This window comes from Mustela putorius, unplaced genomic scaffold, assembly GCF_011764305.1.
Source record: "Mustela putorius furo isolate JIRA1106 unplaced genomic scaffold, ASM1176430v1.1 tig00003869_pilon_pilon_pilon, whole genome shotgun sequence".
Lineage (NCBI taxonomy): Eukaryota > Metazoa > Chordata > Mammalia > Carnivora > Mustelidae > Mustela > Mustela putorius.
Genome location: NW_025422021.1, coordinates 17,009,634 through 17,081,722, shown reverse-complemented (window position 1 = coordinate 17,081,722; position 72,089 = coordinate 17,009,634). Strand labels below are relative to the sequence as shown.

The following is a 72,089-nucleotide window of genomic DNA, read 5'->3' as shown; positions in this document are numbered from 1 at the left end:
CTAGAAGTAAATACTGAATGACCTCTGTCTTAGGATGCACAGGTTTCTTTGTTTCTGCCTTGGTCTGAATTCTTTCAGGATCAGACCTTGAAACAAAAATGTAAATTCAAGGGGTTTTTTTGGGAAGTGCAGGAAACATCAGTAGGTATGTAGGAGAAATATAATACACGAAAAAGAAGACTGTCATGTACATGCTATTAATCCCCTCAAATACTGGAGCTTCATCCTACACAGAATAGCTGGCAAAGAATTATTTCACCTGAGGAGTTGGGGTACCGGGGTACTGATCCACCAACTTGAGAGGTTCTATGATATGCTTAGAAGAGAAAGGAAAACACACCAGTAAACCAATGACTCTCAAACATTCTGGGGTGAGCTGATTTCTCTGTTGATTTCTTCTCTGTGGATTAGTTAGGATCAGTAAGGCTTCTGGTATTCTGGTGTGGGGGGGTAAATCTTAGCATAAAGAAACGAAGATGTGGCAGTTCCTGGTCAACTAAAGTTCTTTCAGAGGGTGAAGGACAAGGGCAGGACAAATACTTTTGCCACCGTTTACAGCACCTTCATTTCAAAGATTTTTTCCTTCCTCTTTTGGCTACAACAATTTACCTACACACAGGAACTGTCCTTGTTCTGGCCTAAGGCTTTTGTCAGTAAAAAGAAGCAGGTTCATAAGCTAATTTCCTTTACCTGTCCATCTGCTTCCCCCAATCCTCACCCCACCTCCACCTTCTGATCCTGAGGCCATCTACATTGTGGAAAGGAAAGGGGAAAAGGGTAAGAAGGACAGAGTGAAAGTTAAAAGAAATTTAAAGAAATATAGGTTAACATCTAAAAGTTGTATGTTGTCATCATCTCACACATCTACAGGGTTATCATGTGGAGAGTTATGTCTTCGGTGGACTCATTGTTAAAGAGCAGCCTAATTTCTCAGTGGCTTAACACAACACAGGTCTCTTTTTCACAGCACAGTCCATTGCAAGTCTGATGGAGGCACAGGAGGTAAAGACTCTTTACCGGGCATTCACTCAAGGACCCAGGCCCATTCCATCTTGTGGCTCTCTACTTCTGGGTGCTCATAGGTATTTCTCCTCATTTGTAAACTGTGGAAGAGTCTGGAGGATTATGTATGGGAGATTTTTAAGGACAAGGATGAAATGGAGTTCATTACGTGGGCCTAGATCCTGTTGGTTAAAATTCAGTCATGAGGTTGCCAGAAAAATCCCATATACCTATTTAAAGGAAAAAGGGAGATATACCAGTAAATGACTAGGCAGTATTTGTCATGGTGTGCAAAATGATTTAAGAGTAAAACAATGAACTAGGAATATGAAAACATTATTTGTATTTCTCTACTTGCTATCTCTATGACTCCTAACCTAGTTACTTAATCTCTAGGCCTCACTTACTGACCTGGAAATAGTGACAATAATATGTGTTCCACTTTAGACTCCTAGACTGTAGGGATCCAAAAGGGCACCAGAAATTACTGAGTTCAGCAACTTTCTCCAACTCCATGCTCGAGACCACCTGCCTCTCATTGCTTGGACAACACCAGGACCTACTACCTGAACAATCTCTGGTTGTAGAAGGGCCTTGGGAATCTGCATTTTATAATTATTTCAAGAAGTTCTTCTCTTTACAAAAGTTTGAGACCCACTGACCTTGTTGAAATGTTTCATTTTACACTTAAGGACTTAAAAGCTCAGAGTAATGTGGGATAACTCCTCAGACAGTTTTAGTTAGTATGGACTAAGGCTGAAATCCCCGAGTCACAATCCCATGTTTTTCCCTATTTTTCCTAAAGCACTCTGTCCAGTGAGAATATTTTTGAGGATCAGATAATATAAATGCTTAAAAATATGTTTCCTTTGAACTATAGCTTATCGTATTAAAAATATTATTTAATTTTCTAGCCGGTGGTCAGAAAACACTCTAGTGTTTAGCTAACTTTGAAAATATTATTCAACATTTATGAAAGATAAGTAAAATGTGGCAACATTGGCTTAGTTCTTGAACTTAAAAATTTCCCTATTATTTTAAAATCATTCTTCCATTTCTAGAAAGTACTCTAGATCAAAGCAGCCATGCTACAATGTGCTTCTCTATGTCTAGTATCCACCTCTAGCCTGTCTTAACCAGACCTTCTCTAATCCTAAGTTTAAAGGTAGAACTTGCTTTGAATTCTTACACCTCCTGTCTATAGAATCTAAAACGTGACTTACGTCTGTGGTTGATCTTAGGTGGAAGACCTGCTGTTCAGTAGAACATTGTGGGCTTCTTATAGCTTCCTATACCTCCCCTGGGGCAAAGTATTTTGGTGTTTTTTTCCTACTCTTCTCCTATGGTACATGTGTTTCCTTCTACCTCTCCTCTGGAAGCAGTGCATTTTTGCCTGGGTCCTGGAAGTTGCTGGTGAGAGGGTCTGCTGCTTCCCACCCCAACAGTAGATGACTTTTCTTTCCTACTAGAGATGGGTCTAGTGAAGTGAGAAGAGCTTTGACCCTGTTCCTCAGCAGCCACTGCTCATCTCTGATACACTCCCTACACCTTTTCCTCTCATCTCAAATCTTTCTTGGGAACACTTGAAGAAGGCCCAGAGACTTATGATAAAGTATGAATATTCCTTGTTTCTGGGACTCCTAGCTGTTTCAAGCTGTATTCTAGCTTATAGTTGGCCTTTAACAATTCATTAAAATTTTAGCTTACTTCTTTGACTTACTGTATGGTCTCCACCTTTCCCATACACTTCTAAAAGTCAAATGTGTGTGTGTGTGTGTGTGTGTGTGTGTGCATGTGCGCGCGTGTCCACACACCCATGACCCCTCCTTGGAGAAGTTGTTACTCTGGAATTCCAGTTTGCTTCGTTGTTTTGTTAACTCAGCTCACTGATAGATTTATGAGAAGTTATAGTTTTGTAGCTTTTCCAGACCTTTTGTGCTACAAATGTGAGATCAATGGTCTCTGTGGCAGAGCTCATGCACAATTTCCCTTATATCTTTTATTATTCAGTTGTCAGAATGGCTCTGGAAAACACTTGGTTCTTGGAAGCTACCTATAGAATATAAGCAATGTATCATGACCACTCATATATCTAAAAAGTCAGCACTGTGGCTTATTTAAGAAGATTGTCCACTCCTTCTCCCTGTCCTCACCCTATACAAGTTGTTACAGGGGTCCTATTCTAAACCAGATCAATTCTCAATCATTGCACATCTCTGGGCATGGGGACCTGCTCTATGAGCTTTATGGTCTGCATTGTATAAACTGGGCTCAGAGAAGTAACATGTGGTCTACCTAGATTTGCAATTATCCTGACTGAGTTCTAATTTCTGAAGCCAACACAGATATGCCCTAGATTAAGTCTGACCCCTTCAAAACCAAAAGCAGCCTCTGTAGCAATGGAGTACCTCATATAGTGTTGCCTAAGCCTTAGAAACATAAAAGAATCGATCTATTAAATTTGCTAGCCAACAATAGCAAGTACCCACAGACCCAGCCAGAGAGTTGGAGTAGGTTTGGCTGGTGAGTCATAAGACTGTGGCGTATGAGGTAGTCACAATGTAGCCTAAGATTTTTAATCCTGGTGTGCCTACTCTGCCCCCAAATGGCATAATCTCTTGGAGTGGAGGGAAGGGGTGTTGGGCCTAACCCCTTGACTTTATTATATGATCTTTGAGAGTCTCAGTTCCTCAAGGGTTGTTAAGAGTTCCTCATTATCCTCATGAAGATGATAATAATAAATAATAAAATAAAATAATATTTATTATTTTATATAATAATAAATGAAAAATAAATTAATAATAAAAGCATTTAGCTCATAACATTATTTGAAGACAAAATGAGTTAGTCCCTGGGAAACATAAGTTAGAGTCTCTAGCATCCATTAAGTCCACAATAAATAAAATTTGGTGTCGCTAATAATTACTTCTTAAGCTTCTGATATTCTAGTTTCTGATAACTTGCTTTATTGCTATTTTTCTTCTGCTTTCTGATCTACTGTAATGACATATCTCTTCAACTTCTGTCCCTTTTAATTTTAAAAAATAAATTTCAGAAATAATTATCCATGAGGTTATTGATAATTACATTTATTCTTCAACTTTCTGTTTAAACTTTTGCTAGGACTGTTGTTAAGAAAATGAGTTGTAGGGACGCTTGGGTGGCTCAGTCAGTTAAGCTGCTGCCTTCGGCTTGGGTCATGATCCCAGGGTCTGGGATGAGTCCCACATCTGGCTCCTTGCTCAGCGGAGAGCCTGCTTCTCTCCCTTTCTCTGCCTGCCACTCTGCCTGCTTGTGTGCTCTCTCTCTCTCTCTGACAAATAAATAAATAAATAAAATCTTAAAAAAAAAAAAAGAAAATGAGTTGTAAAAATTGTGTATTTTGAAGGATGTGGAATGAGATATATATAGCAAATATATATCATTTGTTTCATTTCAATGGAAAGTATCTTCTGTAAAGAATATTCTATAAATCTATTTTAAGTAATGAAATGTCTTAAAGCCAAGAAAAGACAAAAGATATTATCTTAAAAGCAATTTTATTAAATAGTAAAATCTGTTAAACTGCATAGTATTAAAATCAGATACTGGAAGCTGGAAGCTATGCAGATCCCAACATTATAGCTAAAAAAGAAAAGAAAAGAAACATTTGTGTCAGGCAAATAATAAATGAATTATAAATGAAGTATAAATGAATGTTGAAGAATAAGGATAACAAAACACTCTCTGATACACAAAATGAGGTTGCAAATATCTCTATTTCTAAATTGATTCACTTATCAAAAATATTGCTCACCGCTACTCTTGTGTCTCTGAAATTTTCTTAGGAATTTTTGGTGCTATTAACACAGCAGAATCTGAGACAGAATAGGTAGGTCATTTCTGGAATGAATGAAATCACTTGGTAATTTCATATAATTCAATGACACATCACTTATTCGTTCATTTATCAGACATATTGTATATGAAAGTTACAGACACTGTACTACGAGTGTAAAAAGAAGAGTGAGATACAGTCCAAGAAAAATCTCACACAAATAATGTGCACACCAGCAAATGAGTGAAGTGTCAATAAGAAACATAGAAAGTGCTGTGGGAATTTGAATGATTCAGAAATACATTTGGGTTTCTATTGAAAGCCATGAGCACATTGAATTAAATTAATTATCAGCACTGAATATTTTATTTCTTTTAATTATTAAGCAAGTCTGTTTTTATAACTGCCCTCTAAACAGGAATTAGACAATAAAATTTAAAATCAGACTTTATATACACGGACAGCTGAGAAAGGAGGTGGACTTGGTGAGAAACCAGTCTTCATGATTTCCAGTTAAGAGGCAACATGAAAAACAAACAAACAAACAAACAAAAAACAACTGAGGAACTCTTTAAAAATAGTTTCGTTTCAGTATCCCTAGATGGATTTCTAAAAAAGCTTGGTCCTCAGTTCGTGATCATAGAAAACTGAGATTCTTTTGTAGAATCTGGAACTGCTGTATAAGATGACAGCAAATAGAATTTACTTTAAATGTTTCCAGTGAAGGTTTTCATGAGTTTCATGTGTAATATAAACATTAAAACATGCAGACTCATGAAAAAAGAAATAGCTCAACTCTTAGGATTGTTCCAGTAGTCAGTGAGAGTAAACGGCATTCAAAAGTCACAGGACTTTAGCTGAGAAAATGCTGCTTGTCACACATTTAAAATGCACACAACAGTAGAGGAAGTTGCAGGAAATTTAAGAGCTGAGGTTTGAAACAACGAAGGTTGTGTTTTACCACAACGAAGGCATAGAGTATGAGCCAGACTTCTTCAGCCGTTGAAACACTAGACAAGGAGAGGCCTGGGATCTTTAAGTGTGTAAAAGTAGTTTGTTTCGAGAAATGCTGTACTTCAAGACAAATTTAATCAGACATACTTAACTGGAAGAAATATTTTTACTTCTATTAATGTATTTAGAGATATTAAAATTCAAATTTTAGTTGCATCCTTTCTTGCTTGGATATTTGCTCTTAATTAAAATACTTTCTATCCCTTAATCCTTCCTATCCTTTAGTTTTTTGCTATATATGAAATTCTAAATCATGTAGAATTAGTGAGAATGTAAACTGTCTTTTATAATGGCTTTATTTTCATATTATTAAAATCTTATTAAAATGTAGAAATGTTAAAATATTAAGTGTCTGTAATATGTGATGCTAATATTAATTTTGGAGGGTTTAATTTTTGAAATGGATATTAATTGCTCTAAAGATTAAAGTGTTATTCTTTGATGTTTCTGGAATGTATTCATCCCTTGAGATATGCCATTACACACCTTTCTTTCCCAGAAATTTTGCTTTTAGGAACATCAGAGTTTAATTTGCATAGTTGACTTTTTTTTTCATTTATTACTCAACTTTAAAACATGTTCTGCCACTCCAACAAAATTTCTGTGGCTTTCACAGAAATATTGAAGATGCTTATTTAAAGGACACAATTAATTCAAAACATTTGTGTAATGTACTTATGATGTGCTCAACAATGACTTAGGAGTAACTCAGAAAACAAATTAAGTAAAACATTCCTACTTTTAAATAATTGGCAATATCAACAATAAGATGATTCTCATGAAATAATTAACAGAATGATTAAAACGGATAAAAAAGAAGGAACACTGAAAGGAAAGACTCTTGCAGACTGAAATGTCTGGCAAACTGTGAAGTGAAACCCTGAAGAAAAGTAGTATAGATCAGAGCAGATATCCCAAAACAGGAAGATTTAGCAAGAGTTTTGTGAAGAGGGTTTATTTCTGGGATAGTGAGAAGTAGGTTACCATGTTGGATCAGTAATTTAGAGTCAAATTCTGGAGGGCCGTAATGGAAGCCAACGGAGGAAAGAAGGAGAAGTTGATTAACAGAAAAAAATGCCACGTAAAGGTCAAGGAAAATTTGGACTGAGATGGGGCCACTGAATTAGGTGAACCTCAGAGTGAAGTTTCAAGAGAGCATTAAGAATCGAAGCCACATTATAGAAGTCTAAGAAGAAAAACAGTTATGATAAATGGTGGCAGCAGGAATAGCCCACTCATCTGAGGAAAAGGAAAATTAGGGTCAAGGAAAGTTGTAGAGTAAGTGTCTGTGTGTGTTCAGGATAGATAACACATTCTATAAAATGTGATCAAATGAAAATAAAATATCTAGCATGAATATATGGAATATGTTGTTTCTCAGACACAGTAAGTAGAATGATATGATTAATAGCATTAGATAAATTTAATGTGAATTCCTTTGACGCATATATGGTCTCATGTTTGAGGGATACATTTTTGATAGCTGGTAAAATTTAGATTCCTGTTTTCCTGCAACAGGTAATTGCCAGGAATGACTATGTGCCAGTCACGTGAGCAGCGCTGAGCAGTGCTGGGAACGAATGGTACCACTGCTATCCTCTTAACCAGACAGTTCTGGGTAAGCATCCTTGTGCTCAGGTTCTGTGGGACGGAAGTGTGCGAAAACTCAGTTTCTATTCTTAGAATGTTGCATACCTGTTGTGTAGTGGATATTCGTTATTTTCAGTCTGTTTAGAATCTTTTTCCCATTTAGGAAAGGCTCTTTGCTGACTTGGAGGTGGTTGATCAATAGCCTTTGAAGTCCTGCACCCCATCTCCACCTACCACACACACACACACACGCACACACACACACGCACACGCACACACATACACCCCTAACACACAAGTTATCATCTGATCCATGTTTGCCAACCAGATATACCATAGCCCTGGCAGTAGTGATGGGTGATCAGGTCAGGATCGATAGGCATGTGACCAAGCCAGGGCAATCAGCGTGTCCCCAGGGCATTCACTATTGACAGCTACAGGAAAAGAGTATGGTTTTATTTTCTCTGAGATTGCTGGGCTGAAAGGACAAATAAACCTAGACATGCCACTTATTTTTGCAATCACATCAGAGAAACATTCCTGGGAATGAAGCCCACTCCAAAAAAAGCAGAGCTGAGAGATAGAGAAGGACAGAACCCTGAGGAAATCGGTGTGAGTTCCGGATCAATCAGCGTCCTGTTTCTCAGTCAGGTGAGCCAGGGTGTTCCTTTTCTTTTCCTCAGTTGGTTGTCAGTTGCTACATAAAGGGTTCTGCATCATACAATTAATGAGAATAATTGAACAAAAGAAAAACGTGTATGAGCAAGGACAGTTACTATTGTTCCCTTCCCTGAATTTCTAGACTGCTTTAATTTCTATGGGAAATGCACACCTCACTTCCTCCCACGTGTTATGGCCTTTCATGTATTTATTTTTATTTCTGGTATGAGAACGTGAGCTTTGCGACAGCAGGGATTATTTCTGCTGTTTGTTTTCTGACATTCTGCTGTGTGATAGACACTGGAACTGACTAGCCCTCAGTCATCCCAAGCTTTTCGCCCTTGTTCATCTATCCTGCAGAGATTGGCAAAGTCTAGACAGTCGCTTTCTTGGGCTCTCTGCTGCTAAGATTGAGAGTGTGTTTTGATTCTGCCTGTTGTGATGTAACTTGAAATAACGTTGAGAAAAATGTTTTGTTTACTGCAAAAAGATATGTTTCTGCCATTACTTCTTTCTTCATGCTTGGAACAAGGGTGTACAAAGATAGTTTTTTGAGCTATGGCAGCCGTGTGGTAACAAGGAGGCATGCACATAAAGGAAACAAACAACAGACTTGCTTAAAATAAAAATTGTACCATGCCTGAAACTACCTACATCCAAATTTCTTTTTACATGAGTAAGTTTAGAATACGTAGGCCCATGTTTATGTAGACCTTACTTTAACAAGCTGGTGATTATGTACCAAACTTACCGTTTCTTAAATGATCCATGAACTTCAATCTAGATATTAATGTCTATGAATTTGTAATTTTGAGGTTGGCAAAATTTTGTGTTGGAAAACACATAAGCATTAAAATCAGAGAACTTGGGCTGATTTCTATTCACTGCAGATTACTAATTGGATGATATGACCTTATAAAAGTCAATGATTATGAATTTGTTTCTTTTTATTATAGTAGAGATAAATTATATTCCTTGAGTACTTCACAGTTTCAGCATAAGGATTTAGTTGGAAAATGCATATGAATATATTTTATAAAATGTAAGTTGCTAAACAAATGTTAATTAGATATTTTTAATTTAATTTCTCTGCGCAGACCTATAGATATGTCTTATCCTTGCAATGGTAAGCAGCAGAAATCCTCTAAGAGAATATTATTAATTACTTATTTTGTATAGATAAACTTACTTATAAAGTAACATATTTAAGCAAAAATATATTTCACTGTATGAAAACCATGCACTGTTTTGTTCGTAAATCATATACTATTATGACGACCTATTTATGGTCCTCCTCTACAATGACAAAGGGGCAAAGGAAATGCCTGGAAATGTTTTATTTGTAATGTCATAAAACTCCAGATTCAGTGTGGTTATTTCAACAGAGCACAAGTGCTGACATTTTAAAGTTAAGCATTGAATGATTATAAACCTCACACTATTTTGATACTGTTACTTGAAAAGTAATATGGAAGAGTCCTTGACTATGTCTAGAATAAATACCTAAAGAATCTAATATTTGTGTAAAATTTCATAGGATCAGCTGTTTAAACAACAGCCTGATTAAATATCAATACATGTTTTGCAAGCATTGTAAATTTTACCCTATTATTATATCATAACATAATTTTCCACTAGTAAACAGATTTTCCTGAAAGCAACCAAATTATAGTGTACTGTGTCCTCATCCCAAAATGTAAGGGTATTCTACCAAAACACTCCAGGGAAAACAGCAAGCTTTCATCTGCCTTGTCTAATGTACCAAAGATCAGAAAGTTCTCCTGGTTGGTTTTAAAATAGCTTAATTCTAATCATGCAAGAGAATTTATGTCTTTTCTTAGTCTTATTATTTATAAAACTAAAACTCTTTCCACTATGCATTATCTAAGATAAATAACATTAATATAACAAAATACAAATTCCAAAAGAACACCACATTGATGGAAGCTTTTAGTCCTTTTTTTTTGTATTTGTATTCTAATTTTTTAATTTCCTTTTTCTATTATAAACATTTCTTAATTCTTTCAAATGTTATTATAAATGAAAAAGATTAACTTTGACCGTTGGAATTATAATTACCTAGTGCTAGTTACTTAGGGACGAATACATAATAATCAGAGTTGTTTGGGGTTTAGGGAACAGTGTGGTTTTCTGTTTTATTTAATTTGGTAAGAAATGAAATAGTAATTTGAATATATTTAAGATGATAAAATCCTCCAAGGTGGAGTGTGTCTTATACCTCTTTTTAACTTTCTTACAATATTAAAACACTAGCCTGACAGCTAGTGGTGGGTCAATACTTGTTTGATGGACCTATATATCAACAACATTCAAAAATTTTCAGTACATCCCAAAGGAAAATCACAATTAAAACAGTAAAAATTTGCAACAGAAATATTCCTAGAGTTTTTTGGTATTTTTTTCTTTTATCTTTATTTGACTTCAGAGAGATATCATTTTATAAGTATCTATTAGGAGTATACACTCTGAAATTTTATTCACTCAACCCTGGTTGATATAAATAGGTAAATGAATAAAGGAGTAAGCAGACTTTTTAGGACAATGATAAAGAGTTGAGGATGAATTTTCTTCAATATTGATACTAAATTGAAAATCAATAGTGTTTTTGCCCAGAGAGAAACAAAATTAAATCAATTTCAAGACTAAATTGGTGGTGTTGTCTTTTTTTAGTTTTGTAGAACTGATTTGATTTTTATTCATAAAAGAAATTTCTTTTCATGTATTAAATTGTCTTTCAATACCCCCACTTCAATTATCCTAGTAATACTAGATGATACAAAAGGTAAACCAACTTATTTCTAACCCAGTTAACTTTGAAGTATACATACTGTTAGAATTCTAAAGATAATATTTGCAGTGTATATTATTTTAAAGTAACATAAATATATTTTATAAAGTATGCATTTTGAAAATTGACTTGTTTTTGTACCATTCAGATGCTGTTCTTCAACAAATAGAAAAAAAAATAAATGAAAGAAAGAAAGAAAAAGAAAAGAAAGTGAAAATAAATTAGTGTTCTCATTAGACTGCCAAGAATTCTCCTTATGGATCTATGCAATGCCTCTAATTTTTAATGGGTTGCTTTTATAGCTTTTGGAACGTTGCCATTGAATTTTCCCTTAATTTATTGTCAGACTATTTCTAGTAGATTTCTCTCAGTGGTTTGCTGAACTCTCCCCAGCAAGTTGCCCTGAAGTCACCTGAGCCATAGCCAGCAGAGGACTCTTATGACCCATGTCTGCAGGCTGTTGAGCTCAGTGCAGGGAATTGTTCCATCCTGACCACCAGAGCTCTCCCAGGTAAGGCCATTCCACTTCCAAAGAGTTACTGGACCTCTCCCAGCGCATTGGCAAACTCTGACTGCTGGACGGCTCCCAGTGAACTGGCAGAATATAATCAGTTGGCTGCTGCCATTGGAAATGTAGCCCACACTACTCAAAATGACACCTTTTTTTATGATGCAACTTGGTGATACAGGGGAAAAGAATGTAGTCATGGTTATAACCAACCAGTGTTTAGTGTAGAAAAAGTAATTGCTCACCCAAACCCCCAATACAACCCTTAAACCAGTTTCTAAATTAGAGCTCAGTTACAGATTTCCCACACATATTTCTTTTCTTTCCCAGTTTTTTCTTTCTCCAGAGCATGTGTCTCAAGTTTAAGCCTACTATTCTATCATTAAAATAGATTTTAATTGTTTCAGAGATTTTTCTTTTTGCAAATAAGGAGTTAAAACCCATGAAGACTTCTACCATTATTCTTCTTACATTTTTTCTTAAGATTTTATTGATTTATTTGACATGGAGAGAGAGATCACAAGTAGGCAGAGAGGCGGGCAGAGGGAGAGAGAGGAGGAAGCAGGCTCCCCACTGAACAGAGAGCCCAACACAGGGCTAGATTCTAGGGCCCTGGGATCATGATCTGAGCCGAAGGAAGAGGCTTTAACCCACTGAGGCACCCAGGCACCCCCCCTTTCTTACATTTTTTATAGATTCACTCATTATGATAATGGAATCTCCACAGTTTTATCTTAGTTTAATTAAAATGGGTTTTTTTTAAGATTTATTTATTTATTTATTTTGGGGAGAAGGGGCAGAGGGAGAAGGAGACAGAAAAGTAGACTCTCTGCTGAGCTCAGAGCCCTATGTAGGGCTTGATCTCACAACCTTGAGATCATGACCTGAGCCGAAATCAAGTGTCAGCTACTTAATCGACTGAGCCCTTGATTAAACTAATTTCTAACAAGCTTTTAAAAAGCATTAGTCAGGAATTTCTACCTATCCATTTTCTTACCCATCACTAGTACAATTACAAAACTCAGGAGATTAGCAGTAAGATAATATTATTAGTGAATTTATAGACCTTACTCAAAATTCATCAACCACCCCCGTAATATCTTCCAAGCTTAAGCTATTTTATTTAATTATTTAATTTTTTAATTTAAGCCCTTTTAGAAGTAGGAACTGGAGCTGTGTGAAGTGAATTTTGCCACATTTACAAAGCATAAGAAGAATAGATGTACATTGGAAATTCTGACACTCAGTGATCTTATATAGTGAAGTACAATAAACAATATTTGAGCCAGAAATATATATGTTGTAGACCAACAAACTGTTTTTGTTAGTGTCATCAAAAAACCTTTTCTGGGGAAGTTGTCTCCTGGTTTGCTCCAGCTCACCTCCACAGTTCAGCAGTTTTACGTTGAACATAACGTTATTCTTCATAATCATATTGACTTAAATAGTTAATTATCACAACTTCCTCATTTGTTTTGTGGCTTCTAATTCTCCACTCTGTATAATCTTGAATATGTTATGTGACACCTTAGAGTCTCAGTTTCCTTATTTGGAGGATGGGAAATTTAATACACAGTTTGTAGGATTTCACTATGATTAAATGTGATAAACTATTTGAAGCACCTAATAGAGTCTAGCACATCAGGGGTTCAAGAAATATATTTTTCTTTTCCTTTCTATTCCCAAAGTGAAAAACTTAATATATGACAGCCAGTCCTACACATCAGCAAAAGAGACTAACTTTAGTGGCATGAATTGCAATCTACTCAAAAGCATCAGCTTTCAAAATGCCTGATTCCCCCTGAAGACTCATGCATTCTATACCCAAAATGCTTGTATTAAGACACACATGTTTTATCTGAGTTGGGGTGCAGGGGGACTAACATTAATTCATTATCATCTTTCAGTTGATGTAAGGATCCATTATCTGGGAATGGGTCTTGGAGGAAAGTCTAAAGAGGGCAGGTTTGGAAGGGACTTCTGTGGATCCTCGGAGCAAAAAGGTGATCCTCTCAGGCCTGAGGACCTGGAAGAAGGGAAGATCTCTAAAGCCAAAGTAGAGACGCAGAAAGGATGAAAAAGAACCCAGATTAGATAATCAAACTTTTACATTTGTCTAGACAAAGAGTTGAGTATGACCCAAGTTACTATGTGCCTTTCTTTTCTTTTTCCTAAAAACAAAAGTCACTGTGTCTCTTAGTGGATACAGATGCCTTCTCTAAGTGCTCTAAACTAGATTGGAGGGTGAGGCATAAGGTAGGATAGGACTAGGAAAAAAGGACAGCTGTGGAAAAGCACCATCTAACCCTGATCCAAGCATTAGGTTACAGGTAGTGTGACATGTTGACTCCCATAACATTTCTTTCTCTCACTTACACTTTGTCATTCACTTGTCCGCTTTTCCCACTGGATTTTAAGAATTTTAGACACATTTGTCTCTATCTTCAGGGCATAGAATAATGCCTGGCACATAACAAGTTTGTTTGGTTACTTATTTTTATGTGTCAACGTGACTGAGCCACTGGGTACCTAGACATTCGATCAAACATCTTTCTGGGTGTTTTTGTAATTTTTTTTGTTATTTGTTACTTTTGGATAAAATCAACATCTAAATTGGTAGCCTGAGTAAAGCAGATTGACCTCCCTAATGTGGGTGGGCCTCATCCAATCAGCTGAAGACTTGAATAGCTTGCAAAAAGGCTGACCCACCTTCCTTCTACCTGACTGCTTCTAACTGGGACATCTGCTTTTCCCTGCCTTTGGACTCAGACTAAACTGAAATTCTTTCTGGATCTGGAGACTGCTAACCTTTGGATTAAAGTCTCCAGCTTATGGAATTGCCCTGCTGATCTTGGGACTTGTCTATAGCCATACTCACATTAATCAAATCCTTATAACAAAGCTCTATCATCTATTCATCTATCTATTTATCTATCATCCACCTATCTACAATGTATTGGTTTGGTTTCTCTGGGGAACCCTAATTAATAGAGCAATCAATAATTTTGTGTAGTTATTTTTGAATAAATAAATGGGTGGGAAAGACATTGTTAGGCAAAGTAAATTCACTTCATCCACATAATGTGAGGTTTTGGACTAACTCTGATCCCCTTCAGCTATAACATTTTAAGATTCTAAAGCCTCAAGTCTTCTGCTTATTGTATTTTAAAATGACCAGAAAAAGGAACTACATAATTTTCTATACTGGTTGAGGAAAGGAAAACAAAACAAAAACAGAAACAAGTCTTTGCATTGATAGCAATGTCTATTTGTCACACAATGTGAGCAGACAGATATCACATTTTCATCTTAGAAAACTGTGAGTAAGTGCCCATTCTCTCATCTGACATCTGACATACCTTCTTTATTTCATGGTATATATTTCCCTGCATCTCATTTTAGGTATTGCATTTCTTAAAAAGTAAATCTTTCTTTCTTTTTTTTTTTTTTAAGAACAATAGTGCAGTAGATTTTATATAATCTCTTGCACCAAAAACAAAGTGAAAAAATGTTCCAAAGTAAAATAGAAGTATTCTTGGTAACTATGGACATCCGTAGCTTATTTCAGTTCCCAGATGTTGACTCCTACTCCGTAGACCAATAATCAAAGGTGATGAATTTTCTTCTCCAGGATGCTTATTTGCCACCTGAGGACCAAGAAGGTATAACCCAGGTAGAACCATAAAAGGGAAATACCTGAATTATATCTTATTGCTTAAAAAAGAACAACATATCTGGCCCTGCTTTGTCTCAGATATTGTTTTAATAAATTTAACATGTAGGGACACCTGGGTGGCTCAGTCAGTTGAGCCTCCAATTTCGGCTCAGGTTGTGATCCCAGGGTCCTGGGATGGAGCCCCATTGCGGGCTCCCTGCTCAGTGGTAAGTCTACTGCTCCCTCTCCCACTCCCCCTGCTTGGTTCCCTCTCTTGATGTGTCTTTCTTGGTCAAATAAGTAAATAAAATCTTTTTCTTTTATTTTTTTATTTATTTTCAGCATAACAGTATTCATTATTTTTGCACCACACCCAGTGCTCCATGCAATCCGTGCCCTCTATAATACCCACCACCTGGTACCCCAACCTCCCACCCCCTGCCCCTTCAAAACTCTCAGATTATTTTTTCAGAGTGCATAGTCTCTCATGGTTCACCTCCCCTTCCAATTTACCCCAACTCCCTTCTTCTCTCTAACTCCCCATGTCCTCCATGCTATTTGTTATGCTCCACAAGTAAGTGAAACCATATGATAATTAACTCTCTCTACTTGACTTATTTCACTCAGCATAATCTCTTCCAGTCCCGTCCATGTTGCTACAAAAGTTGGGTATTTGTCCTTTCTGATGGAGGCATAATACTCCATAGTGTATATGGACCACATCTTCCTTATCCATTCGTCCGTTGAAGGGCATCTTGGTTCTTTCCACAGTTTGGCAACCGTGGCCATTGCTGCTATAAACATTGGGGTACAGATGGCCCTTCTTTTCACTACATCTGTATCTTTGGGGTAAATACCCAGGAGTGCAATTGCAGGGTCATAGCGAATCTCTATTTTTAATTTCTTGAGGAATCTTCACACTGCGCTCCAAAGAGGCTGCACCAACTTGCATTCCCACCAACAGTGTAAGAGGGTTCCCCTTTCTCCACATCCCGTCCAACACATATTGTTTCCTGTCTTGCTAATTTTGGCCATTCTAACTGGTGTAAGGTGATATCTCAATGTGGTTTTAATTTGAGTCTCCCTGAGGGCTAGTGATGATGACCATTTTTTCATGTGTCTGATAGCCATTTGTATGTCTTCACTTGGGGAAGTGTCTGTTCATATCTTCTGCCCATTTTTTGATATGATTGTCTGTTTTGTGTGTGTTGAGTTTGAGGAGTTCTTTATAGATCCTGGATATCAACCTTTTGTCTATACTGTCATTTGCAAATATTTTCTCCCATTCCGTGGGTTGCCTCTTTGTTTTCTTGACTGTTTCCTTTGCTGCGCAGAAGCTTTTGATTTTGATGAAGTTCCAAAAGTTCATTTTCACTTTTGTTTCCTTTGCCTTTGGAGACATATCTTGAAAGAAGTTGCTGTGGCTGATATTGAAAAGGTTACTGCCTATGTTCTCCTCTAGGATTCTGATGGATTCCTGTCTCACGTTGAGGTCTTTTATCCATTTTGAGTTTATCTTTGTGTACAGTGAAAGAGAATGGTTGAGTTTCATTCTTCTACATATAGCTGTCCAGTTTTCCCAGCACCATTTATTGAAGAGACTGTCTTTTTTCCACTGTATATTTTTTCCCGTTTTGTCGAAGATTTTTTACCCATAGTGTTGAGGGTCCATATCTGGGCTCTCTACTCTGTTCCACCGGTCTATGTGTCTGCTTTTATGCCAGTACCATGCAGTCTTGTTGATCACAGCTTTGTAGTAAAGCTTGAAATCAGGTAGCGTGATGCCCCCTGTTTTTTTTTTTTTTTTTCAACATTTCCTTAGTGATTCAGGGTCTCTTCTGATTCCATACAAATTTTTGGATTATTTGCTCCAGCTCTTTGAAAAATACCGGTGGAATTTTGATCAGAATGGCATTAAAAGTATAGATTGCTTTAGGCAGTATGGACATTTTAACAATGTTTATTCTTCCGATCCAAGAGCATGGAATGATCTTCCATCTTTTTGTGTCTTCTTCAATTTCTTTCATGAGTGTTCTATAGTTCCTCAAGTACAGATCTTTTACCTCTTTGGTTAGGTTTATTCCCAGGTATCTTATGGTTCTTGGTGCTATAGTAAATGGAATTGATTCTCTAATTTCCCTTTCTGTATTTTCACTTTTAGTGTATAAGAAAGCCACTGATTTCTGTACATTGACTTTGTATCCTGCCACGTTGCTGAATTGCTGTATTAACTCCACATTTAAGAAGGGAAATAATCAGGATTAGAGCTGAGATCAATGAGGTAGAAACCAGAGATACAGTAGAACGTATCAATTAAACTAGAAGCTGGTTTTTTGAAAGAATCAATAAGATCGATAAACCATTGGCTACACTAATCCAAAAGAAAAGAGAAAAGCCCAAATTCATAAAATTATGAATGAAAAGGGAGAGATCACAACTAACACCAAGGAAGTAGAAACAATCATCAGAAGTTACTATCAACAGTTATATGCCAATAAGCTAAGCAACCTAGATGAAATGGATACATTCCTGGAAAACTATAAACTCCTAAAATTGAACCAGGAAGAAATTGACCACCTGAATAGACTGATATCTAGTAACGAGATTGAAGCAGTGATCAAAAACCTCCCAAAAAACAAGAGCCCGGGATCTGACGGATTCCCTGGGGAATTCTACCAAACTTTCAAAGAAAAAATAACACCTATTCTCCTGAAGCTGTTTCAAAAAATTGAAGCAGAAGGAAAACTTCCAGACTCTTTCTATGAAGCCAGCATTACCCTGATCCCCAAACCAGGCAAAGACCCTACCAAAAAGGAGAATTTCAGACCAATATCACTGATGAATATAAATGCTAAGATTCTCAACAAGATCCTAGCAAACAGGATCCAACAGCACATTAAAAAGATTATCCACCATGACCAGGTGGGATTCATCCCTCGGCTACAAGGATGGTTCAACATTTGCAAATCAATCAATGTGATAGAACTAATTAATATGAGAAGAGAGAAGAACCACATGGTCCTCTCAATTGATGCAGAAAAAGCATTTGACAAAATCCAGCATCCGTTCCTGATTAAAACGCTTCAAAGTGTAGGGATAGAAGGAACTTTCCTGAACTTAATCAAACCTATCTATGAAAAACCCACAGCAAATATCATCCTCAATGGGAAAAAGCTTGCAGCCTTCCCATTGAGATCAGGAACACGACAAGGATGCCGACTCTCACCACTCTTGTTCAACATAGTATTAGAAGTCCTAGCAACAGCAGTCAGACAACAAAGAGAAATAAAAGGTATACAAATTGGCAATGAAGAAGTCAAACTCTCTCTCTTCGCAGATGACATGATTCTTTATATGGAAAACCCAAAAGTAAATAAAATCTTAAAAAGAGAGAGAGAGAGAGAGAGAGAGAGAGAGAGAAAGAAATTTAACATGTATTTATCCATTTAATTCTCATAATAACTCTAAATATTATCATTATTATCATTTTATAGGTGAGAAAACTGACACACTAGAGAGGTAAAAGTAATATGTTCACCACTCTTAGGTGACAGAGCTGGGACTTACATCCAAATAGGGGCCAGAGGCCAGGTGCTTACTTGCCATGTTATGCTACAACTTGGCAGTCTTGTTTTGATTCTTACTGTGTCTTTTGAAGCAGGTTTGAATGCCTCCATTTTGCAGATGAGGAAACCATCATCAAGAGACCTGCAACAGGTTGGAGATGAGATACAAGTATGGATTCTTCTGATGTAAGAGTCCACATTCTTCTCTACCTTGCTTCATACATTCTGTGTTTCTTCTTCATCCTTCATCAGTATGCTTTTTTTGTTTCATTTCTCTTGGTCAAGTAGTAACCTGTCTAGCAACTTTCCATAGGATTCTTTGTCCTGGAGAAGGCTTATGTTTTCTACAGAGATTTTCTAGAGATCCACTGAGCTATCTCAGGAACTGCCAGCATCAAGTGGTGGTGTTTTGACTACAACCATCTTTAATGCAATCATTTATTCACCCTTCAGTACTATTAAGCATCTCTGATATGCTCATCTATATGGAACCACTCAGGATCTTAATGGGTTCCCGGCGCCATGATAGTCATTGTGGTTACAAGGATAACTAAGGTTAAGTTCATGTTCTGAAGAGTTCATAGCAGAGTAGAAGATCTTCCTGACTCAAAGAAAACCTCTGTTTGAGTACAGCAGGTGGAACAAACCCTGTTGTATCCCCTGTTCCTGCTTCTCGGCTAATCCCAGAATATCATCTGTGAATGGCATTTTGCTATTCCCACAGTGATAAAAGAACAAAAGCAAAGGTTGCCATTAGTGCACAAAAGTGGCCTTTTGGTCACTCAGCACTTACTCTGTCATACTCTGGAGAAGGCAAGAAAGTAAATAACAATAGTAGTAGTAGTAGTAGTAGGAATAGGAACAAATAATACCTCTTTCATAAGTTCTTTACACTTCTCTTTTAAGCCAGCCATAAAGCACATTTATAATTTTTATTGGCTAAAAGCAGAAACAAAGATACAGAGAGTCTCAGCAAGGTGCCCAAGGTCAAATGACCCGTGGTGGCACAGGTAGGATTTTAAGTAGGGAAGTCTGAGGCCAGAACTTAACATCTTGGCTGCTAAAATAAAAGATTTAATAAGAAAACTGTGGTCTCATCTTGCCAGAGTCTTAAAATAGGAGACATAAAAATATTAAAAATGCATTTGTGAAGCATCATAAGAGAAAGTAAAAATAGAGTGCCAACTAATTAAGATCATCATCTGGACCAGAAAGGAAACTTTATTGGTTATCGTGAGGGTGTTGGTACTTTACCCATTTCCCCAGACCCTGCCTGCACTCCCACAGGCCACTGGAGAGCCAGGTGCTTGAACCACACAGAGTTCAGGAGCTCTTCTCCCAGCCCCATTCACACTTTCTGAGTGATTACCTTTTATTCATACTTTTTTTAAATGACTTATTTATTTATTTGAGAAAGAAAGCATGCATATGAATGGGGGAGGGGCAGAGGGAAAAAATCTCAAGCAGACTCCCTGCTGATCATGGAGTCAGACCCGGTGCTCCATCCCTGGACCCATGAGACCATGAGCTGAGCCAAAAACCAAGAGTCAGACGTTTAACCCATTGAGCGACCCAGCGCCCCATCTCAGTGATTACCTTTTAATTCAGTCTATAACCAGTAGATTGAAACCCCTTGAGGACAGGCACTCTGCATGTTTCTATCTCTAGTGCCTAGGAGAGTGAGACCGATTTAAAGAACTAATAAAGGATAACATAATTAGAAACCATACCCATTTTTACAGTTGAGGAAATAGTCACAGAAAGCCTATAGGTCTCGTTCATGTCACATGACAGATACCTTAGAGAACGAGCACCGATCCCTGGTCTGCTCGCCTTTACATCTTGTGATCTTCAGATGGGCTCCAGTGACATGAACATAACGTGAATGAAGTAGAATAGAAATCTGTGTCAGAGTGGAAACAAGTGGATGTTTTAAGGTCATTAAACTTCCTTACTCTAACTGGAAAAATAAAGTCATGGGGCTTTTGTTTGTCCATTTTATTTATTTATTTATTATTAGCCTTGGGGACAGGAAAAATAAGAAATGGAAGTGAGCAAGATCATTAAAGTAGAGCGCAACTTGGATTTGCATGTTGTAGGTGAGAGAGTCACCACTGCCTATGTCCAGTCACACTTTGCACACTTTGCTTTGAAGACTTGGCTGACTTTTCCTGGCAGAGGTCTTGTGTAAGGGAAGCAAACAGAAACAAAAGACTACCTCCACTGCAACAAGGCTAAGTGAAATGTGTGTCCAGCCCAGGCTACCCAATCACAAAAGGATATGTGAATAGTTGACTATTTTGATATGCCACTGGTGACTGGCTTGAAGTCTGCTTTCCTCATGGGAGATTAACCTGAGATCTGCCCAGGCCCCTTGAGGCTGCACACTTCTCTGCAAGACTGCTGGCATGCCCCGAGAGTAGCTGGACGTGGCCGCTCAGTCTAGCATCATGATGTGCAGTATCTTGCTCAGCTGACTTGATCTCCCTTTCCTCCTCAGAGCCGCTCTGTGATGATTCTGAGGTGAAGAGACAGATAATTGAACAGTGAGATTGAGTCCTGTGTGGTATAAAGTTAAAAAAGATATTCCTCTCTTACAAACTTGGAAGTGAAAAGAAAACCCAACAATCAGAACCTTGTATGCACAGCAAATGAAGCCAGAGACGTTTGCGAACAGCCCCGCTCTGTGTGAACCAGAAGGCTACTGGCCAGAACACTCAGAGACAATACTTCAGATGCAATGCTACTATCAAATAGTAACTTATTTACAAAACTGCAATCTATTAATTTCACACCTGCTTACTCAGTATAAAAAGAAAACCACACCCCTGGGAATAAAAATACATTATGTTTATTTTAAAAATTAATTAATTAATTTAAAAAAATTTTAAAAAAATTTAAAAAAAGAATACCACAAATCCACATATGAAAATGTACTTGAGCACAAAATTCTATATTCGTTTTTCTCAATTTTTCTTAATTTTTCCAGAAAAAAAGAAATCAGTCTAAGGAAAACATTTCTTTAGTTCTCTATAATGACCATTTATATTGCCTAAATTACCAGGCAAATCCTTGATCTTCTATCTGCTTCTGGTGGGCTACATCACATACAGTACTTACTATATTTTAAGTTAACCAAACATAAACAGAAGAATGGCACATTGAATAAGCCATTTATTTTGAAAGAATGAATAGTGGGACAAGACACTCAATTGTTTAAACCATATATACAGACTTTACCACTCAAATCAAACAATTTTTTACCAGATTATAGTAAAGTCATTGTGGAATATGCAAGATAGAAGAGACACAATTCCACATAATCTAACTCAATAATTCAGCTGACTTACTTGTCAAGTTACTTTTTTTGTTCAAGAAATCTAGTTAATCTAAGACAAAATAGATCACAAAATTACAACAAAAGAAGATCAAACAATATCTTGATCAACACTGAAAACTCCCCATATCCCAGTATTAATTTTATTATTGAAAAGTAAGCATACGAATTAACACAGACATTTCAGTGTATCATTTAATTTAATCACAGATATGTTATATGCATTTTAGTAATGAATTCCTTCTTTCTTCCTAGAACTTGATCCCAAATTTTAGATACACATCTTTAGCATTGACTTCCCAGGTGGCAACACAGTGTTTGAAAATATCCTGGTGGACCTATAAACTGTGGTATGCCCAAACAACACAAAATAGATGTATCTGCCTTAATGCATGGCCACACACTTAGGGGCTTAAAACAACACACGTTCATTATCTGTGGGTCAGAGTCTGACATGGGTCAGATGGAGCTAAAATGAAAGTGCTGGCAGAGCTGCATTCCTTCCTGGAGGTTCTGGGGGAGAATCCTTTTTTTTTTTTTTTCCCCTCCATGCTTTTCCCTACTTCTAGAAGCTTGCATTCTTGGCTCATGGCACTCTTTCCCCAGCTTTACAGCCAGCAATATCATCTCACTCCCCTGTTTTGTCCAGTTATATCTCCTGAACCAACCATGGAAATGTTCTCACTTTTAAGAACTAATTTGATTAGGTTGGGCACACCTGGATAATTCAAAATAGTCTCCCCATCTCAAGATCTCCACATTTAATCACTTCTGCAAAGCCTGCCTCACCATGTACATATTTTTGGGTGTCAAGGATGAGGATTTAGTACATGCACATTTCTGAAGAGTAGTTTACTACCTACCAAAATAGAGCTTTGGGGTTTGTCAATGCTAACTTGTGTATATACAGGACTCTTAAAGATTTTAATTCATTTTTACTATTCATTCATTTACTCATACATTTAGGAAACATTAACAAAACAGCTATGGTAAGTAATATACAAATGAAAATACAGACAAGTTAGTGTCCTCACTATTATGTCTTCTGACCTTTGATTTTCTACCCAGAGCCCTGTGTTAAAACTCTTTCCTCTACCTGAGATACCGTCTCTTGTGTAACACAAATTAAGTTCCTAAATAAATTCATCACGATTCACTTTAAGGGGTGCGTCCCTGGCTCAGTGGATCTTAATCTTGATCTTGAGGTTGTAAGTTCGAGCCCCATGTCATAGATAAAAATTAGTCAAAAATAAAATATTTTTTAAAAAGACATTTCAAGTCCTACCTCTTCCATAAAACCTCCCCCCCCGCCACTATCTCAGCTGTAAGAATTCTCTAAAATTTTATAATACCTTATTTTTACAATTTAAAAATATTTTAGCTTGTTTGTAGGTATTAGTAAATATCCCCCTCTCTTTTCAGGGATTATAAATTCCTTTAGAGGGTGAACCATTCATATTTGAATGCAGAAGGAACCAAGAATTACAATCAGTTTATATAGACTTACCTTGCATATTTGTGGAAACTTTCTTTGTAAAAATATATTTGCTCATGGCATAAAATAGTAGAAGATATCAAGAAATTTAGGTTTGTTTCAAAGTTTTACCATATTTTTACAGGAAGAAAAATTGTAAGAAAAAGAGCAAAATAAATTAATTGGAGGTTAAGACCTTCATAGCAAGAAAAACCATGTGGTTTGCCAATTTATGAAGCCAAAATGGAGAATTATGGAGAAATTTCCCTGCAGATCTCTTGCTGCTCCCAAAGCTGACAGCCAAAATGAGGTTTATAGTCACTCATATTTTTCAACAATGTGCCTCACATTGCCAATATAGAAATGCTCCTCTGTGACCTTGAAAATGGCCTCATCTCTTTATCAGTTTTCCATCTAGTAAAATTAGATTCTTTTCCTTTACAGTAAGTTTTTACCCAAGTTTGCAAAATACAATTCCATTGATGAAACAAAAAAAAACTATGCATTTTTTCCCCCACTTTTTAAAATCAGGAAACTGAACCAATAAAGAGCTAGAGGGTGTACTTGAGACATGTACTTATAAATGATTTCATTTAAAGGATCTCTACAAATACCCATTCACTTTCATGTTCATTCTAACAGCTATCTCTGCTTTGCTTACCCATTACAGACTGGTTATGCCACATGCTCTGCTTTCTTCAACATCATTTTGAGTAGGTTTTAAACTTTTATTCACTTAAAAACATTTGTGTGGGTGTTGATTATGAATCTTTTTAAAATATGTCTCTACATCATGAAGTAAATTTTAAAATGCAAATTCTATCTTTAATTTTAAAAAGAAACTAATTAATTATTGATTTTGATGCATGTTCTCATCTTAAAAAATCTTTTTAAAAAGGTTTTATTTATTTATTTGACAAAGAGAGATATCACAAGTAGGCAGAGATGGGAGGGAAGCAGGCTCCCTGCTGAGCAGAGAGTCCAATGTGGGGCTCTATCCCAGGACCCTGACATCATGACCTGAGCTGAAGGTAGAGGCTTAACCCACTGAGCCACCCAGGCTCCCAACATGTTCTCATTCTTGCTTAATTTAAAATCTGTCTTGGTAAATTTCAGCCAAGAAATAATTTGTTTTTATAACGAAAGTAAGAATTCAGAAAAGGTATCAGGAAGCTAGGCAATAATGACTGTTTTGATCCACATCTGAAGATCATTTTTAGGAGCTCAAATCAAAAAGAAATTGACCTCTGAACTTTGATGTCAGAACTGCTTTGGGCTCAAATCCCAGCTCTTCTACTAGCACAACATGTGGGTCCTTTAACTGTTTATTCTTTAGTTTCTTGATCTGGAAAATGGGAATAAGAGTTCCTCCTCGGGGCACCTGGGTGGCTCAGTGGGTTAAAGCCTCTGCCTTCGGCTCAGGTCATGATCTCAGGGTCCTGGGATCGAGCCCCGCATCGGGCTCTCTGCTCATTGGGGAGCCTGCTTCCTCCTTTCTCTCTGCCTGCCTCTCTGCCTACATGTGATCTCTGTCTGTCAAATAAATAAATAAAATCTTTAAAAAAAAAAAAAAAAAAGAGTTCTTCCTCATTGGAATGTTAAGAGCAAATGAAGGGAAAATGCCCAGAAAATTTAGGCAAAGTGCCCAGATGGTTCTTGACACACAAGGACTAATTAAATTGTAGGTACTTCTTCATCCTGATGATAAAACAATTCCTTTCCTTGTAAACACACTTTAAAGTAGCAACAAATTAACATGAAAACATGATCTTCACCAAATTTGAACTATCTTACTATTGATTAGATTTATGGAAATTTATTACAGAACTTTCTTTGGGTTAGAACTATCTTGTTATCGGTTAGATTTATGGAAATGTATTGCTAATTTTTCTTTGGATTACATTTGATTTCAGCCAGGAAGATCATTCTATTTAATATATACAGGTAACATAAACCTGGATTTGGAACACAACAGTACACAAACATCAATGACTTTTCATAATAGAAACAAATATTGATAATGAAACCTCCCAGATCTTCACAAACATTTTAATATCATCATCTCAATGTGGATATTTTATTAACAACATCATCAACAACCACAAATTTCAGAAAGAAAACCAGCTTGCTTTATCCATATGAAGTTAATTAAGTGTCTCCGATCTTTTGGATATCCCAACTTCTACTTTTTTAAAAACGTTAAGGTAATGTATCCCCTGTTAAGAGGGAAAAAAGAAAAAAAAAAAAAAAGAAACCTGTTTCTTAATTTAGAAAGAAAGAAAGAAAGAAAGGCCCAACAACACCAGTTTTTATGTTGTGCCCTATCCAGCTGACACTGTCCTTTTGGAAAGCCAATGACTTGTTAGTACCCCTAGCAGCAGTGTGAACAGATGCGTCCCTGACAGGCGATGGATGGTCAGGGTCCATCTGGCCAGTGCAGCTCGGACAGAAATGATGTATACAGCTTCATCAGCGAATGACTGTCATCAATCGTGGGCCATGGGTAGCGTAAATGACAGCTACGCCGCAGCTGAGACCCCAGGTGTGAGCCTGAGGAGGACTGATTTAAGAATGCTGGGTAATCAGGAATGTATAGGCTCCTGGACTTTAATTTGTATCTTTAACCTCCTATAAATATCCCGCTATACTGTAGCAGGTATGTGTTTTTTAGTGTCTTGTCATGAAATTAGCTTCAAGATGAGGGCTGTTCTTTGCTCCCTCTTAAGTACTGATGACTTCAGTTCCCTGTTTCCATTACCAAATGCATGGAGTGTCCCGGCTACTGCACGGTGTGCCACACAATTTAATTATTACCTCATTGATTTTTCATGTATTTCAATTTTCTCCTTTAAGTCATAGCGGCTGTCCGGTTGGGGTGAGGCTTGTTTTTCTTTCCAAGATTTCCTTATGGAATCATTTGGAGTTAAAGATATTTTTGTTTGCCTCTTCACCTCCCCCTATTCTGCCTGCACCCCTCCTCTGGAATGTCTAACTGTGGCAGTCTAGAGGTAAACTGTACATGCAGACAATCCAGAAAGGAACCTTCCTGGTTTGCACCAGATCTTAAAAAGAGAACAATATTCCACTGCTTACTCACCAACAAAAGGTACCTGATTTTTAAATGGTCTCTCTTTAGTATGCATTAAAGATCATGCATAATTTGCATCTATTAGCATTTATTATACCACTGGCACTGGGGAAAGGAAAATGAAAACAATTATTGTATCCTCAGAGGACATTTCTTTACTTATAACTATTTTACAATAAATCATTTTTGCTTATCAGTTTACTGGATATGGCAAATGTAGAAACACTGGAGACCGAGGGGGTTCTAAAAGCCCAGGAATTTACAGAGCAGCCCCACATGTTTTCACTGAAAGCTCTTCAAATACTTCTAACTCATTAAAATGAATTATGTCAATTACCACCAGTAGATCTGGAAAACATTTGAATCTGATGCAAGAGGATTTTTTTTTTCTTCCAATACCACAGAAATTCAGTTCTCTCTAATAGAAGCGAGTTAATGCAGCTTAGACAAAATCTGGATGGAAAAGGGGCCAACTTGCAAGAATAAATCTCAAAATGGGAATAAAGTTGGATCTCTTGTATTCTGACCATGTATTATGGTGTGAGAGGCTTGGAGAACTCAAGAGACCATCTGGTCTATTCCACTGATTTCAGCAAGGGTATACCAAAAGCATCCCAGACCCAAGAGAGGTTATTTTGTTTTTAATATACTCTCAGTGAGACTAGCACAAGAAATAATGTTGTAAACTCTTTAGGCATTCCTCTTCCCCCCTACCCCTACCCCCAAAACACAGATATTTCTACACCACTGGTCTTAGTGATATCCAAGGTCAGTATCCCACTCCAGAAAAGAAAGAGTGCATCCATTTTTTCTTTTATCTCTTATAAAGATGCTCTAAGTATTATTTCAGTGGCCAAAGTAAAACTCGCTATATCCTACAAAGAATTGTAAACAAAAATTTATAGTTATGTAAAGTTAGACACAGATAATATCAGAACAAAGCTGCAATATTTTGGAGGCAAATTTTAAGGATGTGAAGTGTCTTATTTGTGAATTGTAGAATAACATTAGAATAACGGAATCATCACATAAATTAGTACTCATGATGGTGTTGAGAGATAAGGGAGACAGAGGGAAAGAGGAAAGAGGTCTTACTGAGTTACCAAGAAAAAAAAAAATAATAAAATGCTATAGATACTTAGTTTTCAGACCTGAATAACATCCTGAACATAGCTTTAGGCATAGAATAGCATATCTCTCACTATTAAAGATAACACATCAAGTAATGCCTGCAGTTTGGAATCAAGACTGAACCAATCAGAGATGTCTCTTTATACTACTGAGCAGAAATCTAAAAAATTTGGCTTAGGATGGCAATGATAAGCATAAATAAATGAAGAGTTACTTCAAATATAATTAGAGCTGCAGTTCTCAGCACTGATCTGCATGGTTCACAAATATTGTCATAAACTTAGATATTCACCAAGAGTTAATTTCTTACAATAAAAAATGTGATCTTGACAATAAAAGGTATCAGTCTGGAGGTGGGGCTGTACAGGCAGACAATCCAGAAAGGAATCTTCCCAGTTTGCACCAGATCTTAAAAAGAAGACAATATCCCACTGCTCACTCATGACTTCATGAGTTTGCTAACTATTGGATTTGGCTTCAGATAGTATTTACTATTCAGTCTATATATTTCAGTATGATAAATGTAGCTTTTAGAGGACATAATATAAAAGATATTTGTAGATAATGAAGTGCTTGTACAACTATTAGTAACCTTGGGTTTCTATAATTTCTACACTAAAGATTCTCCATGTCTATCTATCAAAAAATATTAGTATTTTTATGTAAGACTTCAAAAGTGACTCATTAGCTTTGGACCAATTTCCTCTCTCTGTCCCATCACTAAGTTGGAGAACGATTTTCCACCTGTTTATACTCCCATACCTACAGGGACAAGAGTAGCATACCTTCTGTACTTCTACAGGGATCCACTGTCCTTCCCATGCACTGTTCTCTCAAAACCAAGTTCTGATAAGAATCAAGGAAATAAGACAGAATCTTCCAGAAACACAATTTAAACATTTTAGTTCCTTAGTAAATGCTCTATTTTTGTATTTTTGGACCTTTTCCTTTTTTTCTTTCTTTCTTTTTTTTTTTTTTTAATTCTGAACTTTCATGAAAACTGCTGCTGTATCTCAGATATGGTTTTTTCCCTCTCTTTTTGGAATGGCTTTCCTAATCTAGAAAGACCTAGTAGGATTTAGTAAGTTTAGCAAGAATTCAGAGAAAAGGAGACATTAAGGTCATACAATTCTGTTTCTAGTTCAGACAACTGACATCTTAGGGACACCCTGGTCACCTGTAGGTGAAAAAAAATAGGGAGGAGTACAAGAATGGGGAGCTAGGGGCGCCTGGGTGACTCAGTGGGTTAACCGTCTGCCTTCAGCTCAAGTCATGATCTCAGGGTCCTGGGATTGAGCCCTGCATCAGGCTTTCTGCTTAGCAGGAAGCCTGCTTCCCCCTCTCCCTGCCTGCCTCTCTGCCTATTTGTGATCTCTCTTTCTGTGTCAAATAAATAAATTAAAAAAAAAAAAAAAAGAATGGGGAGCTAAAGTATCTGTTAATAATAATGTGTCTATTAGCCTGTGTCTCACTTGGGAACATGAGATAGCTAAGGAAAGATTTGGGATTTCTGTCAGTACTAATGCTCTGTTTCTCTATTTAAAAATGCAGAAACATCCATTTTTCAGAAGAGGTGCACTGTTTCAGAATCAAGCCCTGAACCCTCCTTGTGATGATACCAGGTGGGTTCTAGGTTTGAGGTCATTTAAGGACCAGTGAGGGTTTTTGCATCTGTGCTGAGGTTTATATCTTCAGCTGATCATTTGAAATAATTTATGGGAATGTGTATCTGCTCCTTCCTTAGGAAGGAGTTGGAAAATCTCTATAGATCCATTCAAGTCAGCATAGACTTATACATCAATTACTTGAAAGAAATTAGTGGAAGTTTAACAGAAACAGAAAGTATGAACTGTTTGATCACTTCCCTTAAGGAGAAATTCTGGATATATTGTGAAGATATTATCTGTCTACGCTTTTTCATGTAGGCAGGGACACGGGAATAAGCAGTGGGCAAGCCTGCCGAAGTAATTTTCAAGAAAGGAAAATGTAAAAATTTGAAATCCTTTTAGTTCAGTGTTTATTAAAAAAAAAATCATAGAGTAAAGTAGCCATATGTGGATCATACATGAAGTATAGGCAGAAGCTTTCTGTTTTACTTCATCCTCAAATTCAGGGTACTTACCATGAGGTCAAACACAATGTAGGAGCCTAATCAATATTCATTAACTATATGATCAGTTTTTGTTTTTTTTTAAATCCCAGTTATTTAATTCATTGCATCAAAGACTACACAAATCTTGTATCAGGTCATTTTGTTTAACTCTGTAAACAGACAAGCTAAGACTAATACTAGGGACTGATTGCAGAGTGAGCAGTCTCACTAGTTCAGAATGATTATTTTTGAGTCCTATCCTAAATGGTGGCCAACCTTAAGAAATGAACAGAGCTGGCAATTATATGGGACTGAGCACAGTTCTCCAGAAGATGGCAGCTATAATGTAAAAAAAAAAAAAAAAAAAAAAAAAAAAAAAAAAAAAAATATTGAAGAATGAGACCTTTACATTATTTGGGATTTAATGATTTTTAAAAATAACCTCAGAAAAACTTTTAATATTATCCAATATCAGAAAGGATTTCTTTTTAAATGTTGGACTTGGTTTCTATCTATTGAACTATTGAATACATGTCATTCTCCAGTTTCAGAAACTTAAGCAAATGAACCAAGAGAATTGGACACATTTAACAGTTCTTTTTTATCAGCCCAAAACCCTTTAGCCAAGAGTCAGTGGAGCCCAACATCATGGCACATTTCCCCACAATATACTCACACTCAACCAGCACCTAGGAGGGAAAAGTGCGAGGGCTGTTGAGCACTGAGAATTTTTCCAATGAATCACAATTATGTGAACACCTGTGCTAACTAAGTTTGTGCTGATCCACTGTGAAAATTTGCAAAGTGCTCAACAGCCCTGAGAATTTCTCATTTATTATCTCGGGTGGGGTGGTCTGCGGCTGCACATTAGGTTGCAGTGTGAAGCATGTAAGGACACGCATTCAAGACCTCATCTAGGACCTTTTCATTCTACCTGCAGGGTAGAGCTGCAGGGCACTCTGCCTCTTAACAGGCCAGAGTTCTGCTTCTGAATTTCTGCCCAGAAAAGTTAAGGGCAAACACAAGAACCCTTCATCTGCAAATGAAATGATTATAGAACATTCAGTACATTTACTTACATGTCGAGAGGAATTTACCGTAGGATTTACGTTGGGAAGAACCTGGTGATCAGTGATATCTTTATGAATATAAGCTCATCATGTATTTTAACCAACTGAAAAAGTGTCCAAACTCTAAAGGATGAGAACAGACTTTACTCCTAAACATGACTTTTGAACTACCATTAATTTATTTATTTTTCTTAAGAGATAAAGATATAGTGAAACTTGCTAGATCCCAAAGAATCTGTAAGCTAGTTTATTTTTAGAATCAGTGAATGATGAGAAAATAATTTGTGAATGAAGTAATCAGAATAGCTTGTCAAAGGCTGGATGTAAGCAGTGAAATTGAAATCAGTGACTACACTGAACACAGGGGCAACTGTCGATTCCACAATAAACGTTCCATATACGGCTGGGACAGTGGATTTCTTTGAAGGTGTTTTCTGTCTCAAGAACTATAAACTACTGTGTGGTCTCTGAAATGTTAATGCAGTGTCAAGAAGAGAGTTTTTCCGTGTAAACAAATTGATATATTTAGCAAAGATTCTTGAGTGAAATATCCATTCGTTACTTGAATAATTAAGTTTAATAGGAGGCAATAAGCTCAAGGATAGGAAAAAAAAAGAGTAGAGATTACCCCGGGAGTGTAAAGTTTTATTTATTAAGTGATATGGTAGACTCTGGAACGGCATCATTTCTAACAACATCGGGTTCTTACCAGTGGGAGAAATGCCTAGAGAATGCTGGGGCTGGTGCAGTTGTCACTGAAGACCGTTTGGTGCTGGATAACAGAGGAAATGATGAAAGGCCAGCACTGCAGCCCTCGAGTAGTGCTGGGTTGTGAATGTTGGTGGGAGGCACTCGGGAGCAGAATCTAGGCTGAGTACCCTGGCTTGATGCCAAAGATTTTCCTCATAAATACTAACATCTGTCTGCAGCTGGACTCATGACACCCATCTCTAATAGAGGAAAGTGTGAGGTTAGGGGAGCATATGAGGAGGGGAGAAAAGCATTGGCAGGTTGAACTAGATCCCCGTGTCCTGTGTCACCTGCTTTCACCTAAAGATTAGATGTATTGGGTTTTAGGAGCACCAGCCATATGCTAAGCACTTAACATACATTATCTCATTTAATCTTCATAACAATGTAAAAGAGAAGTGGGTTTTATCCTATTTTGCAAGATTCAAAAAAAAGAATGAAAGCTTAGGTTAACTGACCCTCATTTATGTTAAGAGTGAGACTTGAACCCTTGACGAGCCAACGCCAAAACTCAAGACTTTAACTACTACACAATACTGCCTCCCAGTGGCTGGAATTTGGTAAACAGTCAGCCAAGGTCAGCTACTGAAGTTGGTGTTTTTCTTAAGGGAAACTGATTTCAATTCCTCAAATTTAGCTCAGTATCTCAAAGATACATAGAAAGTGGCCTTGCTCATCAGAATTACTGAGATGTTGACTGTCGCTTATTATATAAAAGTGGCTGGTTCCATCCAAGTTCCAAGTGTGATTGTGAGCAAACAAATAGATGACTGTACTGTTTATGAAGTAAATATTTTGAATTAATTCCTACACAAATGTAAATGTGCTTGTTGTTTACCTGAGCATAATCTGTGTAAACAGACTTCCAGCAAGCACAAAAATTCTGCAGTATCAGCATTTTAAACTAGTCTGAGTGTTTCCTTTAGTTGCCAAAAAGCATAAAATAAAAAATGTAAAGAGACAGATTAAAAAACTCAAAAAAAGAAAAAATAAAACACATCTTTCACAAGGATATGAGATATGTATTAGTTCATACAGAATGTCTTGAGGTGTTAAGGAAATTTGTTTTTTGAGTTTTAAATTAGAGGAAAGGCAAAATATATCTGTGTAAGAAGGGACAAGACTTAGTTGTGCACAGAAAGGCTTAGCCAAGAGCAAAATCCTAAAGTAGGTACTTTTCATGTACACACCTAACACACACACACACACAGAGTTGTTCTTCAATGGCCTTTTCTCAACTCTCAATATCCTCTCTCCTCAACTTCCAAAGTATTCACTATTTGGTGCTTCCTCTGGTCCCCTATTCTTCTCTACTTCAAAATCCCACCAGACAGCTTCTTACAGTATAGATTTTTTTCTCTTCACCCATCAAAACATAACAGTGAACTATTCTGTTTTTCCCCCAAGCTATTGTTAGGTAACTGGTTAACAACTTATATGAACATATTCCTACTAAGATCTCAATGAACGATAAAAGTTTAATGTGCTATTTTCCTTACTCGTATTTATCTCACATTATGAACTCTTCCAGATAAAAATGCCTCAAGTCAAAGGAATTAAAATTCCAAATGAAGGGCATTTAGGACCCTGTAGCAGGTTGGTAGAAAAGAGATTTCTGCAAGGCTGCTTTTGCCGCATGTTCCTTGAAATATGTTTTGAAGGTTGATGTTTACTTTACCTGTATTTAGAGCTGACCATAGTGAACAGGTGTATTGAAAAATTATCATCCCTGAGAAGAGAGGTGACTGATAATGGCATTAATGCTGCTGGTTTTTACTTCCTACTAAACAATGCTTCAGTATGCAACTTGTTACACATAAAAGGTTATTAGTGACCTTGAGTCAACCATCTTTGCCTTCTCTAGACATCTCATAGCACTGTAACATTTTAAATTTATAATCGTGTTTACTTTTTAAATCGAGTTTTAAAGTCTCTAACCTAGATAGAGAGATTTAAATGAAGACACAAAAGAGCCTGCAAATGCTTGGATTGATACACATATCACACCAGTTATAACTCATCAGTTAATGTACTAAGATAGCAGAACCATTAGTATCTATCACATTAATTCATAATTCAGGATCTTTAAGTATCTGTGAATCATTGACATGGTACATTGCTATGTCTTTACCACCCACCATGTCACTGCATTGTTTTCATGATATTAATTGAATCTGGGCTATAAGGTCTAAAAGCTTCTGGACGAAGTTCTTCATTCATTATGAAGAGCATATAGTTTCTGCTAGCTCTGCCTTTACTAGACATGGCAGAAGTCCCCTTCCTTCACCCTGACTTCTCTCCGCCACGACGGCTGACATCATCATGGACTCTCCACATTTACCTTACAGGACTGCCAAAGGATGAACTGTTCCAGGGAGGGGTATAATTTATTAGAAAGGCTCATTGTGCTGTCACTGTCGTACTTTGTAACATTTAAAATGTGGTTTTAAACTACTACAAAGGTTTTTAGTACGAAAATTAAAACATCCCAAGCCAGAAAGGGACGGATTCTTCTCCTTCATCCCTAAATTATACAACATAGGCGGCCTTGTTCTCAGTTGAACAATGCATCTATGAATTGTGTTACATTCATATTCATGATGGAAACCTACACAGCCATTAAAAGAAATGAACCAATTCTACATGCATTGACACAAATAAATCTTGAAGAGAATGGTTAGTGAAAAGGCAAGTAGCAGGGTAATGACATTAACTTAAGTTTGAAAATGATTAGAATAGTTTATCATTTATGGGTATCTACATATGTAGTAAGCATATATAAACATGGATATGAAAGTTACACACCAATTTTAAGACAGTGGATATCTTACCCTTAGGGAGGTGGGAAAATGGAAGTAAAGGAACTTCATGACATCAGTTGAAGGGACAACACAGGTTTCCAACACTCTCTGTAACATTTTAGGAGGAAAAAAAAAAAAAGACTTCAAACAACTATGTAAAACTTTTTATAATGCATTAACATTTGTTAGATCTTAGTGAACATGAATTATTATTCTCTGTACTTTATGTGTTTGAAATATTTCATATGTGTTGGAATTATTTCATACCAACAATAATGAGAATGATAAAGGAAACTTCCTGTTTGAAATGGACCTAGTTAGTAATTCTCGATACCGTCTCTTCCAACTATTCTCTCACATTCCCAAGGAGAGATGAGAAAAGATGAAAGGCCACAGTTCAAACTAAGGCAAGCCAACAAGTAAACTCTAGAACCTTGAATCCGGGAGGAGCTCATAGTCAAACTGTCATGGGGCTGAATGGAGAAAAACTTGGACAATATTTAGGTAATAGCAGTGTATGTCTGTCTTGTCCCCTAGTGAACAAAAGTGTGTATATGTAGGAGAACTGTGGGTGTGTGGGTGTGATGCCCAAAACAAAACTTTTTAAGAATAAAATGAAACGTGCTTATTGGAATATTTTGAAATACAGAATGGAGAAAGTAGGAAAGAGGCAACCATGATTACACTGTGTAAAGCTAGCCAGTCCTGTTTTAACAGAGCTATTGTTGCTTCAGGGAGTAGAAAAAAAAGGAGACATTCAATGACACTTCTGTAATTGTACAATGAGGAGGTGATTATGCATATACATGATATATATGTGTGATATATGTATATGATATCTATCTCTCTATCTATATAATGACAGAATATTTTTCTTTTCCACATGAAATGTTTTTTTCAAAAATCTTTTTATTGCTGATTCTTTTCTTAACTTTAGTTCCCTATAGAAACATTCAGTGTCTGGAGAATAAAAAAGAGGGGGAATAAGGCTTTTTAAATTAAAAAAAAAAAAACACAAAAGCATGGCACAACATTGTTGGAAAAAACCAACCTTACATTTTGGGGCTCTGAGTTTAAACCAAATGACTTTGTCTGCATAAAGGGACATTTGTGGAAAGAACTAGAATACCAAAATGAATTTCTGGATGAAGAACTTCTTCCCCTACTTTTATATTGAGGATTTTTTTTTTTTATGATCAGATCATATATTCCTCAAAAAAAAAAAATGGTTTTAAAGGAAACTCTGGTCCACCTTTATCTCTAATGGCCCGGTTGGGAGTTACTATAATAATCCTTTTGCTTTTATGTGGCCATCTGGAGGCCTATTAAAAGGAGTATCTAAAACAGACTCCCCAAGTGTGCTGAGTTTGTACGTGTTCACCAAGTCACCAAAACAGGAGCATTTTTCCTACTGCAGGGAGAAATGACCCTTTACAGAGAGGGGTGGGGTTGGGGGGTGTGGAGAGAGAAAAGACACAGAACCAGCAAGAGGCACAGCTTGACCTTTTCCCCTTGCCATTGTGCACAAGTAGTAAGAATAGTGGTTGATTCTGGTGCATGTATTTCAAGGGTACAAAGATCTACAGCAAGGTTTCTTTACACCTCTGGGGCTCTGTGATGAGATGGAAGAGGTTAGGGAATGTGGGAACGGGAAACATTGAGAATTTAATGAAGCATCATGTTTCAACTGGATAATATTCCGTTTTGATTTGTGAGGAAAGCAAATATGAAATATTGAAATAATATTTCAAGTTCCCAGTTTTGTGGCTCAAATGGATATATTTTTCTTGCCTTTCTGAAAACTACACCTTTCATCAGAAGTCTAATCCAACAGAGTTTAGGACATAAGGGTAAGTTGTGAAACGGAATTTGATAAAAGTTGGCATTTGTCTTCAGTAGATTATTAAAATCACCACAGTAAGAAATCTGCTCATAAAGACGGAACAAGTTAGCAGGGGCTGGATATCATTTGTCCAAAATAGAGTCTTTTCTCTATACTCATTAACCATCTCGCCCAGGAATGTGGTTGAATCCTATTAAACCTGATACATCAAAAATTAAAAAAAAAAAAAATTAGTTGCTGTCTCCAACTGCACGACAACTCAGATCTAGGACCAAATAAGATGCATTAATTGCTTTACTGCTTCACCGCAAAGCCACTCTTAAAACATAATTCCTTAATGAAGTCCGTTAATTTGTTCACGGCAGTACACAAGCTGTTCAAAATGACACAGAATTGCACTCTGTTTTCTAACCCCTGCAGTTTCTTCTGTTAGTCACTCTGTCTTGTGTTGTTATCCCATGGATAGTAATTATTTTATAGTGGCTGTAATTAGGAGAGAATTAGGCTTGGTAAACAAAACCTGCCTTCTCCTGTTAATAGCTAAGGATAATAAATTTGGCTCTGACATTCACTATATTTGGACAAGCCTTGGCCTACTTCCAGTTTTCCCAATAAGAACTTTATTATATAATTATGCCTTGGAGGGGCTCATATTACAAGGTAATTTTTTTTTGTAAAGACACATATTGCATGGCTTCCAGCCAGTAAATGATATACTGTAATATATGCCTCCAATAAATGTTTTAAACAAAATCTCTCTAAGCAATATTCCGCTAGAGCTACATACTGCTCTTCAGCATATATTATTTACAGAATTTGTTCCTTGAGTTTTTCATAATGTAAATTATTTTTTTACTCACATTGTCTAACATTATGACAAGTCGCTAAAAAGGGGGCCTGAATTGTTTCTATCAGCAAATGACATATTTGGGTCTTCAACGTCCTATACCCCAGTTCCTGACGGTGGTATCCGTCAGAGGGTACCAAAAAAGTGTGTGTATTCTTTTGTAAAGACTGGCTGTTATTTTGCACAAGTGATGTTATATTTTCTTGAAACAATTGATTTCCTTTTCCATTTTTAACACAAGTGAAATAAAATTATTGTGTCCCACTGCAAGCCAGATCTCTGATGATTCATTTGCCTTTGATTGAACCCGGCCTGAAAAGGTCACTCAAACTTGTATAGATCCACAATAAAAATAACATCACAAAGTGCTAAAGTGAAGAAAACTACACTGAAAATAGGTTCAAAAGCAGAATCATAGAAATAAAACATTTACTTAGAAAAACTCATGAGAAAAGAGACATAAGTGTCATTAATTTCATAGCAAGAAAAGAGGTCCATGTAAATGTAAAGAAATGGAAAAGAAAGACAAAATATCCTGTTTTTTTTAGAATTTAAATTCATAGAGAATAATTCTTAATTTTTTTCATATTCAGCATAAAGAGGTTACAAAGAAGGACAATAGGATTTTCAAAGGTATTTTGGAATTTTTTTCCCACACCCAGATTATATTAGAAACTGATGTAAAGTGGAAACAGCTCATACATGTAAAATCCACCCCCTAACCCTCAAGAGATAAAATAGGTCTTAATGACTTGCAAACTAAAGGCAAGAATTTTGTCACTGGGATTAGCTCAATATCTGCCTCGGTTACTCCCATTCCCTTAGCATGTGTATCAGCATCCCTCCTAAAGAAGGAGCTGGCTGGTTTCTGAGATGGTTATTAACATTGATTAGGACTCCCCATTTACTTGGTTAGACGTTCAAAGGGCCCTGATGTGGAAATTCATATGTATTGTGTATATTCAAAAAGCCTTTCTTCAAATGAGATTCCGTCCTGATTCTGGCCTCTCTATTCCCCTTTCTGGAGAAGAGCATAAGGGGCTGCATTTATTCTTCTGCTAAAATATAACCCTCACTCTCTGCAGAGGGTGACTTAAGTTGTGTTACATATATTCTAAAATCAGAAATTTCATTGACCTCCCTTCTCTCCATTTCTGCCCTGGGGTTGACCACAGCATGGAACCGAGAGACATCTCTAATTATTTTTACAAAGTTCTCTACTTATTTTCACAAAGTCTTGCACCTAACGAAAAAAAAAATCGATGTGTGTCTATTATATTTCTGTTTGCTAAATAGCACAGAGTTTCGGCATTGAAATTTAATGCTCCCTTTAGGAAAAGTAATTACAATTATTGTTCATTTCCAAGAATACCAATCTCTGACAGTAAGTTTAAACTATCAAAAATGCATATTCTAAGCTGACATGATTGCTGGGGAAATTATTGGTAATTCAGTTCAATGGAGCATTTATTGAGTATCTACTACATTCACTGAAGTGTCCTGAGAACAGGAAAATTTTAAGTAGGCAAGATTTGTTTTCCTACTAGTTTAAGTAGCTAGAAGCCCTTAATCCAAGAGCATGCTTATCCTTGAGAAATTCCAGAAGGATGTAGGGGAAAATCCTATCTCCCACACTGACAGTGGCTGCTACTACCACTGCAGCTTCTTTTCTTTGCTCTTTAGAAGAAACAAAAGCACAGTGAGATTAAGTTGCACACTCAAAACAATGCAGTAAATCAATGGTGAAAGATTGTCCAGGACCAGTGATTCAGAAGCCAATCCTCTATGTGTAGCTCCTGTCCTGTTCTGCTCTTTCCCTGTCATATTAGAATTATGCTGATAAGCTCTCTAATTAGAAAAAAATACTAATTTTACTACTGCTGGTTAGTAGGTACTAAATCTTCATTCCTTGTATTAACAGTAATCACAAAAATAGAGCAAGAAAATGGGGAAGTATGGCAGGTTTGCACATGCTAACATATATTTTCCACCTAAGAAAATGACCTTTATGGAACTCATATCATTAAATGACAGTTTTCACATTTTAGCTAGAAAAATAAGTTATGTCTCAGGGTGGTTTTGTTTTTGGTTTTGGTTTTGGTTTTCGGGAAGTCCCTTTATAAGGACGCATAGACTACCACTATGTACTTCGTGAATGGCTGAAATAATTATCTTGACTAGTCTGTAAATACACTGTCAGAGAGATTCTTTGGATTTTGAAGGCACATATTGGCATTCAAATCAAAGACTTTTTGTCTACATAATGAATTTGGGGGAAAAAAGCACAAAAATAATGACTTGAAAAATGACAGAATCATAGACACTAGAGATTTGGAAAGACCTATGACGTCATTTTATTTAGTTGCTCTCACATAGCTCTCTGAGAGACTTTAGTGCACTGACATTTAGCATCCTTCTGGAATTGTGTGTTTTACTTCCGAGGAGACACTTGCACTGTACCACTTCAAAGAGAGAAACCTTAAGTCTGGACATGCTAACAGGCCGTGGTCCTACCCCTGTATGCAACATACCAGCCAGGTGAAGATCTTTTCTCCCTTCCATGACCTGTTATGTCCTTGAGACTTCCTGGTAACAAAAGTCCCTTCTAACTTCAAAGCGTATGACAGTCCTATGGAGTTGGGTCATGATTTGGCCACTCTATTAAGTTGTTTTAATCCATCCTCATAAATCAATCCCTTTAGCTCTTCATCATGGTGGTGACGATTTTGTGACATCTTCCCATTTTTTGACAGATTCTCATATTGGAATCTCTCTTCCCTGAGCAGAATCCTAGGTGTGGACTGGGTCTTGGCAAGTCCCGAAGAATCGTAATGTCCCATTAACGTTGCAGGTATTAGTACACTAAGCTGTGGAATGCAGAAGCTCCTGAATTGAAAGAAGGAAAGAAAACCTCAGGTGTAATGTTTTGCTGACCTTTCATCCTGTACAGGGCATTCACAACGGAAAGCATCCCATCCTCACACAAGGCACAATAATATATGGTCTGGCTAGAAAAGACCAAAAAAGTCAGTTTGTATCAGAGCAGTTAACTTGGCTTCCACAATTCCTCCCCTGCTGCTCTCCTAGTCCCACTTTGGCTGTATTTCACTCCATTAACTACAGCAATGGGTATGTGCTCTCAATAAATGTGTGTGGGTGTGTATATGTGTTTGTATTTGAAAAGAGTTTAGGCAGACAACTCCAAATAGCTCCAAAAGTGATTATACAATTAAAGAAACTATTTCCCTGCTGTTGATGGTTATTTCTTAAAATATTATCTGTCAACCTAGGCCACTGAGATTGATGTTCTGAATATATTTCTCTCTTTAAACCCTAAGGAAAGATCGTCTTCATGTGCCTGCCCTAACTTCATCACTCTTATCCTAGATCTTTCTTATAGTCTGATTGTGAGATTAATTCCCAGAGGGCTATCAACATCCACTGCGATGTTAAAGAAACCGGTTCAGGTTCGGGTCTTGTAAGGTTCTGAACTCTCTGCAGACTGTTCTGAGCACTTTGAACTGAAGTTTTGGATTTTTCTATTAGCCAGTGGAAATGGTAAAGGAACTCAAACACAGTGATTTCCAGCTGCAGCGAGCTTGGCACAATCTGAGCTCCTTAGACAGGGCAAAGAGCAATTTGGGGTTTACCTGGGAAGGTTAGTATAGTCACAGCATGTTTTAATTTTTGCTGAGAAAACATAGTATTTGGGGCACAGACTTAGTGCTTGGAAACTTGAGCCTTAAGTAAGTTGGACTAGGTCTGTTTTATATTGACTGTTGTGTGCCGTGTGATGGAGCACTCAAAAATCTGCTTGAGAAGATCTGTGGTCATTACTCAGTAGCCAATTAAATCAAGAAAGTTCAATACCTTTGTCCATTGACATTTTGAGAAAATATTGAGAAAACCAACATAATTTCTTAAGCTGAGTTTTATATAGAAGGCCAGGCATAGGCTTTGGGAAATGGACCTGAAATGTTTTCCTAAGGTGCTCAGTAGGAAATGATGATGAGTAGTACGTTGGTGTCCAAGCTTTGAGGAATTTTGGGAGACATCTTTTTACCTAGTAAATGACTCTCCTCTCTCAATTCAGCAGTTCCTAGGTGTCTTTTGTAGGGAATAAGGCCTTACACATCTTAAAGTGAGGTTTACACTACAAATATATTCAGCAACATTTTAGTTTAAACTAAGCTTTAAATGGCTGATCATTTATAATGTATGGGTCTTAAGGAGGGAGCATAAAGGCCCCAGAAGAGATGTCATTAAGGCAGGAACAAGAGACCTAACATTCTAAAGACAAGCTTGACATTTTTCTTAATTGCAACTTTCTCAGATCAAGGATTGGGGGACTTTGAGGGAAAAAAAATCACTTTGCCCTGAACCTCAGTTTCTTTATCTGTAAAATGTGGGGTTAGAGGTGATGTGTCCAGTAGCCTTTTTATTTTCCCCTCAATATGAAAACCACACCTTCTTCTTTTTTTTTTTTAAGATTTTATTTATTTATTTGACACAGAGAGAGAGAGATCACAAGTAGGCAGAGCAGCAGACAGAGAGAGAGGGGGAAGCAGGCTCCCAGCTGAGCAGAGAGCTCCATGCAGGGTTCAATCCCAGGACCCTGAGACCATGACTTGAGCAGAAGACAGCAGCTTAGCCCACCGAGCCACCCAGGTGCCCCACCACACCTCCTTCTTAGGTAGCTTCTACTCTTTGGACTACATGCATGAGAACCTAACCTCACTGGCCCAGTATGCATCTCTTTCTAAAGAAGCTTAATTTAAGCAGAAACATACAGAAGTAGGAGAGAGTCTGCCACATGGTGAAGGAGGCCCCTGGAGAACATGCATACTGACTCCTCCACTGCCGAGGTCTGTACCCCATTTCTTTCTTCTTGGAACTTGATAGCCCAGCCACTCTTTCAATTCTATGAGAGAAAGCATTCATGTTGTGGGGGTGGTGGTTAGGAAGAGCAGAGGGAGAAAGAGAATCCCAGGCAGGTTCCATTCTTAGCAAGGATCCCCTGGTGGGGGATGCGTGGGGCGGTGGGGTGGGGGATGCTAGATTGCATAAGTCTGAGATCATGACCTGAGCTGAAACCAACAGTGAGAAGCTCAACCAACTGGGCCACCCAGGCTTCCTTGTTTGTTCACCTTCTAACTCAGTGCATAACTCACAGCAGGCTAGTCCCAACAAACGGGGCATGGGAGGTAGGGAAGGCGGTGTGGGAGGTGGTAAAGAGGTAGACCTGGGTTTCAGTTTCTGGTTTATTTTGTCCTATCCCCACCACCTTCAGCAAGTTTTTGAAAACTCCTCTTTTAAAACGCCTCTTTTAAAGAGGCCATAACAGCCACCACCTTTTTTTGTTGTTGTATACAAACACGTAGAAGCCGTAGGGAGAGACGTTTGCTGAAACAATTGAAAAGTAGATCTCAAGGGTGTACCAAATAAATATCGATGAGGCATTAATACGCGTCAGAAAATGTTCTAGATGTATATCATTTCCATTTCATTGGAAAGATTACCTGTACTGATCTTTCTCCCATGCTATATAAAATAGTGACTGTAAACTTCAAAAGGGCTATGCATATTCTAGTATATCTCCCCCAGATACCTGTCATTCTGTCCCTTAAGGAGGTAAGTTCAGTTCCACCTCTGGGCCACTGTGCTTGCTGATCCCTCCGTCATATGCTCTTCCGCCAGCATTTCAAGTAACTGTCTTCTTTCCTTTATTCAGATCCGGCTTAAGGGGCATCTTCTGGATGATCAGTCTTTCCCTTTAGCACCTATTTCTTCCACTGCACTTATCCCTACATGAAATTATCTTTGTTTAAATGTTCCTATTAGTTATATAGATCCCTCATATCCCTCCATCAAATTATAGTCCCCGCAAAGATAAGGATTATATTTTCTTTGCCTTAGGTCCCAACATGTCATAGTTGTTTTATTATTAATTATTATTATCATTATTTTAGTGAATGACTGTAATTTGGGAGAATGCGTAGTTGGTACTTGGCAACTTCTCAATCAATAGTTTGGACTTCTGGAATACTGGTCTTTAAATCCTAAGCCTTCAAATTTCTCTCAGAGAAGAAACAGCATGGATGACTTTCCTTACTTGTGATGACGTCTGAGGAGAAGCCAGCAGAAGACAAACCGAGGTGGGATGTGCTCATTAGCTGCATCTGCCCTGCTGCTGGCAGGCACCGCAGAAGGCGAGTGTGTTGATGGTTTGAGGGGAAAATGTGGGGTCCCTGGCGTGGTGAAAAGCCACCCTAGTTCTGCCTACAATCCCCGTGGGGTTCATTCGCTTGAAAGAGTAACATCGGTGCATTCAACTGAAAGTACCAGATTCAGAGAGACGAGCCCTAGACACAAGTGGCAGCCACATGTTTGTCCTTAGCGATGGTCCTGGCTGCGGACCGATTCCAGAAAAGCGTGAGGCAGCCTGGGAACTTGAAAGGCCAGAGCAGCAGTAGCAGCAGTTATCTTTTTTCATGTTTTTCATAACAAATAATAGCACATTGTGAAGAAGCACAAGGGAGAAGGATGCCAAGCAGGGCCCCTGAAAATAAAACCAAGAATTCCCGAAGATGCGCAGGTTAACAAAGGGAAAATGCAGCTGTTGTGAAAGCGGTCTGTGTCCAAATGTCTGCCTGGTACCTGGCGGACGCCTTCACTTAGCTCTCGCTGTCCCTGAGCAGAGGCGAGAGGGATGCTGGTAATAACAAGGACGGTCCCCGATGACGGCAAGTCTAATTACAGGAGGAAAAAAAAAAGTGCAGGGAAAGAAAGAGTTTGGTTTTCCCAAGACGTCATTTTATTACCAGCCTGACACGGCAACTTTAAGGGTCATTTCTTTACGGTCACTAAAATACCAAAACAGTCGGAAAAATAGCACAGAGGCCATAGCCAAAGCCCCTGATGCTTCGTTTCTGAAAACATTTTCCCACAATGGCAGCTTTTAAAAATTGTTTTTCTCCTTTTAATTAAAGAAACAATTTTGTTCCTCTGGATGTCTGCAAACAGTCACCAGGATAAAAAGAAGAGGCAGAGTGGGAGGGGACAAGTGAAGAAATAAACACACACGCAGAGAAAGAGAGACAGGGAGGGACAGACACCCAGAGGTTTAAAGCATTAAGAAAAGAAAAACAGAAGGCCATTTTGGGGGGAGAAATTTTCTGTAAAGTAGGAAAAGTCTTGCCATGTATATTAAATTAGATTTTTCTTGAATGAGTAATAATCCTTTAAAATGTCTGTCCCGAATCATGAAATATGCTAAAAAGGGAAAGATAATGAATACTATAAATCTACAGAAGGTTCTCTTGAAATATTACTATTTTCCCACAGATTATTCTAGGGGAAAACATTGATTATAGTTATCATACAGTTGTAAATGAATACAATGTCATTTTTCTCTTTTTTTTAAGATTTTATTTATTTATTTGACAGAGATCACAAGTAGGCAGAAAGGCAGGCAGAGAGAGAGGAAGGGAAGCAGGCTCCCTGCTGAGCAGAGAGCCGGATGCAGAGCTCGATCCCATGACCTAAGCTGAAAGCAGAGGCTTTACCCGCTGAGCCACCCAGGCACCCCAATGTCATTTTTCTTAACGTTAATGATAATCTCACTTTTTAGTAACTCAGACAGGACAACCTCAATTAGTCTGAATTCATGAGGCTTTACCATGTACTCAGTGAAGTGTTTAGAAAGAGGAGGTAAACTATATGTTAAGTACATATATTAAAACTACAAATATCCTCAGAGAGTAAGTATCTACCACAGAGTTGCTTGTAAAGCAAATTTCTGCATATCAAATCTTGCAATTCCATTTCTTCCTTCACAAAATCTGACATGCTTCTGCTGAGAAACTGGAGTCACAGAGCTTCAAAATCACATTTAATGGTACTGCAAACCTTCATTAGTTGCACATGAAATAGCAAAGTGATTTTTTCTGGTAAAATAACAATTATCAGCACTCAAATTACATAACACAATATATATTTTAACTGTAAATTCCTGAAACCATGTTTTTTACTTGCTTGCTTTTGTTTTTCCTCTTGCCTCAATTGTACCAAAAGATGTGGCATAAAAGTGAAAATCTTTAGACCTTTTGCTGTAGTGGGCATATTATTTCATTACCTTAGGCAATGGAGAATGGAGCCATGTCAAAAAAGCACATTTTTCTTTCTCGAGCATCTTGATGAAGTAAGTTCTAAATTTGCTTTTTTTCTCTCTCTGATGCTGGCATTTCATTTTCCTTCTATAAAATTAGGCAATTGATTTCTGCTCTCAAGGTCTTATATGTTAAAAGCATATATTTTAGTTTGTAGACCTTTAGAATATTTTTACATTACAAAACTGACTCCTATCTGATCTCCCTACTTTCAGTCTCTCCTCCTCCTTCCATTATTCTGTGCAGTAGGATTAATCTTTTTTTTTAAGATTTTGTTTATTCATTCATTCATTCATTCATTCATGCATTCATTTATTCATTTATTCATTTATTGGAGACCAAGAGAGTGCATGCATGAGCAGGATAGGGGAGAGGCAGAGGGGGAGGGAGAGGGAAAGAATCTCAAGCAGACTCCACTATGAGCATGGAACCATAAGCAGGGTTCAATCTCACCACCCTGAGATCATGACCTGAGCCCAAACCAGACTTTCAACCAACTGAGCCACCCAGGTCCCCTGTAAGAATAATCTTCTAGAAAAGAGGTAAGATCATGTTACTAGAATATTTTAAAAAACCTTCAAGTGGATTTTCATTGTTCTCAGAAAAAAATCCAAGTTCATTTCCATGGCCAATGAGGCCCTGATTGACCTACTACAGCTGCACCAGCCTCTTCCCCTACCACTCAACTATTTCTTTCACTAAGCTCTTTACCTATCCTAGGCGGGAATTCTTACTTCTGCCTGGAATGACTTTTACCCTCCTTTACCTTTGAGTCTCACTTCAAATGTCACCTTCCCAGAGAGACCTTCCTTGGCCTAACTTCTAAAGAACCTCCTTCAGTTACTGTGTCCTCCCCTTGCTATTTCCTCCAACTGCACTCTTCACAGTCTGTCTTTTTCTTGTTTCATAATGTGTTTGATTTATATTGTCTGCCACTCCCAGCCTACTATTAGAATAAATCTCCATGTAAGGAAAGATCTTGTTTCATCAAAGTATGTGCTTTGTCTGTTCTGTTCGCTTCTATATCCCAGAACCCAGCATGGTGCTTGATATATAGTTGATACCCAATGAGTAAATGAGTTAATTCCTTGATGACGAGAGAGCTCTATCATTCCTTTATGAAATCATTGAACTTCCAAAGAGGGAGAGTGGTACAAGGTAAGACTTCACAAATCCTGATCAGATTCTATGGACAAAGAGATCTGTAAGAATTTTTATTTTTACTAATAAGATTTAACCTAGCTTTTATTCCTAACATAGCTTCTTGCTGTGTTTGAGTTCTTTTGTCAAAGAGCTACAGATGTCTGTGACTTTCAAAATGGCCTTATTCTTGACACGATGAAGCTCAGGAAGCATAAAGAACTGGTGTAAGAGCTAATTTAACACCCATCACTACTCATCAGTGGTACTGCTGCAGTGATGATTACCATTACTCAGATTTAGAACCCAATCCCTTGTAGACAGCATCCCCAGTTATTCTAATAAATAAAAATTCCAATATTACCCAGATATTTCTGGCAACAGTTTTTTTTTTTGAGTGAGATTTTAGAGAGATGGAAGGTACAAAACCAATAATGAATAAATTAAAAATTAAAAAATAAGTTTTTTTGTTGGCTATATTGAGGTTTTGATGAATCTAACCATACCTTAGAGAATAATCTAATAGTCTATTCATATCTTAGGGAATAGAATATTCATACCTAGAGAATGTATAATAGGTGTGTCTGTAACTCTAATGAGACGACTCATGCTGAGCCCCCAGACAGCTTCTGATGGTGATTGGTTATCAAAAATATCAACTACTTGATTCAAGAGTTGAAGATTTGGGCCAGCCCTACCTCTCTGGAGCCCTACCTCTCAGGAGAAAAGTGGAAGAAAGGAGAAAGGGGACCAAAGATTGAAACCTTAATACAACTCTGGACACTATTCTCCCCTAGATCTTATTCTATGTGTCTCTTCTTTTGGCTGGGCTTCTTGATCTGTATCCTTTATAATAAAACCATAATTTTAACTATAGTACTTTTTTGAATTGTTATATTCTAGTGAAGGGGTTGTGGAAACCCCCACATTTTTGGCCAGTCAGAGGTGCAGGTGGCCTGGGCACCCCCCAAATAAAGCTGGTAACACATTAGGGTGGTCCCCTGGACGAATGAGCCTTTAACCTGTGAAGCTTGATGCTAACTCTAGGTAGTTAATGTTAGAACCAACTGTACTACAGTACACCCAATTGAAGGTGAACAAAATAGTTACCTATTCCTTTAATATTTTAAAACTAATTTAAATTCTCCAATCCCTTCATTCTTCAGAACTGCAGAGATTTCATTTCCCTCTCCAGTATTTCTTTTATTTGTATAATATATTTATTATGCTTAAAAGCTCCTAATAATAGAGTGCCTTAGTCACAGGAAGATCAAAATCCACTTGCATGGTGTAAAAGGCAAGGATGAAACAGAAATAGTTACTGGAGTTGAGGAATGATAAGGAGTTGAATATAAAAGAAGGGGGAGTGGGGTTATGAACATTGGGGAGGGTATGTGCTTTGGTGAGTGCTGTGAAGTGTGTAAACCTGGCGATTCACAGACCTGTACCCCTGGGGATAAAAATACATGTTTATTAAAAAAAAGAAAAAAATTAAAAAAAAAATAAATAAATTTTTTTTAAAAAAGGCAAAAAAAAAAAAAAAACCAACTTAGTTTTGGGCTTCCTAGAAGCTAAGGCAAAAAGGAAACATGAATTAATAGTCAAGTAGGATGTCATATCAATACACAATCTGATTGTGCATTTCAGTGGAATTCATTGTATTTTTTTAAATTTAAATTCAATTAATTAACGTACAGTGTATCACCCTTTTACCTCCTCCCCTGACTCCTCTTCCCTCCAACAACTGTCAGATTGTTTCCTATGATTAAGAGTCTCTTATGGTTTGTCTCCCTCTCTGATTTCATCTTGTTTTATTTTTCCCTCCCTTCCCCTATGATCCTCTGTTTTGTTTTGTAAACTCCATATATGAGTGAGATCATATGATAATTGTCTTTCTCTGATTGACTTAGTTCTTTTAGCATAATACCCTCTAATTCTATCCATGTTGTTACAAATGGCAAGATTTCTTTCTTTCTTTCTTTTTTCTTTCTTTCTTTCTTTCTTCCTTTCTTTCTCTCTTTTTTGATATCTGAGTAGTATTCCATTGTATATATATTCCACATCTTCTTTATCCCTTCACCTGTTGATGGGCATCTGGGCTCTTCCATAGTCTGGCTATTGTAAACATTGCTGCTATATTTCTAATGGCTTGTGCAGAGGTACTTATGGCTGCTTATGGCTGCTATGTCTTTTAATAATTTGAACTAATGGTTCCAGATCAATTTATATTTCTTTGTCCATTCAACAAATTTTATTGAGCACTAAGTAAGGACTAGGCACTGAACTAGATACTGGATATTAGGGTATGTCAGTTCATAAGACAGAACAGTTCCTAAAGACAGAAACAGTCCCTATTCTAATGGAGCTCACAGCCTATTGGCAAAGGCCAAGATACTCCAAGGAACAGATAAATGTGAGTGATTATAAATTGTGGGTTTTTAAAAATCTCTCCTTATGATTTTTCTCTTTCCTCAACGATGCACTTCAAATATGGTTATAACTCTTTCCCCTTATTTTCCAAGTGACTGCTGAGAGCATGCATGTATATCTTACAAACTTTTACTATTGGTTTGGGGATATTAATGTGAAAATAATGCACAGAGTTTAAAACAACTTAATCTAACTATTGGATGTCGTTCTTTCAAAAATTATCCATTATTACAGAATTATACATAGGAAGTCCATTCTGGGCCATCTTCTTCCAGTCCCTAACATACCACCATGTTGCTGTGGCCTGCTTTCTCCTTTCAGAGAACCCCACTTCATTCTGTTCCTCATTTCACTTAAAAATCCCTGCGACTTTATCTTGAAAACCTTTCTTATAACTCATTCTCTTTCTTTCAGATAATGCCCAAGGAATGTGGCTACCTGTGCATAGCCAACAGATTCATTAAGGTGTATCCCTATATAAAATAACAGTCTTCTTTTTATTACATCCCCACTCCACCATCAAATGCAAAAATATCTTCAGGGTAAGAAACACATCACAATACTGGAAATGTACTACAAATATCAATACTGAAGTCTTTATTTTTCTTAAACACTCCTCCTTGTCTATTGCATTATTCTCTTTTCTTCTGTCCAAGTACCAAAGACTGCTCAGAATATATTTTAACTAATATTTAGTTTACATATTTATTAATAGAAATGTAATTAGTCATGTGAGCAAAGATTATGGATTTTATTTATCCTGGTTTTTTACCTCTATTAACATGTTATTTAGACATTTGGATCTATTTCTATCTCTATATCTATCATCTATCTGTATGTCTATCTTTATATAGAAGAATATTATGTTTATATATGTGTGTATATACATATGTATATAAATAAAAACATATATATAATTATATTATGCTATGGAAAGCTTGATATTGAAAAAACAAGTGAAAAGGTCATAGGGATAGCTTCATTTTATTTTATTTTTCTTCTGTTAGGTATTGGTATGGTTAGGTACTGTATGCAAAATTATTTAAACCATCCTTTTTTAAATGGCCAAATAAGTGATCGAATGTTTATTTTCTTACAGAAATAAAATGTTATTTGCCTTACTTGATTAATTAATTTTGCATAATGTAAACCTAGGTATTGACTTAATATTCCCTCCACCAAGAACACTTCCTATTGAGATGACGTCAAAGGACTCTGCAGTGTGGACAGACCCATAAATCTACCTAGTTTCATACTGAGATGAAGATCTCCAAACTCAAATTCGGTATAGGTCATAAGCAGTGTAATGAATCACATTCTCCAAAGGCATTTGACCTGACTGCAAATTATTTCCGTGTTTTGTAGATGCAATAGACTGTCTCAGGAAACTTTGTCCCTCTTGCCTATAATCCCTGGGGGATAATGTGTGGGCATTCTGGGCCCAGGTGGCATGGCTACTGGATTCTGACTTGGGTATCCTCTCCTGGACTACAATGTATCCAGTTTTATCGGACTACATTTAGCTTTCAAGAAGTTTTGAAGTGCCTGTCATGTACGCAGCACTTGAACAAGAGAGCCAGGAGGAGAAACCATCATTGGATCTTTAGAAGTCAGTTGAAAACTACCACACACCCAAAAAAAGAGACAAAAACTCACATTTAGAAATTCTCTTCTCTTGTGCAGGAAGTGGCTCACTACAGTTTCTTCTCAGTGTAATACTCTAACACAGTTGGTTGCCAGACACCGCTTAGCTATTATCATACAAAGCAAATAATGTTTAAACCTAGCAATTTCCTGTTTGTAGAGAAAACACAGAGCATATAGGAAGAGAGGGGCAGATTTAGCATTGGTTAAGACTTTAATGCCAAAAAATGAAATACTAATGTAGACCAAAATAAACCACTATAAAATCTGCCTGTCAAAACAGGACTTATGTCTGTGCTCTGTAGAAGCAGAAATAGCCTTTGAATGTTTTCTCCTACATAGACTTCCACAAAAGCTGCTAACAGCTGTGGAGACAGTGCCGAATGGATTTGATGTTGGAGTCAGACCATCAAATCTTCCCCAAAGAGTTTTGATTTATTAAGGTTAGATTACAGCTATATCTGATTTTCTTGTTAATGTACAAATGGGGACAAGATGTCATTTTCCCACCGCTCTCTTTCCATTTACGTACTTTAAATGCACTTTAAGGCAGAGAATCTTTAAGTGAGAGAGCAAGCTTTACTGACTTTGGTATGTAATTGTTTACAATCCGTTAAAAGAAAGTACAAAATGGATGGTGAAAAAAATTAGTCCACTATTCCATTTCTATAAAACCAATTCTTATTTATTTCCAAATAAATCAATTAATGGAAGATACGTGATTTAGAAAAGGAACTACATTATCTGTACAGCTTCTCTGAAGGCATCCAAAGATTAAGGAAAAACCCATCCTGCTTTTGTTCTGTACTCTTAGGTGAATGTCCCCTAGAATATTTGAACTTAAATGCAATGTGTAAAAATTAAGGATAATTAGGTTCTAACTCAGTTTGAGCCATTAACTAGCTGGGCCATGTTCAGTGAGCCCTTAAACATGTCTGGGCTTCAGAGTCTATTTGAAAATAAAGGGGTTCAGTGCATTGTTTTCAGTTGTGCTCTGAGGTCTAATGAGTATATTCATGAAGGTTACAGAAGATGGGCTCACAGGCAGGGTTCTCCAATTCTACTTCAACCAAAGCAGCCCTGTTTCTCTTAGAATCATTTGTCTTGCCTTTTAAGTGATATTTTGTTTGGCAAGGATTTTGACACTAAAAACGATTAGAGTAGCACTTGAGGGCAATGATATCTACCTCTCTTGAAGTATAGGGCCCTTCCTCTATGGCCTCTAGCTCCTTTATCCATGTTGAGCTACTAGTTCCCAAACAATTCATCTTCTCTCCTTTCTGGTGAAGGACTAGAGCTGGGTAAAATTAAACCAAGTAGGTGGGTTTCCCTTATGAGGTGATCCAGATTTCATTTGCCCAGGAAGTTGTGAAAGCTGTCTAACTCTTGGAAAAGAACCATCAACTTCAATAAGATAGCTTTAGAGATTTCATAGTGGTTTATTTTAGACTGCATTAGTCATTCATTTGTGGCATATCAGCTCCCACTAATGTCAAGTTGTGCTCTGGGACTTTTGCAAAATAGATCACTCTTAAGCATATTTTCTAGCTCTCACGCTATATGGAACATTTGCGCAGGCTCTTGTCCAGCCCTACACAGTTGAAAAGATATTTTTGGCTGCCTGAAGTGCTATTAACTGTCTTTCTATTGCCAGATGCAGGACCCATTCTCGGCTCCATCTTTTTCCAACTTTCCAAGACACATGTCAATAACAGCTCTCTATCATTGATACAACTCTTCTCAGGCCATTGTTGGTTCTTTATCTTCTTCCTTTCTCACAGCTGCTTCTTTTGCTTTCAACATCAATATTAATTGGTGCTTTGATTTTTTTCTCTTGCTATGATTTGATAACAGATCTATGCTTAACCTGGGTTCCCTAGCCTCTTTATTAGTGCCTTGCAGGGTTTCATACCCACGTAAGATGATGCCCACTTGCACATCTTTGCCCTGTCTTCTTATCTGGTTTCTAAGTGCCAATTTCTTTTTGGCCCAACACATCTTCAATAGATGCTACAGCAACACCTCAAATTCATCGGTCTCAAGCTTAATTCAACTCTCCCTACTCTCCAGACCCACTGTGTTTTTTTCTCTCTCATCCAGCCTATTCAAATCTATTTGTGGCACCATAGATTTTCTACATCTTTAGTTCCTAGAAAAGCAGTCTTCAGACCCCACCGCACCCCCCAACTATTACATCGAGTATTCAAATTTAATAGAGTAAACTAATAAAGGTACTAGGATGACAGTTTTAACTGAGGCAAAGTTTGGAGTCTCCTTATCAACTAACATTTTCCTTCCCTCACTTTTCTCCATATTCCCAGGAGGAGATAAAGTTTGGGACCTATTGCCTTAAAGTTCATAATGGATTGTGGTTTTCCTTCACCTTCTTTCTCTACTTTGTCACCACGCTTCATATTTTTAAAATTTCATTATAACTTCTGGAGTTTTTCTTTTTAAATCACATTTTCCACCCTCGCTCTGTTAGCACTCATAGGTAGCTCTATTCGCAAGATTCTTGTCCTGCTTTATTTACAACATGGGTCTCATCACCTGCTTATTTTCAAATTAGATTTTGAGTGGATTAGTTTTGTCTCTGATACAGTAAGTATTTTAAGGGATTATTTTTTCCATCCATCCATCCATCCTTCCATCCCTCCACATCTGTCCCCTCATCTCTTTATCTATTTATTGAGTATCCATATGCCAGGCACTGTGTGGAGCACTGAACTGAAACTATAATTAAGACAAATAAGATTTCTGCCTCCATGGTGATATTCTGGGTTCCTAACTCTAACAAACCTTGTATTTGGAACATAGAAAACATGCATTTAATATTTGCTAATGAATTGAATAGAAACTGATTAAATATATTCCTGTTTTTCTAAAATGAGGGCTTTATGTTTTCTTCCTATGCACCTTTTTATTAGGGTTAGTTGAGTCTAAGGCAGTGCTCTTAACAATAGTCGATTTTGCCCTTACCTCCATCCCTGACCCTACCCTAGGACATTTGGTAGCATCCGGAGACGTTCTTGTTACAACTAGAAAAGGGTAGAGGATGCTGTTGGCACCTGGTGAGTAGAGGCCAGGGATTCTGCTTAACAGCATCCTACAATGAACAGGACAGCCCCCTACAATAAAGAATGATCCAGTGGAAAATGTCCATAATCCCAAACTTGAGAAATTCTGGTCTAAGATACTGAAGTCACATAAATTCTTTTTCCTAAACAGTATGCTATTTGTTGTTCTTACTATTTTTACCAAATACCAGCTAGGTTTTCCTATTATTATTTTTACCAAAAATCATGAAATACTTACCCTTTTAATGCCATACTTTTGGCTTCTTTGCTCTTAAACCCAGGTACTACTCAAGTTACTTTTCATCAAATAGGAAAAATGACAGATGCTTTTGGATATTAGATGCTCTGGCTGAAGGCAACATAAAAACCTAACAAAATAGGCCTAAATAATAAGATATATATGTTTCCCCTTACTTTAAGCAGGCCAAAGAGACAAGTAGTTCCACAGTTGGACTTAGTAGCATAATATGGAAATCAAAGGCTTAGGATCTTTCCATCATTCTACTTCATATATTCATCATGTTGGCTTTGTTCTCAAATGGCTTTCCTCCTAACTAAAGAATCCCTAGTATCTTTCCAAGCAGCGTATAGAGATAGAAAATATAGTCAGTGAGAGAAGTGGGACTAATCCCTCCTGTGTATACCAGTTTAAGAGCAAGAAAGTATATCCAAAAGATATCTTTTGTCATATTGTGTAGAAAGGAGTCCCATACCTATCCCTAACCAATCTTAGGCAATAGGAATGAAATGCCATGATTGGCTCAGACTAATCAGAATTCATCCATGAGTCATGGGAGATGGACAGACACTTGAACAAACTTGGGGCTCTGCCAGCAAAGAAGGAGGAAGGTTGTTGGAAAGGAGATTACAAGTGGGCACCCATTTTAACTATAAGATCTATACTTGAGGTCCTGAGAATGCATTGCCATTGTAAGTCCCAATGTGCTCTTCAGAAGAACAATGAAATTAACCTGGGCCTCCATGTTGATGCAACATGGAGGCTTAAGTGGGTAGAAGAAGAATAAATGAAACAAGATGGGATTGGGAGGGAGACAAACCATAAGTGACTCTTAATCTCACAAAACAAACTGAGGGTTGCCGGGGGGAGGGGGTTTGGGAGAAGGGGGTGGGATTATGGACATTGGGGAGGGTATGTGATTTGGTGAGTGCTGTGAAGTGTGTAAACCTGGTGATTCACAGACCTGTACCCCTGGGGATAAAAATATATGTTTATAAAAAATAAAAAATTATAGAATTATGAAAAAAAAATAAATAAATCTATAAATATAACAATAAAAAAAAAATTAACCTGGGCAATTTGGCTCTACTCCAAATTGAATAATTGCCTTCAGTTTCTAAAGTTGAAAATGGAGAAATTATTCTTTTTAAAAAAAATATGTGAAAACACATTTCTACTTTAGAAGTGATTGTCATAACCAGGACAGGGGGTAAAGTAACTAAATCACCTAGGGGGCAAAATTTAAAGAGGTACTCACATTTTAGAGTGCCCCCTTTAATTTTGTGCCCTAGACCCCTCACTTGCTTCACACTGGTCCAGGTTCTGATAACTATATTATAACGTGGACTTTGAATGGCAATAGATTGGGGTTTTAAATATTTGAAGATAGACTTAAGACATCCAGCCTACAATGCAACAATTTTTTTTTTTTCCTGTAAAACACCTTGAAAATAATTCCCTGCTCATGGAATCCTGACTATTGGGTATATAACAAAACATGGCAATAGTTTTTTTTTTTTTTTTTTTTTTCTGAGCCAGGATAACTTGGTTATAAAATGATTTTAAAAATACTTTTCTCTTGAAGTCTTGACATGATCAGCACTGGGCGTGACCTAAAGATGGAATGAGGAACTTGAACGGATGACTGTTTCCTTAGCAACAAGAGCCATATGTTTCCTTTGAAACATGAAACCATAAGAAACTGTTCCCCTATATTTTTCTTTCCTCCAGTTCAGTGGTTTATACAGTAGTGGCATAAAATTTTAATATTTATTCAGCCAATATTTATTGAAGACCTACCATATGCAAAGCGATAATTATATTTTAAAAATTTAAATAGGACTCTTTTACCTATTATCCATTCAGCTACATTATTAGATGTATGGGCAACTCTGTAATGCAAGTAATCTACTAAAATCTCAGCTCTGACTGCATATAAGAATCACCTAAGCAGTTTTAAAAAAAACAAAGATGCTGAGGCTCTAACAGAATATGGTTCTGTTGTGCGCATCCAGCATCGGCATTTTTTAAAAGGGCCCCCAGGTGATTCTAATGTGCAGCTAGGATTGAGAAGCACAGCCCCAAGAAAAATTTATGGCGTTGATAAATCAGCTAAACAATTTGAATTACATCAGTTGGAGATTAGAGTTTATAGAAAATTTCAGAGGGTGTAGTTCAAATTCTTCCCTGATTTACTGTTTTTCAGGACAAGGTTTCAACAAACTAATAAATCAGGGCCCCCCAATTAGTCACTTGCTGTATCTACCTTGTGTTTTTGGATAGGGAGAGAGTCGATGACAGGACTAAAGCTGCCACCAGACCCACCCAAAATCTGCTTCCTCACAGCCTCCAGAAACTATGTCTAGGAGAATAACAAACCTAGAGGCTTCTGTCTTAGCTATGTCTGGACTGGATATACAGCCTCAGAGGCCTCCGGAAAAGGTGGCCTCCCCTCCTGTCCCGTTCCTTCCTGCTACAGCTGAAGCTCTTAGATACAAAACTTGGCCACGGTCAGGTGTGAGTGAGGGTGTAGAGAAGATTTGGTCTTCTAGTTCTAACCCAGAGTCTGGGCCAGATCTTGGATGAAGACAGACAAGACTCTAATTCTCAACTCAGTTTTCATCTTTGTTTTTAATCAAACTCCCGCCAAGTAATAAAAGACAAAAAATCGTGATCTCTCTTGGTTCAGATGCCCAAATGTTAGGAAGCTGCTCTTTTTTTAGATTTTTCGATTTTTACAATCATTCATTGGTTTATTGTCCTATTCCCCAGGGTTTTATGGAGTACCTACTGTGTGCCAAGGCTGTGTTAGGTAATGATGGTGCAGATGTGGGAACTGCCTCGTTCTAAGCCCCACAAAACCTACATAAGGATGCAGACAGGTATACAGTGTGTTTCATACATGTGTGATAGAGGTAAGTCTGGGGCTATGAAAATTCCAAGAAATAACCTATTAACTGAAATTGGAGGATGAAATTGGAAAATAAGTCAGTTAAATCTAAAGAAACAAATTGTACAGAACAGAACATACTAGTTTAACTTACTATTAGTAAATGAGCTACTAAAAATGGGTATTAAAAGCCAATGGAGAGCACTTTGCCCTTAATTGGTCCAGCAAATATTTATTAAGCACACAGTATTGAGAACAGTGTGGACAAGGGAATAAAACAGTTGACATGGGAGCAGAGTCTCTATTTTTTTTTTTAAGGTGAGATTGTGTTTAGTAGGAATGGCAGATATTCATAATAATGACAATGGTAACAAATAATATTGGTTAAAAAAAATAAATTTTAGGTGCTCTAGAAACTTCCTACCAAATGGTGGTTCATGAAATAGTTAATATTGACCTCACCAGAAAATTCATGAGAAAAGCAAGTCCCATCCCAGACCTACTAGATCAGAATCTTTGTTTTAATAAGATCCCTGGGAGAATCGTGTGCACACTAAGGTTGACAGACAGTGATCTGTGATATGCTAAATGCTTTACATAGATTACCTCCTTAAAATTGCACAGCAACCTTAAGGAGGTTTGCACCTCCCTTTGATGACACCTGGAGAACTGGAAGCTTCACTAAGGTAAGTCATTTGCCCAAGGTAACACAGGGAGTAAAATGACAGAGTCTTTGGAATCACAGCAGGTTGACTTTCATCCCCATGCACTCTGTGTCCACAAATAAAATAATACTTAAAAAGTAACAAGAACTAATTCAACAAGTAGCTCAACATCTTGAAAGGGGTCTGGATTTATTCTACAACTAGAAAAATCAGAGACTAAATCATTTTTTTAAACAACCATAGCAATTTATCTGCATGATCTCACAAGGAGCTGCATAGCACATAGAAGCTCTTGAGACATAGGAAAGTCACTATGGGCCCTGTTACAGTCAATGGCTCCAACTGCTTCTGCACCAGAACTTCCCCAGAGGTTTTGAGAAGTTGAGGCTGCTAAATCACCTGCAATGATCAAAGCCCTGAGATGAATTTCCTGGGCTAGCATTCCTTGGGCACTGGTAGGCCTGTCCAGATTAATACCTGAACTACAGTTTATCTTCTTTCTGCAGCTTGTTGAATTGGTCCTAGATAGTATGCAACATCTGAAACGGCCACTCAAAATTCTATCAGTTGCCTGGATGGAAGTAGGGGAAGGAAGAAACTACCATGCAGCAAGGGAAAACAATTCCAAACAATCCCTCAGCTCTCAACATCTGAGGAATACATTCTTCTGGCAAAAATCAAAACAAAATAGTTTTCAAAAATGTCTTATCAGTTAATGGCACAACCTTAAACTTTGGATTTCCTAAGGTCTTTTCAAATTCAAGAGGTGACATGCGGGAAAAATATGTCAAATTCACTTGTTTGCTTTAAGAAAAGGCAGCTCTCACCCAGTTTGGATGACTGTTTTGAAGTCCATTTCAAAAAACAACTTAAAAGAAAGATGACTGTAATCACAGATGCGATGTGGCAAAATTCCTTAATGAAAGAAGAAATTTTACCCTTTCCAGGTTTGGAGGAACTTAGGCTGGATCATCCAAACAATTGCTTTTGAGACCACACTGTCTGGTTCCACGCATTTCATGTGCAGAGGGACTTTCTCCCTTATGATCACAATCTCCTGTAGTTAATGTGTCTCTCTTCCATCTGGGTTTGCTGGTAACATCAATAAGGTTATAGCTGACTATTTCTTTGTTAACAGACAGATACAAAAGTTTGATTTGCAAGGTATCTCATTGGTGCCAGATCACATTAAATTGTTTTGCCTTTTGAAGGGGAAAAGGAACCACTTGCATTTTTTTTTTTTTTTTTTTTGGTATGGCTGCAGTGGGAATATCCTGTAGGTGGTTGATGGTGCAATTACATAGAATTTTTCTGTGCTTTTAAAGATGCAACTAACATGAGAATAGCAATGGGGAAACATCAAGTGCTCAGTGTGTGGTTTGCTGGAAAAATTATTTTTAAATGTGAAGCTTTAGGATCCTAATTCTCATTAGTATGGTAAAAATAGAATGACAGCCATCAAAAAGGATATGAGTGATGGTTTAGAGTGAGTTTTGCCAACTTAAATGGATTGTGGTGGGTGTGGTGTGCTATGTTGATGATTTCAATCTATGTCAAGACTCTGAAGATAAAGAGAATAAGAACTCAGGGATATTTTTTTTAAATCTCTGTCATGTAATAGTGGTTGGAGGTGGAGGTAGGGGTAGTTACCCACACGCCAGATTATTTGCCATATCTGACCCAATAGTTCATTTCTCATTTGACTACAAAGAACTATAATACTCCCCTTTTTCTCAAAGGCTCCTGCTCTATTGTCCCTATTGTGCTGTTGCCACCCCTCCCCCACCACCCCATCCCCACATAATTAAGTCAGGAAGCCATCAGTGGCTTAACAAGAAACAAGTTGATCCAATCTGAACAGTGAATGACGATTTAATTCTCTTACTGGGCTTATGCCTAGAAGAGTTTGAAAAGCCTTTTATATACCAATCATTATACATAAAACTTAAATCTCTATTATTTTTCATGGGAAGAAATCCAAATAAGTCATTTGGATGATATGATTGGAATGAAATGCATCTTCCTCATCCCCACCATCCTGGCCAAAATTGGTTGGCCAGAGGCAAGAACTCGCCACTGATGTGGGACAGGCCCTTAGGTGGTAACCGAAAGAGATTTTAGCTGCCAAGTCTAGAGGGTCAAGTCTATACAAAGTGACCCCGGGAAAGTCCCGGTAATCAGTGGGTGCTGGAGGACTGACATAGGGATGGGATGGCCTGGGGAGGGTGTTGGTACATGGGTCAGAATCCAGAATCACATAGTTTTTCTAAATACTATGAGTTTCTATCTTTCAGGTCCCTACTATATCAGTTTTCTGCTATTTGCTGCCCAACCACTGAAGTAATTCCAAATATTTGAGGTTTTTTTTTGGTTTGGTTTTGGTTTTTTTGTTTTTTTACAGTTGTATCTCATTTCAAGGTAACTTACCTCTAATAGTTCAAGTAGTACTACCTGGTATAACAAATAAACCACAAAATATCAACAAATTAATTCAAGATTTTTTCCCCTCATTCATGTAAAGTTCAATTGGCCATGGAAAGAAGTTACTATTTTCTTCTGCCCACCTTTCCTTGTCCTGAATTCAGACACATGGCTATGCCCCATTACAAGGGAGGTTGGCAAATGGTCCTGCATGATTAGAAGGAAAGGGCACAGTTTGAACATCTAGCTGGTGACACAAAGGCAGAGAGAGTTCCCCTAAGCAGTTCACCAAGTTCATTAATCCTTGTATGTGGATTATACAACACGATGTGTCTTGTCCAGATAGTTTTATTAATTTATCTTGACAGGATAGTTTTCTTGCTTCATGCTGCATCTTCAGCTCTTGGACCTAGGAAAATTATGACTATTCTTCTCTATATTGCTTTATAAAGTCCTCAGTATGGGTTCATGACAAAAGAGATGATAACGTGTCTTCCATGACAATGATAACATGAGACATTCAGTGAGTAGCACCTGTCCAGTTCTGCACACACCTCACAGATTCTCATTGTGCATTTATACCGCTCTCAAAATTGAAGACTCCTTTTTATATCATCTTAATATCAAAAAAAAAAAAAAAAAAAAAAAAGTGGGCAGGCAATACCTGAGCATCTCAAAGCAACCTTAACAACAGCATGTTGAAGGATGCCAGACCTAGTAAAGAGCAATGTAATGTAGCAAAATCAAATTCAAACTGAAATCCAGTCTGATTTCATTCTTCTTTCCCCTCCCATTAATTCCTTTTTCTCTTTCTGTCTCTACTCCTCCTATGGCTCCTCTTCCCCCTTCAGCATTATATGCCAGAAACAAATGCTTGAGGAAAGCCCTCTTAATTGCCAGGTGGCATAACTTTGGAATCTCTTGAGAATAAAATGCAGAAAATCTGACACTGTGACCAAGACTATTCTCATGTTGATTGAAGCATGTGCATGACATGACTTGGAATGGTTTGAGACATACCTAGCCAAATAGTTTCATAATTCTCTGTTGGAGAATTATGTTCCTCCAGTGTCTCCAGTGTATCATATATGTACCATGTCCTTATGGAAGCAAATGAATGGTTTGGGCCATCCCAAGACTAGATTCATCATATTCCACAGGACTTGGAAGACTAAGATATGCTTACTTGATGTAAGTAAAGACCTGACTGATTACCCTTCTGACTCTTTATCGGTTATAGGACAAATAAGTTCTGAATTGGTGTTGCACTGTCAATATGAATGAGTTCATAAAAATATGTAAAGATGGCATTAAATAATTTTTGTGAACATATCATTACTTTAGGAAAGTTATGACATTTCTCAGTTAGATAGTGTTCTTCCTTGGAATATTTATTCATTTAAAGATAAAAAGTGTGAATTTTCTTTCTCAGGCGGCATCTGGCCTATATTCAGCCCCTTAGTGTTACTTTAAAAATGACCCTGAACTTCCAATCCTTGACCAAAATCTCAGTGAATGTACACTAGAGATTTATAAGATATACTCAGAGGCTTGTTTCATTTAAAACTGATTTTTAATGTCTTGATTCTGGAAAGTAAAACTTAAAACATCTTGTCAAGTACTTGTATGATGGTTATTAAAAATACATTTGTATTTCAGCGTAGATTTAAACCATATGTTCTTATTTGCTCCCATTTAGCACATTAAACGACTATTTTGAAACAGACAATCAAAATCCAAAGCCACAAGAGCACTCTCTTAAAAATAGTTTCATATGTTTCTACTTTTAGCATAAAGTAACACTTTTTCCCCACCTGCCAGCACTGAACACACCTGGAAGGGTTTATATTTAGCCGAAATCTAGAACTTATAAAACCAAAATTATATTAAGACTTGGCAAGTTTTTATTTGTTTGAAGGAGGACCGAGTTAGAAGTTAGAAGGCTGCCTTAAATTTCTTTTGGCCATTTTTCTTCTCTCTCTTTCTCTTTTTTCCTCAGCTATTTAAACAGTTAGAAGATTGGATATCAAGCAGCATTTATCTAAGTATTTTAAAACTGTGCCAAAATAAAAGCTAATCATTTTGTAATCATTTTGTAATCAGTATGCATAGAAGAGAGGAAGAAGCAGTAAAGCAGTTGCTGCATGTTTGCTGACAAAATATTTAATCCAAACATTTAATTTCAATCTGCCACTGTTCTCAGTCAGTATAATTACTTTAAGCAAATACCATGTTGGAAAAAATGGTCCCAGCCACTGAAATGTAAATAATACAATATAATCATCACCACACTCAAATTCATATACTATAATTTATTTGGATCAATTTCATAAATATGGGTATAATAACTGTTTAAATTATTATAAACGTGTATCTAAGCTACACTTATGGTGGTTGATTTATTCTTTCTTGTTGGTTACTTATGCCTGGGATAAAGACTTGCCAAACAAGTCAAATCACGCCGACCTTCTCATAAAATCAATCAGTAAAATCAATCAATGAGAAAAATTAGTTTTTTAGATTGCTGCTATTATGTCACAGTTAGATAAAGCATATAACTTATAAAATAGACAGAATTATTTATCCAACATGTATTTGCAGAATATGTTAAATATAAGATATATTTAAAATAAATTTTGTAGAAATATTGTAGAAACAACAGATATAGATTCTACCTTAAAGGTCACCATCAATAAAAGTGTTAATTTTTAAAAACAAGGATCAATAAAAATATGACAGTATGAAAACAAACAAACTACCTTAGAGCAAGGCTTTTCTCTTACTTTTTTTTTTTTTTTTAAATCTTTAGCATCTACAAAATATTTGAAGGGACAGGGCATGCCCATTATGGTGCCCAGTCTGCTCTCAGCCATTCTTGCTGAATCTGCCTTACCCACTGTTTCCCCACAGGCTAGCGGCGCTTGAAAACTCTTTGTGAAGAAGAGGCCAGTTATTGGACTAGAGTGGTCAACTGACTCAGACTAGTCAGGAACACATTTGATAGTCTGATATATAGGACTTTTTGCATAGAGCTCTGAACCTATCAGATGTAGTCTCTCTAAACTTAAACAGTGATCAAGAAATACTTATTTCATTAATTAAAACAGTATATTTTAAAAGTCTACTTATAGGGGCACCTGGATGGCTCAGTGGGTTAAAGCCTCTGCCTTTGGCTCAGGTCATGATCTCAGGGTCCTGGGATCGAGCCCCGATCGGGCTCTCTGCTCAGCGGGGAGCCTGCCTCCTCCTCTCTTTCTGCCTGCCTCTCTGCCTGCCTCTCTGCCTACTTGTGATCTCTGTCAAATAAATAAATAAAATCTTTAAAAAAACAAAAGTCTACTTACAAACTAGAACTTTTAAAATCTTATTTTGATACCTGGGATTTGTCTTAACATAATATAGGAGCAGGAAAGTGAGTGGATATTTTAGATGAAACAAACTTGGTCCCGTGTTGATAATTCTTTAATTTTTTAATTTTTTAATTTTTTCAGCGTTTCAAGACTCATTGTTCATGCACCACAGCTATGCTCCATGCAATATGTGCCCTCCTTATTACTCACCATTAGACTCACTCATCCAAAACCCTGTTTGTTTCTCAGACTCCACAGTCTCTCATGCTTCGTCTCCCCCTCCGATTTACCCCAATTCACTTTTCCTTTCCTTCTCCTAATGTTCTCCGTGTTATTTTTTTTTTAAAGATTTTATTTATTTATTTGACAGAGAGAGATCACAAGTAGGCAGAGAGGCAGGCAGAGAGAGAGAGAGGAAGAAGCAGGCTCCCCGCTGAGCAGAGAGCCCGATGCGGGGCTCGATCCCAGGACCCTGAGATCATGACCCGAGCCGAAGGCAGCGGCTTAACCCACTGTGCCACCCAGGCGCCCCCTCCGTGTTATTTCTTAACGCTCCACAAGTAAGTGAAACTATATGATAATTGACTTTCTCTGCTTGACTTATTTCACTCAGCATAATCTCCTCCAGTCCTGTGTTGATAATTCTTAAAGCTGGTGATGAGTTTGTAAGAGTTTAACATACTCTTCTCTTTACTTTCTGTATTTTTAGTAATTTTCAATATTAGAAAAATTTAACACTCTGTTCTTATAGTTAGAGTCAGCCCTAGGCCCCTGCAATGTAGAAACTTTTACTCCCTAGTCTGTTAAATATCTGTTCGCATAACATTCCTTTGTTTGCCAGAGATACCCCTGCTTGTTTACTTCCCTTTATCAGATAGAAAAGCTAAGAGAACTATTAGTGCCTTTGCCTACCCGTAACAAAACACCTACTTAAATATGATATATATATAATAAAGATCTTTATTTATCTCAAAATAATATGTCTAAAGATAGATATTTCTAGGGACAATTAAAAACATCATTAAAGACATCTTGCCATCTTTGCACTTTGCCCCTCAGTGAAAATTCATCAAAATTTAGACCTCAATTGGGCTGGTTTTATCCACCTCTTAAGATGGCAACCAAAATTCCTGCCATTATATATACATATATAATACCAGATAAAAGGAAAGAGTATTTTTTCTATGTTTGTCTTTCTACTAATTCTTCTTTGTAAGCCCATAGCCAAAATATCTTAATGTCTCATTGCCCATTGACTAGACATAAGGGAGACTGGAAAATTAGCAGTTGATATTTCCCTTTCTACAATTTAGAGAGGTATCCATCTATAGAGAACATGCTGAGGAAAGTCCAGAGAAATCCTGTATAGACAACCAACAATGAATAGTTCCTAATAGATCTCAGTTAATGGCACAAACAAGGCATCTGTAGCAGTTCTAGTAGCCACAATAATGGTGAATAACAAACAGCCATACAATATCAGTGCTATAAAGTACACCTTTTAAAGCACATTTCTATAGGGTTTGATTGATCTAAATTAGGCTTGACTGGCATCATCTAGCCTTGTTCATGAATCTATGGTTAGGGGCAGGTTGGCAACTTATCTTAGCCGGTTGTGGCTGATCTTGGTTGGTCTGCTCACATGACTTGCTAGTTGTCTGATAGATTAATAAGGACAGTTTTTGTTGGGGTGATTAGGGAAATGGCTCTGTTCTCATGTCTGCTATTCTAGCAGGTTAACCTAGGCATATTCTTAGGACTATGGGAGAGGGACAAGGTCAGAAGCAGGAACACACAAGATTTTTTTTCCAAGTTTATGCATGTATCATATCTGTTAGCTTGACAGTGGCCGAAGTATTTCCTAAGTTCTAAGATGTCAGGACATAGACTCTATCTTTTTTTCTAAGAGAAATGACAAAGAAGCACGGCAAAAGTTTCATACAGTAAACAGCAAAGAATTGGATCTGTTAATGCAAATAATCTACCAAACCAACCTTTGGAAAAGCTAGATGTTAGTGGATAGCCCTAATAATCTTCTTATTCTCAACTCCCATTTCCAAAACACTCAAATCCTATCAATGTTTTTTCTTAAAAGTCTCTCAAATCTTTCCTCTGCTCTCCATTTTATCACCAATACTGCAGGGTCTTAATGAAGATTCTTCAGTAAGATCTCAGTTGGGGCCCCTGTGCAGTGGCATACAATAACTAGAATGATCTATAATAAATATGTATCCAAATGTGTGATACTTGAACCTTTCAATGACTCAACATTACTCTCCAAATAAAAATAGAACTCCCTACAAATTCCTGAAGCTTTTGGACCCTACTTAGCTCTTCCATTTTATCTTGGACCACACTCTCCACCTTTTTAATTCCAGTGTCTTTACAGTCCCCAGTGCTTGCTCTCTTCCCTTCTGTCATAGTTTCTTTGCACATGTTGTTTTTTCTTCCAGGAATACTCTTCCATCTGCTCTTTGCCTAAATAACTCTGACTCATTCCTCAGATCTCTGCTTAAGTGTCACTTTTCAACAGTCTTGCCTGACCTTCTTTATTGGAACCAATCACTCTAATACAGATTCTCATCATAATATAAACAGTTTCTTTGTTGAATTATCCTAATTAAAATTTTATATTTGTCTGTGTTAACCTTTTTAATAACCTTTATATTTTAAAACAGTTTTAGAGAAATGGAGTTGTTGTAAGAATAGCACAGAGGGTTCTCATAGACCCTTTACCTAGTTTCTTCTAATGTTAACATTTTATATAACCATAGAACATTAAGGAAAAATAAGAAATTAATATTGGTATAATATTAAATTATAGACTTTATATTTAGATATCATCATTTCTTAAAATTTATATATTTTTCAGAATCCAATCCAGGATATCGTGCTCTAATTTAGCTGTATGTCTTTAGTTTCTTATAATTTATGACATTTTCTCATGCTTTCTTTGTTTTTCATGACCTTGTTGATTTTCAAGATTTCTGGCCAGACATAATTTAGAATGTTACTCAATTTGAATTTCCCTGATGGTTTCTCATAATTACATGAGGATTGTGGATTTTTGGAAAGAACATCATAGAGATGAAGTATAGTAGTTTCCATTGCCTGATATCAGAGCATATATGTTATCAATGTGAGACTTATCACTGATGATAACTTTGGTTATTTGCATATAGTAGTGCCTGCCAGCTTTTTTCATTGTAAAGTTAGCATTCTTCTTTCTATACTCTACTCCTTAGAAGTGAGCCACTAAGTCCAGGCCACACTCAAGTGGAAGGGAATGAAGTTTTATCTCTTGGAGGTAGGAGTATACATACAGGAGTAAACATATGTTATTTTTTTTTAAAGATTTTATTTATTTATTTGACAGAGAGAGATCACAAGCAGGTAGAGAGGCAGGCAGAGAGAGATGAAGGGACTGCTGAGCAGAGAGCCCCATGCGGGACTTGATCCCAGGACCCCGGGATCATGACCTGAGCTGAAGGCAGTGGCTTAACCCACTGAGCCACCCAGGCGCCCCAGGAGTAAACATATGTTAAAACCACCACAATAATTATTAAGTATTTGGGGGAAATGTTTTTGTAGTTATGTAAAGATTCTCCTTAAGGTTCTGCCAACTAATCTTAGCATTCATCCACAGATCTTGCAAACAGAAATTATTACTGTGACATTCTAATTGTCATTATTTTATTTCTCTTATTTCTTCTATATTTATTATCTAATATTATTCCATTTAGTATAGAAGACTTCTCTCCTCTAGTTACATATTCATCACATATTTTTTTAAAATTCTTTGGACTGTAATCCAATACTATCGTAATTTATCTTATTGCTCAAATTGTTACAGCTTTGGACATTAAGAACACTTCTAGGCAGACTCTTATGTCCTTTTTATATGACGTCATTTTTTTTTTAGTGTTTCCTCTATGACTTTATGTTTTCATTTTTTATTTAGTGTTTTGTTGAATGGGATATACAATTGAATGATGCAAAGCTCAAAGCTATATATAATATACATTGAAAAATATAATAATAATGTAATATATAGTAATATAATAATAATTTTACTAAAATTTGTGTTTTCTGAAATTAAGATTATGACTCACATTTTTTATGTTGCATTTGCCTGATATGACTTTGTCTGTCAGCCTATACTCAACCTTTCTGAATCTTTGTTTTAGGTGTATCTTTGTAAACTTTGGATCTGCTCTGGGAGCCAATCTGAAAATTTTTCCAGTTGGACAAGAGTGACAGCCACTGAGGTACTTCACACAGATCAGATCTCTTGCCAGGAGAGAACCTAGTGCAAGGAGTGGACTCAGCTAACTGCCTTGGCTTTTTCCCCTGTGAGATTTACAGCAGCACACACCTACATCATGCTCTGTCCATGCTGCCCCCAGCCAACAGCTACCACAGCTAGAGTACTTCTGCTCAATGTGAGACCATTATATCGATCAATTTTTGCTGGGATCTCACAGAAACCCAGATGAGACTTTCTCACAGATGCACTTCACAGACCGAGCTGTTTCCTGCTCAATCCCATTTCCTCCACTCTTTCCTTCACAGGTGTCCAGCCTGCCTCATGGCCTCCCTTTGGAGTCCTGCTCACATTTCCCTTAAACTTTCCCGTGTTCCCTCCATTAATCTCTTGCATTTCTAACTCCACTTTGGAGTCTGCTCCCTTGAGGACCTCAGCTAACAATGAATTTCTTTTTATATTTATCAACAGGACAGAAAATTTTGCTCTTAGTTTTCTCTCAATTCTTTTCTAGGAGTCTACCAGTTTATGTTTTCTCTCTCTCTCTCTTTTTTTTTTTTTTTTTGTTGTTGTTGTTGTAACATCTCTTCCCCGAATCCTCACATTTCTACTTGGTGGTCTTTATGAATTCATTCATTTTAAATAAATAACAAAATTTTTAATCATAATTTTCAACTGTTTCATTCATTCTTTTCGTGCACCTTCTCTGCTTCTATGTTTTGCTCTTTTTTACACATTTTTTTCTTTATGATATCATTGCATTGCCACTTCATCTTTCACTACTCATTATCAAATGCCTTTGTTTTTTCCAAGACAAGATCTAGGCAGAAACACTATGAGTTTCTCCTCTTCCCCTTCTCTCGCTTCTCTTGTGCCTCCTCTCAGCTGCTTTTAAAAGCCTTCATACATGTTTTGAATCTGCAGATAGACCTTATTATTACTCTGAGATGGAATTTGTAAGTCCCTTTGTATTCTCCTGGTTTCTTTTTGCATGGTATCTAGGAGAAGAACTTGCAAAGTGCTGACATAGGCAGCCCTATTCACACTAGGAGCCTTTTCCTGCGTAGCACCTTCTTCCACTAGCAAGGATTCCCAATCACGGCAGTATTGACAATTTGGATCAGATGATTCTTTGTCGTGGAGCCTCTCCTGGGCACTGTAGGAGGGTAAGCAGCACTTCTGACCTCCATCCACTAAATAAGTGTAAGTTGTGATGATCAAAATATTCCCATCTATCATCAAGTGTTCCTTTCGATGCAAAGTTGCTTTCAGTAGAGAACCACTCCACTGGACCAAAAATCCAGTGAGCATTGCAGTGTCTAAACTTTCTAATCCTGATACTTAGCATATTAAATAAAACTGTATATGTTTTCATCATTAGGAGAATGGGAAGATAATATTGCAGAAAAACATTCTGATTTAGTTTATGAGAGAATGCAAAGCAACTGCATTCTCTATACATGCTAAATTACGAAGCAGATATAAGGCAAAAACACAGTAAAGCATCTGCAAGCTTTTGCTAAGGGTCTTGATTATTTTGACAAAGCATGATTTCTCTTTAAATAAAGAATCTAAATTTCATGTCACAAGAGGAAATTTAAAGAGTTGTCTGGGAAGATGGTATATAGTAGTATATTTTAAATGACAATGAGTTACATCATTGGAAAATGCATTGTATTTTAAAACTCTTTTAAAAATATTTTTAAAACAACAAGCACTAAAACAGCCTTGGAACTTTCAGGAGTATTGTTCTCTGTTACTAATGTGAAATGGGACAAGTTTATGCCCAGTTAGTGGCAGACTGAGTAATAAGTAGATACTATAACATAGTTCATGTAATACATGTATCATTCACACTTCCCCTACATTGCATAGTGGGGGTTAAAGAAAAGATAGGATATTCTCAACAAATATTGACTTTTTTTTTTCAATTACTGAGTCATAAAGAACTCTTTTCTGACAACATTTTCCATAGGTACCACTATTTAAACCTCAACCACTGGGTGTAACTACTTATTTCTCATTGATTCACTTGGTTGAGTGGTAGCTTAAAAAGCTCAAAAATCAGTCTTTTACTTGGAGTTCTATAAATGGACCTGGAACAATTCCTAACTGACAAAACTCAAAGCTTAATTATAAATAATACCATGCCTCAGAAAAGAAACTGAAGTACTTTTTTAGGTTTGATTATGACAAAGTCATTGAAGGATTTATAAGAAAACCCTAGATGTCTTGTCAAGAGATAGCAATTTCTAGGTCGAAGGGAAATGTTTGTTTATTGCATTAAGGATGAAAGGAGTGGAAATAGTGTTTACTATAAAAATATAGAAACAAAACTTTGAAATATGTCAGATGAAAATTATGGTCAGTATAAAGACAATTACTATAAAAACAATGCCAAATTTGTGAGTTCCTTGAAAGGACAAACTATGTTAGGTGCCTTTGTGTTCTTTGATGACAGGCTGATATTTAATGGGCATTGAATAAATGTTAGCAGAAAGAATTAATAAATATGTGACTTAGTTTGTTATGGATTTCTGATAGGACATTTCCAAAGAGAAAGTACATTCTAAAAGCAACTTCATTTTGAAGTTCTTTAATACAAATAACCCATTTTTTATATAAAAATTAGAGATCACAAAATTAACAAAATTTCCCATACCTTACTATCTATACATAACCAGTATTAACATCCAGAAGTATGTATCTCTAGATATTTTTCTTTTTGCTGCAGACTCTCTAAGTGTTTCCAAAGAGATTGAAGAGTTAGAGGAGAAATAAGTTGTCTTAAACACTTACTGTCATTCACTTGCAGAAGGCTGGTAGGTGGGGTTTTGGTGAAGGTTTACTCTGAAAAGAATGCAACAGGAGAAACCATGCAACACCCCCCTCCTTGGTAGACTTTCTCAGTGCCCACAATCATGATTTTCCCTTGTAGAGGAGAAGTTAGCCTTACTTGCAACCGATACAAGAAAAGAGAGACAGAGATAAAGGACTCTGTTTTTCTAAAAGAATAAGGAGCACTAGAATTTAAATTTCTGGTTAACCATAATCAAAGTTTGCTAAGAAATAAAGCAGTATTCACTTGCTCTAAGTATTAGTCAAATGGAAAACAGCTCTTAAAACTATTGACCTTGTTAAACAGATTTTACCCATTTTCTTTGTTTTCCCCTTTCAGCAAGACTGTAACTGAAGAATGCCTGGGATTCACATCTCACAGTGCCAGATATTGTAGAGTCAAAAATATGTGAACAAGCACAACTAGAAAATATCAGGCATATGGCATGAAACACATTTTCATTCATTCTCCAGAGGGGAAAATATCCATTTCGATGGAATGCAAAATATTGTGCTCTGGTTTACTTGCCAAATAGAGAAATGTATGAATTTTAGCAAGTAAACCAATGGCTAGTTTGCATTGGGAAGGTTTAAAGTAATTCTTCTATAAGCAAATGATTTGGACAGGTTAGGAGTTTGGGTGTCGGAATTTAAGAAGGAGTTTCTTAGAGCCTGCCTGCTTTTCCTTTTCACTTGCTGACTGAAAGCTTTTGTCCTGATGAATTTCACTCCTGTAGCACTCTGGATTTCTGCAAAGCTGAATGCCAAGGAGCAAGTGCTATATTCATATACCTTGATACGCCTTTATTTTCCAGAGATTTCTGGACTATTGTGTGTTCACTGTTTTATGAAGCATCACAGATAAAAGAGATATTCATCTCTTTCTCTATTAGCATCTGTTTCCTTCTAAATAGAATTGTGAGCATTCCCCATGTAACTGGACAAGACTGGCAGATATAAAGTATTCAATAACTCAGCCTGCACAAACCCTCAGCAACAACAAGTTTTAATTAGTTAACTGGAAGCCCATCATCCTACAGTAAACACACCAACCGAACAAAACCTGTTTCAGAAGACCGCATTAGAGTCGTGTTATTTCCAGAAAAAAATTACAACCATAATTCTCAGAAGGAAATGGGTGTGATTCTGTTTACTTTTTAACCAGACTTGCCTATATTATAGGTCAAGCACATGTGTCAAAATGACTGTCTGCACAGCAGTGACTTCTCTTACTTATCAGATTTGTTTACATTGGTAAATAAAACTCTTCTCTCCCGAAACCCAGCTCAGAAGACTGCAACTCTAGTAGTGAGCAGGATAGGAACAAACCGACAAGGGCAGGAATAGTTCTCTATTTATTGCTCCCAGCAGGTGTCAGATACCATAGTTTCTCTGCAACCATCAACACCCTGGGGCTTTTTAGTTCCACATCCAAGACAAGGAAGAAGCAGGATGGCAACTAACCCCATGGGATTAGGTACCTGAATCCTATCCCGACTACTAGCAGACTCCAGCTGCGTTTAAATATTTTTTTTTTTTAAAGAATTTCTGATGCTCAGTGGTCACTGATTACTTCCAGATTTTAGTTCTAGCCCAGTGAAGATTTGCCACAAAAAGTTTATCCGTTATTGTTAAAGTTACGATTGCTACAGGAAGTGTCTTCTCATAAGCCATTTCCCAAAACATGAACTTTCACAACAGTTAAACAAACAAACACAACACAAACAAAGCTGACCTAATCTTTAAAAACATATTCCTGGCACTGACGGAATAGGGAGAGGAAATGTGTGGACAAGATATGGCATTTGTTTGGGATTCTTATCAAATACCTTTAGAAACCAAGCTGTCATTGCTGAAGTCACTGCATTAATGCCTTTAAAGGACATGAATATGTGTTCTTTATTCTTAAG

At 37.0% G+C, this 72,089-nt stretch overlaps 1 long non-coding RNA gene across 1 annotated transcript; it reads right to left on the bottom strand.

Annotated features, from left to right (window-relative positions):
• Positions 1–20,610: 20,610 nt before the first annotated feature.
• LOC123387994 lies at positions 20,611–50,503 on the bottom strand. The gene is made up of 3 exons (XR_006602520.1): positions 50,449–50,503; positions 34,395–34,472; positions 20,611–21,139 (listed from the first exon to the last, which is right to left on the bottom strand). It is a non-coding gene; the product is annotated as an uncharacterized LOC123387994 (long non-coding RNA).
• Between the last annotated feature and the right edge of the window lie 21,586 nt (positions 50,504–72,089).